Source organism: Zingiber officinale, chromosome 3A, assembly GCF_018446385.1.
Source record: "Zingiber officinale cultivar Zhangliang chromosome 3A, Zo_v1.1, whole genome shotgun sequence".
Lineage (NCBI taxonomy): Eukaryota > Viridiplantae > Streptophyta > Magnoliopsida > Zingiberales > Zingiberaceae > Zingiber > Zingiber officinale.
The window spans coordinates 4,538,036-4,610,124 of record NC_055990.1 but is presented as its reverse complement, the minus strand read 5'-3'; the positions used below and the strand labels follow the sequence as shown (position 1 = coordinate 4,610,124).

The 72,089-nt window shown below is 39.7% G+C and overlaps 1 protein-coding gene across 1 annotated transcript; it reads left to right on the top strand.

Annotated features, from left to right (window-relative positions):
- Positions 1-41,964: 41,964 nt before the first annotated feature.
- On the top strand, positions 41,965-69,986 carry LOC122053475 (the record flags this gene model as incomplete). The annotated part of the gene is made up of 2 exons (XM_042615530.1): positions 41,965-42,057; positions 69,528-69,986. Coding segments are annotated over exons 1-2 (552 nt in total), but the record flags the coding sequence as incomplete, so codon positions are not given.
- Between the last annotated feature and the right edge of the window lie 2,103 nt (positions 69,987-72,089).

Sequence of the window (72,089 nt, the reverse complement as noted above, 5' to 3'; positions counted from 1 at the left end):
CGCTGTCGTGTCCTCGGCAAACCCACCACAAAGTCCATGGTGCTATGTTCCCATTTCCACTCAGGAATAGGAATCCACTGAAGAAATCTGACAAGTCTCGAGTGCTCAGCCTTCACCTGCTGACAAACAAGACATCTAGCTATAAATTCCGCGATGTCTTCCTTCATACCGTCCCACCAATAGGAACGCCTCAAATCTCGATACATGCAGATCCCGTCTGGGTGGATCGCAAATCGAGAGCGATGAGCCTCCGGAAATAGCTCCTGTAAAATCGGATGAGACTGAAGTACACATAATCTGCCTCGGAAGTGTATAACACCCTCCTCGTCTCGTGTGAACTCGGTCTGCTACCCGGAAACTATCTGGCTGTAAATAAACTACAAATACTGGTCAGCAGCCTAGGGCTATCGTATCCTCATCCTGATTAACGACCGAGCAACCATGGTAACCAGAGTACCCTGCTCTGTCTGTCCTATCCTCTCAAGGCCCCAAATAGGAGAAACCTTGAATCAAGTCTGTGACCACAACTCGGTGGCAAGCTAAAGTCCCTCTGGACTTCCGGCTAAGTGCGTCGACAACCACATTAGCTTTTCCTGGGTGATAACTAATGGTACAATCAAAATCCTTCAGGAACTCCATCCCTCTCCTCTGTCGGAGATTAAGTTCCTTCTAAGTAAACCGATATTTGAGACTCTTATGGTCAGTGAGAATCTCAAATGTAACGTCATATAAACATTGTCGCCAAATCTTCATGGCAAAAATAATGGCGACTAGCTCCAGATCATATACAGGGTAGTTCTTCTCATGCTCCTTCAATCAACGAGAAACATAGGAGACTACTCTTTCGTGCTGCATCAAAATAGCGCTCAAACCCTGAATAGATGCGTCGGTGTAGAGGACATATCCGTCCTCTCCAGAAAGCAAAACCAAAATCGGAGCCGACACTAGTCTCCGCTTCAGCTCCTAGAAGCTGGTCTTGCACTTCTCAGTCCAAGTGAACTTCACGCCTTTCCTGGTCAGGCGTGTAAGTAGCATAGCAATCCGTGAGAAACCCTCAACGTATCTCCGGAAATATCGGCCAAACAAAGGAAGTTGCGAGCCTCTTCTATAGACTCTGTCTACTCCCAACGGTAACTACCTCGATCTCCTGTGGAACCACGGTATACTCCTTCTGGTGACCGTGTGTCTCAAACATCTCACAGAAGACACCCAAAACACGCACTATTGATCTTTGCATATAGATGTTCTCGTTGAAACATCTCTAGATCTATGCAAAGGTGATGCACGTGTCTCACCTCATATCCGTAATAAATCACAACATCGTCAACAAAGACAATGGGCACAGATCCAAACATCCTGGGAATACTAAAATCATCGAGTCCATGATAACATCTAGGGCTCCGTAAGCTCTAATGGTAAAACCAAGACACATCATGTCTGTATCACAGACATTCCTAACCATAAGATCCTCAACAATAAACAGATCTGATCACCCACTAATAACATAAATCACCAAGGAAAAGATCCTCTAGTGTGAGAGCAACGCTCCATCACACGAAATACCACAAATGTGGGAGCAACGCTCTACCACAAGAAATCCTCCATATGTGGGAGCAACGCTCCACCACAAATAATCCGAAAATGTATCTGTAATAGATATGGGAGCAATGCTCCGCTATAAGCAATCCGCAATAGGTGGGAGTAACGCTCCACCACAGACAATCCATAACATGTGTGTCCAAGGCACCTAATTATCTAGCTAGAGACTGCACGAGATCTCTCTACCACAGATCACTGTGGTTAGCCTAGGGTATCACAATCCAGTAATCAAATCAAATTCATAGTCCACTATATCATCATCCTAGTGGGTCGGTCACCCACTAATAGGAGAATTAGTTGACAGGATAATACAACTAATATCATAACGTAGACATTTAACATTCTATATTCCACATAAGTAGACTCATCATGATGCTACCAACCATACACCTAACACACGTGCACACACAACATAGGTATGATCAACATAATCCTCTAATTAGTGCACACCCAACATACTCACAATATAGGTGTAAATCACCGTGATATCTCCAACAATACATACCGAACCCGTGTGCATATATCATCGTAGGTAAAATCAACAATACCCCTCAAACAACACTCACATGGCATACATACAAGAATATAAGCAATGTATACTTCCAATAAGGCATACTAAACCCAGGTGCACTCACAAATCACACATAATCAACAAGATACCTCAGATACCACACCAAACTCATATGTATATATCACAACACTGATGTAGTCGACAAGATACTTCCAACATGACACTCACACCCATGTGCACATACCACGACACAGATTTAAATCGTTAAGAAACCTCCAATATGTCAATCAGGCACGTACAGCTAACTAAATAGCTATAATCCACAAGGAACCTACAATAATCATATCTAGATGGGAATACCCACACTATTTACAAATGAACTATCCATCATAGAACTCCTTCAACTCATAACAATCATATGTACACTTCATATATATGCATAATCAGCATATTTTAAATCCAATCTACCACACAAACCCTACGCCACCTTCTAAGTTATCCTACAAGATACAAACAGTCTAAATTTAAGGTACCCACGGAATAGGATAAATCAATCCTCTAAAGACTGACCAAAATCGACAATGATATACGATCAACTCAGTCTTTTCCACGTCAGTACACAACATGTACTCAAATGTGCTCTAGATACCAAACTAAGCACAAACAACCCAAAGATCAGCATCTCCATAAAAATAGGGTATGATGGTCCTCTACTGATCGGTCTAACAAAATTAAATCGGCCATCTACCAACTGATCAAGATTACATTAATCCCCTTCAAGCAACTATGGTAAATCAAACTTCTACTGACCAATCTCACAAGAGTAGATCAATTATCTACTAATGAAATTAACTAAGATAACATGGTATACTACTGGCTATGTCAACATAAATATATAAATATTATCCACTACCCAGCTATTAAAAGCAGAGGCTGGTATGTGCCTCAATCTGCTAACCAACTAGTAATAACATAAGCTAAAACTACTAGTGTATGATATGATAAATCACCAGAAACTGTAACCCTTAATCTCTATCAAGGTTGATCATCATCAGGGTTTTACCTAATACATAAAATATCTACTATCTCAACAAGACAGGTACTAGTAAAGAGTGATAATCCATGTCATACTGTAATAATGAACAGGGCATAAACTAATCCAAAAAGGTAGGATAACATATACCAACATACCTCCTATAGCTTGGAGATGTCCTGCTTCTGCCAAGTCCCAAAATCCAAAAAGTCACATCGAGAAGACTAAAACATGAAATCCGAAACACGAGAAATAAAACTCGTAAGCCGATCTCTGATACCAAATAAATTGGTATCAGATAAATCTCAAAAATCCAGAACACATAGCAAGTATCGTATACCTGCTCTGATACCACTAAATTGTCACGCCCCAGAGGAGCTCTGTCCGAAGAAATTTCGACAGCATCTCCCCTGTACGACGGACAATCTGAAACTTTTCTACAAACACTATATACCTCAGCCACATGCGGCTGGAATAATAACAATAAAAGAAAACAAACACCACGCAGTTAATATCAAATTCAGCCTCTGGCTGACACAACCACGCAGTAAAAAAATAAAGCAGCCCACTCGGCTGTACCAAAACCAAAACACAAAACTGCTAGCCGGCTAGGCTTACACAACCAATAATAAATACAAAACACCACATAACAACATCAACCCTCAAAAAAATAAAACCAGAGTACAGAGCTAAACAAACTGATACATAAAACAAACAAAACATACGTGGAATCGATAAGTCTTCTGATGTGACGTGGGGACCAGCAGACAGGATGCTCCAAGCGACACCATAAATAACCTGGTACCTGAAAAAGATAGTGTCAACGGGGGTGAGTTCAACAACTCAGCGAATACCAATGGACATGAGTAGTAAGATATATCTAATAAAGAACAAACATGGAATACGGCTTCCTAATCATATATAGGAATATGCAAAACCGAAAGGTAAATCGAGGAAGTCAGATCACCAGAACTCCTATCCGATAAGAGGGTCGTCCAAACCGAAAGTATCAATAATCCTGTATGCAGGTCAAAGGTATGCATCCAACCAAAATGCAGAACCAAACGCAGAAACACAATCACAATAATATAAATACATCAATGCATATGATGCTAATGATGCGCCCGGTCACCTTGACGCCTACGACCCCTCTCACACACAAAACGGCGAGACCGAATGGGTAGGCTATGACAACTGCACTTTGTCGCCACCGCCTCGATGAGTGACCGAGTGGACGGATGCTGTCTCCTGTCCCGTGACCCCAAATCATAAATGGGGGAGCTCAATGCTCTCAACTCCTTGAGACTACGACGCTGCGTCCACTACCCATGAGCGGACCAACGGAGCTAAACAGAGTCCACCGTCACGGCCACTACGCTACACTAAATGCCGGAGCCAAACAGAGCGGAACTCGATCGCACTACCACCGGGTCATGTGACCAACGGAGCCAAATGCAGAACCGCCACACACCGCGATATACCACTAAACCATGAGTGGGGGTGTGTGCAGTACATGTAACTGGCGATGTGCTCAACCATAGTGGAGCCGACAATCGCACAGCATGCAATCATGATGCATGTCACTATGCATAACAAAAACTGATTAACATAACTATATCCATATATACAAAATGGGTACTGTAAAAGCGATGGTCACATACCAAAATCTATAGTACACAGGTCAGATAGAATATCAAAAACCTATGTCCTGAACATAATAAGTATGGAATATCCTGATCAGCATAGAAAAATCCATATATACATAATATGGGTACCGCAGTATCAGTAGGTCAATCCACGGATCTAGGGCATACAGGTCCTCTATGGTATAGCAACCTAGATCCTAAACATATCTTCTTCCATAACATATGTACCAACAATATGCACATATCAAGAATCAAGGTCTAGGTACACGAATCATATATGATATACAAATAGAGGTACACAAGTCAGTCATGGCATAAAACCTAAGTATCAGACAGTCTCGATACACATGACTGAAACCAAAAGCCCAGAACCTAGTCCTAACCTCAGTAAAACATGGTATGTCACTTATTCTAGAAACTAAGATACTCATGGTAATTAAGTACTCATGGCAACAAGATACTCATGGTAACAAAACACGAGATATAAGTACGGATACTTCACAGGCGACAAATCTAACATGCTATGGATATCAAACAGTGACATACCAAAGGCAAACATGTTCATTGCTTGTAGTTATAAAATACTATGCATATCCAATGACAATATCATAAAAGATAAGTCAAGAGGTACCCGCCTCCAATATAAGGGTCCAAATCTGATCCAAATCCAACGTCGAGATGCTCGTCTCGAATTACAGTCCTGTAAATCACATAATGTACAGTTTAACTAATTGCACAAACCACAACTGGCTAAACTCAAACCCAAGTACGAATTCCCAACAAGACTGCAAAAATTCCCCCACAGTTTCGTTCAATTAAACGACCACTACAGCCAAACAAATCCAACGGCGAATTCCAAAACCATACGGAACCAAAGCTTCACCAATCAAAGTTTGAAACACCATAAATTTATAAAACTCGAGCAAAGGAAAACCCTAGGTCAGTGCTGAAAAATTATGAAGCTGAACCTGTGGTATCCAAACAAATCTAAAATTTTCTACTAAGTAACCCCTTACCTTCATGATCGCAGTTAGAGCACCGGGTCAAGAATTAGGGCACGGTGTGGAGATGGCCAGCGCTGGTCCTGTGCGGCGGGTCGTGAGCACAGGGTGGAGAGGGAGTCGGCTGGCTATGACCCAAACTAGGGCACCGACAGAGGAAAAGAGAGGAAAGGTGGCACCATTAGAAGCTAGGGCACGACTATTGTGCTCCCAAATCGCAGCAGAGGAGGGCGATCAGTGGTCGCGACAAGAAGGTTTAGGCTCGACTGGCGACGACGAGCTGGAGAAGAACAAGGTTCGACAGCGATCAGCGCTAGGGCATGGCGCAGTGCTCAGCGAAGAAGAAAGGTTGAAGAGAAGATGGTCGGCGTGTCGCAAGAGGGTGAGGGATACTTGCCGGCGGCCGACGCTCGGGAGAGGAAGAGAAGGAGAAGGGCGATCGGGTTGGCTTGGGAGAAGGTAACCGCAAGGGTGCGGCGCATGTTCGGCGAGAATCGGGAAAAGAACGGGAAAAAGAAATAAAAGGAAAAGAAAAGAAATTAAAAAGGAAAATAAAACATTTCCTCAATTAAATGGGTAGCCTAAACAGGCTTTCCCCGGGGCCCTGTTTTTATCCTCGCTAACTCGTCCATACGAGCTCCGAAAAATTCCCGAAAATTTTTCAAAAATTCCAGAAAATTCCCTTATCATTTTCCACCATTTTTCCAGTATTTTACAGGAACAGTAGGCTTCGGTTCGACGTAGGGTTTCCGGTTGAAAATTTGAAGTCAGAATTGGACGGTCCAGAGACTGTCAATAATTTATTTTATATGTGCTGACATTGTCTTGCAGGGCATGCTGTTGTTTTGGGACTAACATGTCTTGCAGGTACAAAAGGAACAAGCTAAGCCTCGAATGAACAGTGTCTGAGGCGCCTCCATGGAGCTTGGAGGCGCCTCGGGTGCAAAGCAGAAGTTGGCTGTGAAGAGGAGCTGGAGGCGCCTTGGACTAGGGAGTGGAGGCGCCTTGGAAGCTTGGAGGCGCCTTGGACTGGCCATGGGGGCACCTTAAGCAGGATAAGCGACGAAAAATTCAGCACTCATCCACGCAGCTGACTCGGCAGGATTGAGGCGCCTTGATTGGGGTTTGAGGCGCCTCAAGCAGGCTATTTAAGGGGTGTTTGAGCAGCACTTCATTTCATCAGTTCTAAAACAATTCATCCTTCGTGTTCTGCTCAAGAAATGACCCGATCAAGCTACGACAAGTCCCCGATGACCCGAAGCTTAGAGTTTCCCATTTTTGTCATCGACATAATTTTTATTGCACTTATTGTACTTGAAATTGTAATCATCTTCCGATATTATAGTTGTTGTCCACCGAAAGCGATCAACGATCGTGAGCTTTGGAGTAGGATTCGCTCAAGGCTCCAAACCAAGTAAATAACTTGTGTTCGCGTTTGTTCTTTTATTTTTCCGCTGCATTACTCCGTTAGTTTTAAATCGAACGAATTTTACGAATCCGAAACGCGTGAAAGCCACGAGCGCTATTCACCCCCCTCTAGCACGGTCTCGATCCAACAATTGGTATCAAAGCGGGGTCGCTTCGATTTGGTGCAACAACCAGTCAAGTAAATTTTTTCGTGGTCTTTTCAATTTTTTGGAGTCGATCGGAATTAGTATAATTGCTATATTCCGATCCGTTTTCTCGTTCGAATCGATTTTTGCTCGAAGTTGGTGCAATACCACTCGAGTTCATTCTCTTTTTATTATACATCCCGCACTGCTAATCCAGGATCGAGTCCTGGGATTTGTTTTTCTTTTTGTTAAGTGCTAGATTCTTTAATGGCTCTCCTAGAAGGTTTTAGCACAATCCGTCTGTCACTCTTTTCTGACGAGCACTTTGGCTATTGGAAGAATTGGATGGAATATCACCTCAAGACGCAAGTCGAGATGTGGATTATTATCCAGACCGGTCTCGAACTTCCACGTGACGGCATCAGAGAACTAGTTTCATGCATCAACTGGGACACCAGCATAAGGAAGAAGATTGAAGCTGATGCCAAAGCAACTTGCATGCTATAATGCGGGTTAACAAAAGAACTGAACAGAGTCGGACCATTTTCAAGCGCAAAAGAGTTATGGGAAAAGCTAATCGAGCTGCACGAGGGAACCTCCGATAATAAGGTAAGCAAGCGCGATTTAATTTTAAATAAATTGTATAATTTAAAAATGCAGGAAAGTGAGATGGCGAGGTAGCTTCATGCGCGCATCTAGGACCTCCTTAACGGACTCCACGCGATTTGCTAACAAATAGAAAATCGTGACGTCATAAGGTATGCGCTTAACACTTTTCCGAGGAACACTTTGGGGGCATCCTGTTGGTCCCCGTGGGTATTTTGATGTGATCAACCAAGTTGGTTAGGTCTTGCTTTGTGTTTGATCCCTGTGTCTGAGTGTGCAGGAGCTTAAGAGCGCAGGAAGTCGAGCGGAAGACGCAGCTAGTGAGAAGGACGACACGGGAAGGGAGCTGACGGGCTCGGTGCGTCCGAAGGACGAGAGAGTTGCGGAAGAATACTCCGGTGGACGAGAAGAACGTGCGCAGCGTTCGAGGGACGAGAAGCCAGACGGAAGCCTACTCGAGGAGGAAATTAGGTTCGGGTGAGCCCTATTTCAGTTGGCCGGAATCACCCAAAAGAACGGAACTTTGGAAGACGAAACAAAGAAGCAAGCAAGCTGGAAAAGGCTGCCAACCAGCTTGGAGGCGCCTCCATCAGGCTTGGAGGCGCCTCCAGCTTGAAGGCGCCTTCAATGTCTGTTGGAGGCGCTTCGGACCCAGCAGAAGTGAACGTTGAGCTATTTGGATAAAGTTTTATCCCCTCTCTCGTTGGAGATGCCTTGGACCTTGTTGGAGGCGCCTTGGACCCTCGGGATAGACTTTCCAGGAGCTATATAAAAGCCCCTGGAGCTAGGAAATAGACAACAACTCAAGTATTCAACTCTGTAGCAACTTCCTAGCAATAGTTCTGAGCCGTTAGTGTGTAAAAGGCTTCTCCGCCTTTAGCAAAGGAGATCTTCTACTGCACTTTTCTTACTGCCCTGGATTAACAACCCTCTTGGTTGTAACCAGGTTAAATTCCTGTCTTCTTGTTTCTTTATTGTTTCATTATTTTATTTACTATTGCACTATTTGAGTTGAAAGTACGAGGAGGGTATAGTTTTAATTTTTCAGAAGCAATTCACCCCCTTCTTGCCGGCCTCCGCTGCACCTACAATTGGTATCAAAGCCAGACCGCCTCAGAAGGACTAACCGCCGACTGAAGCACAACGATTAAGACGATGGCCGGAGCGAATATTCATCCCCCGAAGTTCGACGGAGACTTCGCGACGTGGAAACGTCGGATGGAGGTATTCTTTAAAACCAACTTCGATATTTTACTAACTATGAAATATAGTTTTGAAGTTCCGAAAGACAAAGAAGAGCATCAGTGGAGCAAGAAGGAGCAGACCGAGTTTGTTGCCAACGGAAAGGTAGAATTCCACCTGCTGAGCGTGTTGCCACCACAAGAGGTAAGTCGAATAGGAAGCTACTCCTCCGCGAAAGACCTCTGGGAAAAATTCCTGGAGCTTCACGAAGGTACCTCGGAAGTCAAGCTAGCGAGGCGCGACATCCTCCGGACCCAATTGACGAACCTCCGGATGAACCAAGGCGAGAAGGTAGCGCAACTCTAAGCAAGGATCAAAGAGATGATCACGCAACTAACCAATCTTGGAGAAGAAGTAACGAACCGGGACTCTATCTGGTATGCGCTGAATGCCTTCCTCAGAACTCCAGAGTGGGTGTCCTTAGTAGATGCGTACTACATCTCTAAGGACTTCAAGGTAAGTACTCTAGAAAATCTATTTTCAACTTTTGAACTTCACGAATCTCGAATTACAGAGCCCATTGGAGTAGAAAAGACAAGTCAGAACATTGCTTTGAAGGCAAGAGCAAATGGTTCTGACTCCGAAACCTCGATCGACGAATCCGAAGCTGCATTAATGGTAAGACGATTTAATAAGTTTTTTAAATCTAACAAATTTAGATCGCAGAAGCATAAGCGAAAAAGGAGAACGGTTCGTTGCTACAACTGCAACGAAGAAGGGCACATCAAGGATGATTGCTCGAAATTAAAGAGCAAGCAGAAGGAAAAGACAAAATACAAGAAACCAGAATCCTCCAAGCACAAGAATCTGAAGGTCACCTGGTCAGATTCGTCTTCTTCCGAATCAGACATCGAAGCCTTCTCCGGATTAGCGCTGGTAGGCAACCATCTTCCTGAAGATGACTCAAGTTCAGAGATGAGAATAGATGAAGGGGGAGGATCATCAGAAGAAGAAAGCGACGATGAAGGGGGAGAATCATCGAGTCAGGTAAGTAAGGTACGTAATCTAACCCCAACTCAGTCCTTTCAATTTATTAAATGTCTTTCTAAAGATTTATTCAAATTAGAAAAAGAAAATGCTGAATTGAAATTAAACATATCAAAAGCATGCCCACTAGAAATATATGATAATCTAAAATTAGAAAATGAAAAATTAAAAGTTGAAATTGAGAAATTGAAAGATAATGATGCATGCCTAAATAGATTTTCAAAATCAAAAGTTAGAATTTATGGAAAATTGAATTGGTATATTAGAAATCATCAGGGTCAACTTAGAAGAGTGCCCAAGAACTATATACCCCCTAAATTTTTGAATAACCCTGTAGGAAGGAACCTCTATTGGGTTCCAAAATCTGTGCTAAATTAATTTATTTAATTAAAAACTTACAGTGAGAAAATTAAATTTTGAGTTTCTTTATGGAAGCTTTGTCTAAGGAAGTGGTTGTTGCTCCAATAACCAAGAAGGCCTAGTGCCTCGTCACGAACTGGAAGTTGAAATATCGAAATAAAAATGTTTAATTAATTTTCTGATAAAATGATTAAAATTAGAATTAAATAATGCTTTGAAAAGTTTTTAAACATTTCCTTAAAAATTCATTTTTTATTATCTAGAAAAATGTCGCTTGAAAGTTTTACTTAGAATTTTTTTAAAAATCAATTTTTGACTTAGAAAAATTCAAACAAATCATTTTAGTTAGAATTCTTTTGTTACTTAGAATTTTTTTTTAAAAAAATTCCAAATATTTCATTTTACTTAAATTTTTTTTTTGAAATTTCTATTTTTGAAAATTTTATAAATTCAGTTTACTTAGACTTTTTTTTCATCTTAAAGTAGAAATTTTTCTAACTTAAATTTTTTTTTTTTTGCTAAAACTTTTTTCTGTTACCCCGTTTTTTCTGTGATCAAAGGGGGAGAGAAACGTACAAGTTTAGAGAAGTACATGTTTAGGGAGAGAGAATTTTTTAAATTAAAAATATTTTTTTCTGGTTAACTCTTAATTTAGTAGTTGCAATTTTATTTATTGCAAACTGATACTTAATATGTTAGTTTAGTAATTTTCTTTTAAATTACTTTTCTGTCTATTTTAACTCTAACTTGAACTTGGGTTGATGCACATCAAAAAGGGAGAGATTGTTGGTCCCCGTAGGTGTTTTGATGTGATCAACCAAGTTGGTTAGGTCCTGCTTTGTGTTTGATCCTTGTGTCTGAGTGTGCAGGAGCTTAGGAGCGCAGGAAGTCGAGCGGAAGGTGCAGCTAGCGAGAAGGACGACACGAAAAGGGAGTCGACGGGCTCGGTGCGTCCAAAGGACGAGAGAGCTGCGGAAGAATACTCCGGTGGACGAGAAGAACGTGCGCGACGTTCAAGGGACGAGAAGCTGGACGAAAGCCTGCTCGAGGAGAAGGCCGGAAATTGGGTTCGGGTGATCCCAATTTCGGTTGGCTGGAATCACCTAAAAGAGCGGAACTTCGGAAGACGAAACAAAGAAGCAAGCAAGCTGGAAAAGGCTGCCAGCCAGCTTAGAGGCGCCTCCATCAGGCTTGGAGGCGCCTCCAGCTTGAAGGCGCCTTCAATGCCTATTGGAGGCGCCTCGGACCCAGCAGAAGTGAACGTTGAGCTGTTTGGATAAAGTTTTATCCCCTCTCTCGTCGGAGGCGCCTTGGACCTTATTAGAGGCGCCTTGGACCCTCGGGATAGATTTTCCAAGAGCTATATAAAGGCCCCTGGAGCTAGGAAATAGACAACAACTCAAGCATTCAACTCTGTAACAACTTCCTAGCAATAGTTCTGAGCCGTTGGTGTGTAAAAGACTTCTCCGCCTTCAGCAATGGAGATCTTCTACTGCACTTTTCTTACTGCCCTGGATTAACAACCCTCTTGGTTGTAACCAGGTTAAATTCCTGTCTTCTTGTTTCTTTATTGCTTCATTATTTTATTTACTATTGCACTATTTGAGTTGAAAGTACGAGAAGAGTATAGTTTTAATTTTTCAGAAGCAATTCACCCTCCTCTTGCCGGCCTCCGTTGCACCTACACATCCATGGTTGATGCTTACAAAGTTTCCAAGAATTTTTCTTCAATTAAACTAGATGAACTGTTTTCCGAATTCGAATTGCATGAACAGACTAATGCACGTCCAGCTGAGAAGGACATTGCTTTGATTGCAGGTACAAGCAGAACTTGGGAAGCTAAGATAAAGCGCAAAACCAAACCTGAGTCCAAAGATGAATCGGACTCAGAGGACGACGACGAGATTATTTCCGAGCTATTAAGGCTGGTACAAAAGATATGCAGAAACAAAAAGGCGACTCGATCAAACATGAGGGACAAGACTGGAGTCACCTGCTACGGCTGTAACCAGAAGGGGCACTACAAGCCGGATTGTCCAAATAAAAAGCAACGGAGAAAGAAGGTATTAAAGGCAACTTGGTCCGAGTCATCAGATGAATCTGAGACCAACGAAGAAGAACAAACGAGCTTTCTCGCTCTACCGATACAAGCGAACATCGTCGAAACCGAGTCCGAGTCCGAGTCTGAAAGTGAGAGCGAGTCAGAAACCGAGTCCGAGCGAAGCCATGGATCCGCATCCGTTTCCAAAGGACCGAACCCCACTGTAAGTTCTCTACTCGCCGAAACTCAATTAGATGATTTAAAGAATTTAGTTCCTTATTTATTAAAAAAGTTGGCTAAATCCAACGTCCGGGTCGAGTCACTCCAAAAGGAGGTAACAACCCTTAAGGAAGCGACTGACTCGTGTTCTTTAACTGAGCCAGTTCAAATTAGAAATTCAACCCAAGTCCAACAACTTGAGAAAGAAAATTCTAATTTGAAAACTCAAATTAAAGAACTCAAGAAAACGTTAGAACGGTTCACCCTGGGTTCCAAGAATCTTGATTTGATTCTTGGAAAACAGCGAGCTGTTTTCAACAAATCCGGACTTGGATTTAAAACAAAAAAAAATACAAAGCATATCTATCCTTAGTTAATAGAAAAAAATAGAAACATAGTCCAAGCATGGGTCCCCAAGTCAAACTTGGCTAATCAAGTTGGACTTGGACTATATTGGATCCCCAAGGATCAGATCTACTACCTTGATAGATCATATTGATGCTATGATCCAGGGGGATCCAATAGAAAGACCATCTTTATAAATAGATAGAATTGTCTGATTTTTTTTATTATTATACATGTTTAGTTTTAGGATAGTTTAAGGACTTAGGCGTAATTTACCCTTGTTCAGTTAAACCTAAGGGTTTCTAAAAGGAAATTAAATATATATAATTTCCTTGAGCGGTTCTGTCTAGGAAGTGGTGGATGATCCTATACTCAAGAAGGTCAAGTGTCTCGCCACGACCTGAGAACTAATCTTTGAAATACATATTTAATTGATTAATTGGAAAACCTAAGTTTAACTTAAATGTAAATTAATCCTTAGAAATAACCTAAATTAAAGATAATCATCTCACAAAATTATTTAAGATTACCTGATTGATAACCTAGAATCAGGTGAGATAGATCAATAATATCAAGTAAATTCAATTTAAAACAAATTAATTCAAATTTAGTCAAATTGAAATCAACTAAATTCTTTAAAAATCATTTGAAAAATTATTAAAAAAATCTTTTAAAAATTATTTGAAAAATTCTTTAAAAATCATTTGAAAAATCCTATAAAAAACATTAAAATCTTTTTAAAATTATTTGAAAAATTATTGGTAAAATCCTATAAAAATCATTTGAAAAATTATTTAAAAAATCCTTTGAAAATTATTTGAAAAATTGTTTAAAAATCATTTGAAAAATTATTTAAAAATTCCTTTAAAAATTATTTGAAAAATTATTTTAAAAATCATTTAAAAATCATTTGAAAAATTATTTAAAAAATATTTTAAAACTTATTTGAAAAATTATTTAAAAAATCCTTTAAAAAATCATTTTAAAATTCTTTAAAAATGATTTGAAAATTTATTTATAAAATTCTTTAAAAATTATTTGAAAAATTATTTGAAAAATTATTTAAAAAATTCTTTAAAAATTATTTGAAAAATTATTTAAAAAATCCTTTAAATATTATTTGAAAAATTATTTAAAAATCCTTTAAAAATTATTTGAAAAATCATTTTAAAATATTTGAAAAATCATTTAAAAAATCATTTTCATCTAAAGTCAAAACCGGACAGTCTCTAGACTGTTAATACTTTATTTTATATGTGTTGATATTGTCTTGTAGGGCATGCTGTTGTTTTGGGATTAACATGTCTTGCAGGTACAAAAGGAACAAGCTAAGCCTCGAATGAATAGTGTCTGAGGCACTTCCATGGAACTTGGAGGCGCCTCGGGTGCAAAGCAGAAGTTGACTGTGAAGAGGAGCTGGAGGCGCCTTGGACTAGGGAGTGGAGGCGCCTTGGACTGGCCATGGAGGCGCCTCAAGCAGGATAAGCGACGAAAAATTCAACACTCATCCACGCAGCTGACTCGGCAGGGTTGAGGCGCCTTGATTGGGGTTTGAGGCGCCTCAAGCAGGCTATTTAAGGGGTGTTCGAGCAGTACTTCATTTCTTCATTTCTAAAACAATTCATCCTTCGTGTGCTGCTCAAGAAATGATCCGATCAAGCTACGACAAGTCCCCGACGACCTGGAGCTTAGAGTTTCCCATTTTTGTCATCAGTATAATTTTTATTGCACTTATTGTACTTGAAATTGTAATCATCTTCCGATATTATAGTTGTTGTCCACTGAAAACGATCAACGATCGCGGGCCTTGGAGTAGGAGTCGCTCAAGGCTCCGAACCAAGTAAATAACTTGTGTTTGCGTTTGTTCTTTTATTTTTTCGCTGCATTACTCAGTTAGTTTTAAATCGAACGAATTTTACGAATCCAAAACGCGTAAAAATCACGAGCGCTATTCACCCCCCCCTCTAGCGCAGTCTTGATCCAACATGTAGATCATTGACACCAGGGTAAGAAGAAGTATCTACCTCAGAGTCAATTGAAGAAGAAGATGGTGCCACCTCCACAAATCAAGAAAAATCAAATGGAGAATCATGTGCTACCCCTACAAGCAAAGAAGGTATAACTATTTCAATATTAAATAGTAAACGTTACATTATATGCTTTGAGTGTAGGGGAAAAGGACACTACAAGAGTAAGTGTCCTAAATTGGCCAAAAAGAAGGGTCAAGTAGCACCCATGGGCAAAGAGAAGCCCAAGAGGACCGACCCCATGACAAAGAAGAGCAAGAAACACATTGTGTGTTTCTTGTGCCATCAAAAAGGACATTATCGGAGTCAATGTCCAAAGGGGAAGAAGCCGACCAAAGTCAAAGGAGGAAGCACAAGTCAAGGGGGAGCTTCCAAGGTAAAATCCAAGATATCATTCATTGAACCTATTCGTTTGACCCATGATAAAAAACATGCTAGAAATAATTTATATCATTTTAATGCTATTTATCATGAAAATAGAAAGCATAATAGAATTAAGGAAAATCATGTGACCTATCATGCTAAGACTATCACACCTAAAGCTAGGAAGGTAGACAAATTAGGCAATAACTCTAAGAATTTTAGTTATAAGCCTAAAAATAGAAATGCTCATAGAAATCAAGAAAAATCAAGATCTAAGGATTTAAGGTTGGAAAACCAAGCCTTGAGGTCAAGGCTTGAAAAATTAGAAAAGACCTTAAAGAAAATAAAAAATATTATTAAGGGTCGAAATGAGCATAACCTAGGGAGAGTTGACAAGAACCATCCAATGGTCATAGAGGTTTGGGATACAAACCCAAAGCCAAGAAGGATGTTCTTTCTTATCATAGGATTCCATATAACTATGGAACCAACCCTAGATCTAGTGGTCAAGTCAAAAATACAAGGGAAGTTAACCTTAGGAGTATTTTTGAAAAGACTAATGTGACTAACACTTCTAAGAAGTCAAAGAAAGTCACCAAGAAGATTACAAGGAAAGTTATCCCTAGAGTTGACCTAGAGAAAGTGATCAAGGCTTCTAAGAAGCATAGAAAAATCATTAGGAAGATATCTAGGGAAGTTATCTCTAGTAAGTACCTAGAGCATCTAAGGAACACCAATAGGTTTTGGATTCTGAGGAGCATATTCTCTACGCCCTAGATGAGTTTAGAGAGTGTCAACTCTAAATGGGTAGGGTGGTTAACCCAACATTGATCAAGTTGACACTTGGAGGCATTTTCAAGGTTTCTGTTAACCTTTGAAAATGAAAAAGATAATTTGATTACTCTTTGGAAGAGTAAAACGTACCAAAATTTGAGAAATTGTACTCAATTTTAATTGGCACAACAAATCAAGAGTAAAAGAAAAGTCAAGTTGGGTTTTGACATTTTCTTGAGGAAATGAGGGAAAATCTAGGATCAAGTTTAGGTTTAGCTAATGATTAAGGATACATAGATAGAATATCTAGGTATATTTTATTTATGCTAAATTACCATGATTGTTTGTCCATCATATACCATAACGTCATATGTTGCATTCATATTTATTATGAAAAATAAACAAAAATATCATGTTATGTCATACATATATCATATAACATTAGTATATTTTCTTTTGAAAATCTTTTCTTCTTGATGTATGTCATAAGTCATCATGCATCATTTTAGTTTCCTTATAAATAAGGATAATGACATTTACTAACAAGTGACATCCTAGGTGGATATTTAAAATTTTTAAAATGCCTAGATAGATATGCATGATCCCTAGTTTAGGGCAAAATCAAAATTTACATCTCACAAAAACTATAAGGTGACTTGTATGTATTTTAGTGCACATTAGATACAAGTGAGATGTTATGATGATGAACAAGACTCAAGATGTTGATCTAATGCATCTATTTGAGTTTTGATTTCATCAAAACATATAGTTATGTGTACTCCAATCATTGGGAAAGCTAATGTATAAGTCATGTGCATTGAGCCCAAAGAACATGGTTGGAAATTGGTTTTGAAAATCATTTTAAATATACTTTGGAAAACCTTGGTGAAGTCTATCTTTTGATAGTAATCATTTTAAATATACGCCCGACCGATTAGTCTCGGTCGATAAGGTAGGATCGGCCGGGCTTAATAGACCAGTCAAGCACAGGGGCATTTAGTAGCATACGATTGACCGAAGGAAGGGTTAAAGGGCAATGACACTTTTATACGCCCGACTGGTTAATCTCGGTTGACAAGGTGCGACCGTCCGGGCTCAATAGGACGGCCGAGTATGAGAAGTAGATTGAACATAAAGGTCTTCAACCTTACACGGTTTCTGGCATATTTATAATAGTAAAGTCCTAGTCAGGTATAAATAACCAATCAAGTATAGAATACCGGTCGAGACTAATATAACAAAAGATATTCCTTGTATATACAGAATGAGCTTATGTGACTAACCAAGTGTATGTAACAGGTGAACCACAACAATATGTGATCATATGACAGCTTAATTAATTTGGCAGCAAATAGCTTCTAGAAGTCTCTACAGGTATGCTAAACGACAAAGAATGTACATCTGGAATAAGAAAAAGATTCCTTAAACTATTATTGCAGTTCTGGCTTACGTCATCTCTTAACAAACTTTAACAAATCGGGGTCCACCTCATGACTGTGGAGGTTAGATGAGGTGGAATAAAAAGGAGAATCCTCTCCACTGGCAAGGCATCCAAACATACGCATTGCATCAGAATCAAACCCTAAATTTGATCTTCTTCCACACTACTTCTATTCGTCGGAGACTAACTTGAGCGTCGGAGGGCCTAGCCAGGGATTTCCACCCCGGTCTTAGGTCGCTAACGCTTTGTTGGTTGGTCTTATTGTGTGCAGGAATAGGAAATCGTCCATTGGATTACTGAGTCTTCACTGATCCACGGAGACACCTTGTCGGAGTTCCTTTCTGTGAGGTATTATTCATAGATCCGCTTTGGTTTTCTCGGGTCTATCGTTCTGCATTTAGGCGTTTGTGAAGTCCGCTGTGATTTTCTCAGATCCTCTCCTGTTCGTCGGTATCAGAGTCATTATTCACCACCGCTCATCGTCGCCCAGTGCTTCATCTCGCAAGCTCTCAGACAGGATCATACTGTAAACCAATGGGTTCAGAATAAAGTACTCATGGATGTCAGTCCAAAAAAGATACCTAGTGGAATACTCTACCATTCTACTAGGATATAATATATATCATATATAGGTAAGAATAGTCTCATTGACATATATACACTTGCATAAGTATACACAAGTATACTCATAGATACAAGCCTAAGTTTATAACTAGATATAATGTAAATGCACGAGTATCGATCTATAACCATACTATGATCTAGTATTGTCATGCACATCTGAACAATACATGCACGAAAACAAAGGAGATTATATAGAGATCCAGTAAATTAAAATATAAGATCAAGCTCAAGAAATAACATATAGTAGATATCAAGGTAAAAATAATTACTATACGATAAATGTAAACAATAGAATTATGCACTAAGGTCAAAGATACTATAGAAACAAGTCAAGAAGTACTCGCCTTTTATCTAAAGATCATGTCAAATAATTTCCACGATAACATGTACAGTTTAGCTAAGCCCATCATACAACACTAGATAAACCAAATCCCAAAATTAGTTAGGGAAAACCCTAATTGAAATGATTAACCTCAATTCACCCAAATCCATAGAATTAGGTTTATTCCAACATCATCAATCCCTTAATTGATCTATATAAAAATCCATTTAATCGATCGAATCACAAATCCATCACAGAAAGTAATCAATCCACAATTAACCTACCATAGAACATATCTTACCCAATCAGATTTGCAACCGCTTGGTGAAGAACTCAGAACTCTCTGTGAGGAATGAGAACTCTCTATGAGGAAAGAGAACTCTCCTCTTGGAATCTGAAGAGGAGATGGCATCGTTGAGAATTGTTCTGGTCAATGAGGATGGCTACTGAGCTACCGGTAGTTAAAGCTTCCTCTCATTTATACCCATGTTTTCCTTCTTCATTTTCCCCCTTTTTCTTCCTCTATGATCTGGCGATTGCTCCCAGCGGACTAACAGCCAGTGGTTGTGGAACACACCAGATCCAATATTCACGGAGGCAGTTGAGGTGTTGGGTACTCCGACGGTGAGCTGGCCGTGGTCGGAGCAGAGATGAGGTGGTGCGCACAAGGAAGGAACAGCAGCAGCATCGCACAAGGAGTGAGGGCATGGGAGAGGGAGAGCCACGACTGGGTTGTTGAAGCTCGGTTGGAGATGGTCGTGCGCTACCGGCAATGGGGATTAGACCAGAGGCGAGGAGAAGTGGTGATGGATGGTTAGGGTACGGAAGAATGGAGGACTCGGATGCTCGGCTTCCGGCTAGCACCTGGTGCCCGCCACCGGGAGAGGAGAGATCTGGTGGCGCTCGAGCACCGACGCGATGGGTCAGGGATGGCAGTGTTGGGGAGATGGGAGAGAGCGGTGTTGAGGAGATGAAGCACGAGAGGGGATTAAGGAAAACTGAACTTAGTTTTTTTTCCCCTTTTTTTATACCTAGGTTTAATTACTTATACCCTAGGTTAATGAAATAAATCAACTCATACTACATTCTAAACATACTTTCTCTAAACCTAATAGCTCTATCTCCTTAAATATATCATACATACTCGATTTAAATCCCAAAATTTTTATTTTAAAAAAAAAATGTCATAAGGTTATTTTTTTAATAACACTTATTATTTAATTACCGTATCTTAAATAGAAATAGAAATAATCATGTATGTTGCTATTTACTCCTTGCCTCTAACTACTCCATGGATCTATAAAACTCAAAAAAAATAAAATATAAATAGATCCAAAGTGACAAACAAGAGGCTCCAAACCTACTACTTATTTTTATATTTGTATAGGTTTAGGTCAATTTAACACGATAAACCTACTAAATGACCTTCTAAGATTCTAGCAATAATATGACTATATGGGGTAGTGCAGTTGATTCATGTAAAGATATTACTGTTAATAGATCTGGAGTTAATTTTCAACAGATGTGGAATGTCCCGTTGATTACTTCAACCCTTCCTTGCCTATGCTGCTGTTATTGGACGAAACCCTTCGTTATTTACCTCCCTTTCAAATAGTGGGGGTTGTTGGAGTGTATACTGAAAGTCTAAGCTTTGTAAACATTCATTATGAATAAAGAATCACATTTGGTCAAATTGTCTACATTTAGTTGTAGTTGTTCAATTAATTTATACTGTAGGTAACATAGTATGTGGTGTCACATGCAGAAGATAATGTTATCAGTACCTTATAAATTATAAACAGTAGCTCACGACCAAAATAGAAAGGAACAAACCATTAGAAGGTTGTAGTGTAATTAGGTATCAGTTTATCTTGACTGTATAATTACACTAGTACACTTAGAGTGTAATGAGTAGGACCATTTGAGGTCGTTTCTTTTATACTGACTTTATAAAGAAACAAAGACCTATATTTGAGTGTTTAATCCTTAATAACAAGCACATATATTTGATATTTATTTCTTTAATTTATCAATGGGTGAGATTTAGTTCGATGAATCAATAAGCCCGATAAGTTGGGAAATGGTATCACTTATAGTGTGTGTTGTTGATTATAGAAGGAAACTGTGTCCTAGAGATACTAGGTTGATAATGTCCTCAAGACGAGCTCATAAGGATTGTCATGTTAAACCCTGCAGGTGGACTTAGTCCGACATGATGATAAGGTTGAGTGGTACTACTCTTGGATTAAGATATTAATTAAATGAGTTGTCAGTAACTCACTTAATTAGTGGACATTCGATATCTTAAACACATGGAGACTAACACACTCATAATAAGAAGGAGCCCAAAAATGTAATTTGGGATTGGTGCCGTAGTTCAATAATAGTTCTCTAGTGGAATGAATTATTATTGATAAAATTAAGTTGTGTGTTTGGGGCGAGCACGGGATGCTTAATTTTATCGGGAGACCAAAACCAATTCTTCCTCTCGGTCCCTATCGTAGCCTCTTATTTATAGAGTACTATACCCACCTATACCCACTTTCTATACCCACCTAATAGGGGCCGACCAAGCTAGCTTGGGAACCAAGCTAGGGCCGGCCTAAGCATAAATTGGGGTGGCCGGCCCTAGCTTGAACCCAAGCTAGAGGGGCCGATCATATTAAATTTAAAAGGATTTTAATTTTTATTATGTGGAAGATATAATTTCTTAAAGAGAATTAAAATTAAAATATCTCTCTTGTAAAAGATCTACAAAAGATTAAAGAAAGAGATTAGATCTCTTTCCTTATTTGTAGATTGGTGAGATATTTTATTTTCTCTTTAAAAATTATTCACATGATGTTAAATTAAAATTATAGAAATTTCTTTTTATCAACCATGAAGAGATTTTTGAAGAGAAATTTTATTTTTAAAATTTCCGGAAACAAATTAGGAAGTTTTAATTTGTTGATTAAAACTTGTCTAATTTATTTCTCTTGATGTGGGCGGCCAATATTATTTTAATTGGAAATTTTATTTTATTTTTTCTCAATTAAATCATGTCAAGGAAATTAAGGAAATTTTATTGTAATTAAATTTTCTTATTTACCTAGGCCAAGGAATATAAAAGAAGGGGTGGGGGTGCCTTCACAAGACACAACCTCTATTATTTCTCTCCCTCTTTTACTCCTTGGTGTGGCCGGCCATCATCATCCTCTCCCTCTCTTCCTCTTGTGGTGGCCGAACCTCTCTCTCCCCTTGGAGCTCTTGTGGTGGCCGGATACTACTTGGAGAAGAAGAAGAAGAAGGAGAGAAAGCTAGCATCTCTTGGAGCTTGATTGGTGTTTTGATCTTCTTCCTTGGTGAAGCTTCCTTATTGTTGGCCGAACCTAGCTAGGAGAAGAAGAAGGTGGTTGGTGGTTTCTCATCTCGGAAGATCGTTGCCCACACAACGTCCGAGGTTAGAAGAGTAATACGGTAGAAGATCAAGAGGTCTTTCTAGAAGGTATAACTAGTAATTTTTCCTTTCCGCATCATGCTAGTTATTTATGGAAATAATATCAAATACAAGAGACTTACGTTCTAGTATTTCGAATATATTTTTCGAAGTTGTGTTCTTTTGTTTTATTTTTTCCTTGTGATTTGATTGTTCTTTTCGGTTAACCTAAAGTTATTTTAGGAAATTAAATATTAGATTTCTATAAAAGGTTTTGTCTAGTCGGTGGTGGTTGCTCCCATATCCAAAAAGGTCATGTGCCTCGCCACGTCAGTACTGGGAACCAATTATGGAAATTAATATTTAATGGAATTAATAACTTAAGGTGATTTGGGTCGAACGTGTTAAGTTCCGCAGGAGATCCAAGTCAAAACCTAAAAGAACAAATAGATTAAGTTTTGGATCAAACGTGTTAAGTTCCGCAGACGATCCAAAATTTAATTTAAAAGAACACATGGTAGCTAGGAAAAGGTTCAGACCTATGTACAAAATTTTTGTACAGTGGAACTTCTAGGCTTTCCGAGTAGCAACCAATAGGGGTCACCTTAAAGGGGTTGTCAATGACATGACTATACAAGCTCCCGACATGGTGCAATGATAAAAATATTCAACAAACTCTTAAACATCCATGGTTCTACATCATTTTTCTTCAATAAGATAAAAAATCCTATGCTTCTGGATTTGTTTAATTGGTAAATCAAAGGAAGGTTGCCTAGACTTGAAAACTATGGGCTAGTATAAAAGGCTTATATCCAGTAGAGTTAGGGGTTCACGATATAATTACTGTTTCCTTACAAGGGATTGACTAGACTTTATTATGGATAAGATGTGCATGTGCCCTACGTAGGCAGACAGAGGAGGCGCAAAAACACCTCCCTCTTCTCCAGATGCTCAATGATGGGATTATTATAATGGAGGGTTGGAGCTTGGTTGGGGATGAACAAGAGATGGTCATCAAGCAACAGTTCAGAGGTACCCGGGCTATGACTAGAGTGAGGCACTTGGTGATATTGTGCATGGTACATCTTGTATGGTTAGCCTATAACAAGGTCAGTTTTGAGGGTTTGCCTTTTGATATGGAGGGATATTTCATGTGTATAGTGTTGACCCGGGTAGGCCGGCTGGAGAGGACCGGGTTGAGTTGCCTGAAACACTAAAACAAAACATCTTTCTCGACTTTCACTTATATTAATAAAGCAATTAAAATAGAATTAACAACTTAAAAGAAATGAGTAAAAGGTCACTATTTACTTGGTTACAACCTAAATGTTTGTTAATCCAAGGCAGATGAAAGCTCACTAAGAATCTTCTTCGGTGAAGACAGAGAAACCTTTTACACACAGTGAAAGCTCAGAAATGACTAGGAAATTGAATACAAAAGTTGTTACCTCTATCCTAGGTCTAGGGGTCTTTTTATAGACCCTAGAAAAATTTATTTGCAAGATGAGGGTGTCTTCCATCGGGCTAGAAGGCGTCTCCAGCGAGACCAAAGGATAAAACTTTATCCTTTCCGCAACGGCCAAATTGTCTGGTCAAAGGCTACTTCCATGGCCATGGAAGACACCTTCCATGGCTAGTTGAAGGCGCCTTCTGCCTGAAGGTCGTGGAGGCACCTTCAACTTCTGTTGAAGGCACCTCTAGCAGCTGTATAGCTCTACTTTAGCTCTTCTACTATTCCGATCGCCTGGGTGATTTCGGTCAACTGAAATAGGGTCACCCGAACCCAATTTTCGGCCTTCTCCTCGAGCAGGCTTCCGCTCTGGCTTCTCATCCCTTGAACACCGTGCACGTCATTCTCGCCCATCGGTGTACTCTTCCATAGCATCTCGTCCCTCGGATGCACCGAGCCCGTCGACTGTCTCATGTGGCGTCCTTCTCGCTAGCCGCGTCTTCCGCTCGACTTCCTGTGCTCCTAAGCTCCTGCACACTTAGACACAGGGATCAAAACATAACAGGACCTAACCTAACTTGGTTGATCACACCAAAAACAACCTTGGGGTTCCAACAATCTTCCCCTTTTCTGATGTGAGCAACCCATGTTAAGTTAGGGTAAACCAATCATAAAGTAAAGATAATAAAATTGTAATTATGCAAAAAAGATTTTTTTTCAAATTCAAATTTAAAATTTGAATTAAACAACTAATGTAATTATGCAATAAAGTGTAAAAAGATTTTCAAATTTAAATTGAACTACTACCTCCCTCTAGACTTAATCTTCCCTTCTCCCTCTTTGATCACATAAAAAAAGTGGGGTACCAAAAAAAAATCTAAGGATAAAAAAATAAGTTTTAAAAAACTTAATTTTCTAAGTGAGACTTGCAAGTAAAAAAGAAATTTCTAAGTGAAATTTGTAAGTCAAGTCAAACTTTTTCTTCCCTACTCCCCCTTTTGTTCACATTAAAATTGGGTTTCTTTTTACTATTAAAAACAATTCTAACTGAAAAATAATTTTAATGCATTTCTAAATACTTAACAGTTAGATAATTAAATACTTTATTTCATTAATTGGCTTCCAGACTATGGTGAAGCACTAGACCTTTTTCGTTATTGAAACAACAATCACTTTCTAGACAAAGCCTTTTAAGCAAATTAAATATTTAATTTTCTCACTAAAAGCCCTGAGTCCAATTAAAGCTTAATTTATAAAAGATTTTGGAACCCAATATAGGTTTCTTTCAACTGGGTCAATTAAAAATTTTTTAGGAATATTTTTCTGAGAAATTTTTCTAATTTGCCCCTTGTGGTAATTAAAATACCAGTTTAAATTATTATATTTCCTAATATTTTTATTATATGAGCATGCATAATTTTTCAGATATTCTATCTCTGTTTTCAATTTGTCATTTTCAATTTTCAAATTATCACATAATTCTAGTGGACATGCTTTGGATAACTGCATTTTTAAATCTATATTTTCTTTTTCTAACTTGAAACAATTTTTTGATAGGAATTTAACAAATTTGAATAACTTATCAAGTGGAAGAGATCGTACCTGACTTACCTTGTCGATCCCTTAATCCGTAGCTCCCCTTGTGTAAAATACCGAAAATAGGCGAATATTAATAAGGGAATTTTCAGGAATTTTTGAAAATTTTTCGGAAAATTTTTCGGAGCTCGTATGGACGAGTTAACGGGAATAAAAATGGGGCCCGGAAAAGCTTGTTTAGGCTACCCATTTAAGTGAGGAAAAGTTTTTTTTTTCTTTTTCTTTATATATTTTTTCTTTTATTCTTATTTCTCTTTTCTCCGTTTCTTCCTCCCCGCGCTTTCTTCTCTCCCGAGTTCCCCCGACGCCATGCCCTAACTGCTCTTCCCCAAACCGACGCCGCAGCCAAGGTCCCTCCTCATCCTCGAGTACAAGCCTGATCCTCTTCTCTTCTCCCTCGTGCGCACGCCCGCACCCTCTGCTGCCAGCGACGAGAGCCGATTCCTCTCATTTGGCCGATGCGACGCCGACCCCAACCCCTGATCTGCCGGCATCAGCCCTAGCGCCGACCTCTCCTCCTCCTTCCCGAGCCGCACCAGGCGTCATCACCATCTGAGGTCGGTTGGAGCAGTTCCGGCCACTATCTCTTCAGTTTTACCCTGGATTTGGTCCACGACATCTCTTCCCTAGCGTCGGCTGCCGTCACTTTGCCCTAGCCGACGCCACCACCGCCGTCTCCCTCTGCCCTAGCCTTAGCCGACGCCCCCTCCCGATGCCAACAGTCACCACCAAGCCCTAATTGTTGATTCTCTTCTGACACTTTGTTGCAGCTTTCTCTTGTGTCTAGCCATCGCAACCAGGTCGAGCTTTAGCTCCACGAATCAGTTGCTGTTGATGAGGTATACCTGTTATAGTTCAGTTTAAGCTTGATCCTATATTAGGGTGCAGAATTGGGTTTAATGCTTGGATGTGGTTATGATGTTTGTTGTATAGGGCATTTGAATTAGAAATAAACAACTCTATCTTGTTCCGACCATAATCCTTGGCAGCGAACATATTTTTCAGTGGTGAATCAACATGAGAGCATATGAGATTTGGGTGAGTTATGATGGATTCATGTTTAACCTAACCTAATGTGATTATGGAATGCTTAATCTATTGTAGTTGTGATGGTTTATGGATTAAGCTTAGTAAATTTTTATTGAGATGAATTAACTACAGTTGATTCATGTTGGATTAGATTTAATCCTTGGATTATTAGAGATGATCATATTGTTAATCGTAAGTTGATCAACGAAAGGGAATGATTGTGTAAATTGAGGATTATTGGGGTTATTGAATAATGTTAGATATGATTGGATAATTGATTAAGGGGATTAATATAAGTTAATTCATTAATTAATCCTAATTAATGATGGATCGATTAGAGTTTTCCCTAATTAAATTGGGGAGTTTATCTGGCTATTTGTTATCTATTGATCCTGTCTAAAAGCTGACCGTGAAGGAGATCCGGAAGAAGGAAACCCACTGTAATGACGAAGAATAATGCCGGTGAAACCTCGACCCGAGAAACCCAAAGCGGATCGGAAGAAAACCAGAGTCACTGAAGGAAATCTGATAAGTAGGAAGAAATCCCCGTCCAAATAGGAGAAAGTCGAACTTCCAAGCTCCCGAGGCTCCCTGCGCACAAGAGACCAACCAACACTATCGTCAGTGACCTAAGACCGGGGTGGGAATCCCTGGCTAGGCCCTCCGACGCTCAAGTTAGTGATCTCTCTTGATGCCGAGGAAGGAAGAAGAAGGAAGATGAACAGTAGCCCGAAAATTAGAGATGTGAACTTACCTAGCAAACGGAGAGGATTCCCCCTTTTATACCACTTCATGTGACCTCCGTAGCCATGAAGTGGACCCGGTTTGTTAGAGTTCGTTATGAGATGATGTCAGCTGCACACTTACGGAAGATAATTTTTAAGGAATCTTTTTTGTACCCCAGATGTACCTTCTTTGTCGTTTAGCGCCTGCAAGACAAGCTGAAAGCATATTTCCCGCCAAAATATATATTTTCTATTATGAATTATTCTATTCGATATATTCATGTATGATTCTTCTTCATGTGACTTCTATTTGTATCCTTGTTGTGTCAAAATAATATTTTATTCAACATGTTTCTAAGGTATTCATTGAAGGAACTGTGTGGGTTCTTTGCTCGAAAGAACCCTCTTGACCGATATTGGTCTATCTTTGCTCTAGAGTATGTATCGGTCGTTATTGGTCTATCTTTGTTCTGGAGGTATGTTTCAGTCGTTATTGGCTTTCCTTCATACGGCAAGCATGTATCGACCGATATTGGTCTACCTTTGTTCTGAAGGTATGTCCCGACCAATATTGGCTTACCTTCATACGGCAAGCATGTATCGACCGATATTGGCCTACCTTTGTTCGGCAGGCATGTATCGACCGATATTAGCCTACCTTCGTTCGGCAGGCATGTATCGGTCGTTATTGGTCTATCTTTGCTTTGGAGTATGCATCGATCGTTATTGGCTTACCTTCATACGGTAAGCATGTATCGACCGATATTGGTTTACCTTTGTTCTGAAGGTATGTCCCGACCAATATTGACTTACCTTCATACGGCAGAAATGTATCGACCGATATTGACCTACCTTCGTTCGGCAGGCATGTATCGGCCGATATTGGCTTATCTCCTTCCTGAAGGTATGTCCCGGCCGATATTACCCTACCTTCATTATGAAGGCCTGTCCCGACCGCTGTTAGCCTATCTTTACTGCTTTTCTTTCCTCCTTTGTAGACCCACAAAACCTAACCCATATCACTAGCCTTCCCTTCAAGTCTAGTCGAAGGAGGTGTAGACGACTGACTAGACAGAAGTATGATCTTGTCTTTTCCTACCCGTGACTCCGCTCCAGATTTTGAAATGACCTCACAGATTTTATGTACCATTATCTTAATAGATTAAGTGTGGCCATACTGTAAGCCTTTTTCTCCTTTAAATAGGGCTACAACCTTCTTTTCACCCACAATCCCTCTCGGTTCTTTTTCTTCCTTGCCACTTTTTGTTGCTAAGGCCATGGTCGTGGATCTTCCTTTTCGGAGGCAACTTTTGTTGGACCAGGTGAGATCTATATATGAGTTTTTTGGGTTTTTTGCTCCGGCTACTTCAGGGGTTCAAGGGATCGTCTTAAGAGAGGAAGCTTCACAGTTCAGATCTTCTATCCAAAGATGCAGGTGCTCTGAAGGACCCAAGAAACTTCAGAGAAATTTTTACTACTTATAGAGGGGCAGCCAAATGAGGTGTTGTGTGAAGGGCACAGCACATGATACCCTTGGGCTAAGATTGGTTGCTCCACTTGCTGAGCTCATACGGCTTGAGAGGGGAAGTGGTTTCTACATTTACTTTTCCATTATGGAATGAATCAATGTCCCCTCTTTCATTGCCCTTGAGCTCTCTTGCTTTTGTTGCTTTCTTCGTCCCGGGCAAAATATTGCCTCTTGTGTGCCTTGGCAAGCTCGGACGAAGTGGGCTGTTTCTATCTCTGCTCCATGGTAAGTTTGAATCCAGTGGGACTAAAATTTTCTGAGTGCCCTAAGAGTTTATGCTTGTAATATTTGTTATCTATTTGAGGTTTGCTGTTCCTGAGGAAATGTGACGCTATGTATTTGATCAGATTCTAAGTGTAAAGACAAATTTTTGTATCTAATCAAAGGCTTTTATTGAATCCCTCTATCATTTACAATGTGGTGTTGTGTTCATCATTTCTTAATGTATCCTATATATCATTTATCATAGCTAAGGTTATCTTAACTATTAGTATAGTTTGATATTATAACCACAATATTTATCTAACATAACCACAGTTGCCCTCGTTAATAAAAATATTTTCAATAAATACTAAGTCATGTTCTGCACGGATAGATTAACATTTGTCACTCTTCTAAACTTTTTACTCTTAAAATATTCTTGTCTTTACCCTGGGTATGGTCAAAAAGTTCAGTCCTTTTTATTTTATTATGCCTAGTCGATCACGTTTTCTTTCGAGGTTTCTGAACTGGTGATTGGCTCTCCTTCGGGTGAGAGAATGTTCGAGGCACTACTAACCCCATCGCGATCCGATTCGTCACGTCTGATATAAATGCCCCTCTTTTTTTATGATGACCTGACACATGCCTTTTCTGATCACCACGTCACATAGGCCTTTTGCCTTTCTATTGCGATCCTCAGCGTCTGCTGAGCTACCAACGTCCTAATCTGACGACCGTCTTGCGTTTTTCAAACCCTAAACCTTTCGTCTCCTCTTTAAACCTCGTCCTTCCTTTTTCCTTCTCTAGAGCTCTTTTCCTGTTGCTGTCTTCAACCAGTCCTCGTGCTCGCCGTTTCACGACGATCCCCTTTCTTGTCTTCAGTAAGTAATCCATTATTGCTCTAGCCCATACCTTTGTCCATGGCTGAAAAAGCAATTGCTCCTTGGTATGTCCATATGTCTTCTATCTTTGATAAGAATGCTAGATTATCCATCCGTCGTCAATATGAAATTCCTAAGGAATATAAAATCATACTCCCAACACCGAATGATCGACCTCATCATCCCCCTGATAACTGCGTGACTTTTTTCAGGGACCAGTTGATAGGGGGCTTAAGGTTCCCCATTCCTCCTTTCTTAATTGAAATAAGTCGATATTTTGATATTCCTTTGCAACAATTTGCTCCTAATACATTTCGTTATCTATGCGGTACTTATATGTTGTTTCGTCTACGAGATATTCCTCCTACTCCTCAAAATTTCTTCATGTTTTCCTACCCCAAGCTCTCGGAACCTGGCGTCTTCTTATTCCAATCGAGAACTAAAATGGTCCTTTTTAGAGATATGCCATCGTCTCTCAAAGCCTGGAAATCTCGTTTTTTCTTTTTAAAGTTTCCGGGACCTATTCCTTGGTCTCATGCTTGGAAATCTTTCTTGCCTCCCTTACCCGATGTTAGAGAGTTTCATCTCCTTCCTACTTGATGTACGTAGATTATATACTCTTTTATGCATGTTTTTACACACATTTACATACTTTGAGCATGCTTGATCTATGCATTTTTATACTTCCAGCTTTCCTTTTAGCATATTTACTCTTTTGGTTCGGAGATCTGCTTTTTGTGCATTTTCTATACACAGGAGTCGAAATTGGTGAAGATTATGCGTCCTCGGGCAAGCTTGGAAGTAATTGAAGGGAGAGAGCATCAGGCCGTGTACCACACATGGCCGTGTAGTCTTAACAGGAAGGGAAGAGGACATGGCCGTGTGAATCTCACACGGCCGTGTCTTGATTTGAAGAAATCAGAGCAGATGCCTTACATGGCCGTGTGGATCTACACGGCCGTGTGAGGTTTCCAGAGGCCAAGCAGGTGGTGGCCGTGTGCATCACACGACCGTGTGAAGTTTCCAGAGACCAAGCAGGTGGTGGCCGTGTGCACCACACGACCGTGTATCATTTCCAGAGAGCAGAAGTTGGCAGAGAAGGAACTGGACATGGCCGTGTGAATCTCACACGGCCGTGTCGTGGGGCCGTGTGGCGCCCGATTTCCTCCTCTATTTAAACCTTCCTTCATGAATTGAAAGGGGATCTCTTCCCCTTTGGGAGAAGGCAAGATTTGGTGGTTTCCTCCCATTCTTGGGAGGATTTCTGGGTGATTCTAAGGGAGATCTTGATGATTTCGACTCCGGAGCGAGGATTGGATCCGAAGACGAGGCTTCTTCGTAGATAAGTTTTCTCTTTCCCCCTCTTCTTGGTTTCTTGGATTGGGGATTTAAGAAATGCTTGTAATCTTTATTTCTTCGGGTTTTCTTCCTCGATTCATGGAGTAGATCTTGTATTCTAGGATTAAGGGAGTATTTGTATGATGGATTGATGTAATTTCTTATGGATTTGCCATTTTCTTGTTTCAATGACATTGTCTTGCTTGTATCAATTAGATCTTGAATGATTAATGGTGATTTATGCTTAATTCTCATTCTTGATTAATTGTTTGGATTTCTTGTGGACTTTGTAAAGATAAACTCTCACTCGATCATCCGAGGAATCCACGTGACAGGTGCAAGCCCGTGTAAGGATGTTTGAGAGATAATCTTGAAGAGGAAATAGGAATATTCAAGAGAGTAGGATGGATTTTGTGATTAGTTTCTTGTATCTTGATAGATTAATAAGTTGTGGACTTCTATGTTGATATCCGAGGAAGGCATAGTAATAGGTGCGCTTCTGTGTAAGGACAATGTAGGTTCACATCTAATTGATCATATTTAGATACATTTCTCAGTCCTTAGCCGGTTATCTATTGCAAGAGAGAACCGACAACTTTCTACAAGTGTTTGACAATTGAGGGAAAAGAATTGGTGAACCATTTACATTCAAGAAATCTTACAAAGAAACCGAAACTCCTAGAATCTCCCTTTATCATAACCCAAAACACTAAACTCTTGTTTGTTGATCTTTAATATTAGATTTGTTTACCCTTACTTTGCATTTGAAACGATTGGATAGTTGTTTAGCTAATTCGCATTGAGACACTTCTAGTGCTTATTTCAGTCCCTGTGGATACGATAATCTTTTATATTACTTGCGACATTTCCGTACACTTGCGGAGCGTAACAAGTTTTTGGCGCCGTTGCCGGGGACTGCGCTATAACATTAGGAATTATCAATTGAGTTAGACTAAACATAACATTTGTTTTCCTTTCATATTGCATAGTTGTAACTAATCATTAGATTTCTGTTTTTACTTTCTTGTATAACTTTTACTTCTTGTTAATTCTTTGTACAAATTCAATTCTGCATTTTTTATTCTTTTATTTTTCTTTTTCTGTTGAATTGTCATTTGCCATCTTGTTCTTGTGTATGCGAAGATCTAACTTTGCAGGGGAATTCTTTCCTTCTGACCCTGAGATTGACAGAACTTTCCATAAAAGGAGAATTCTGCAAAGGCAAATCGAAGAACAAGAATATCTAAACATGGTGTGCAAGTCACTAGGAGATTATGGAGCTCCGAAGTCTGCAAAACAAATGGGAGCAATTGTTTACCCTAACATACAAGCAAGAAATTTTATACTCAAACCATCTTTTGTTTCCATGATTCAGAAAACTCAGTTTGGAGGATTGGAGATTGAAAATCCTTATTCCCATTTGATGGAGTTTTATAGATATTGTTATACTTTGAAATATGAAGAAGTCTCATCTGATATTGTTCAGCTGCTTGCTTTTCCTTTTAGTCTGAAGGATGCTGCAAAAAGATGGTACAATTCTCTAAAGTCGCAAAGTATCAGAACATGGGATGAGTTAGAGCAAAAATTCCTGGACCAATACTTCCCTCCAAGGAAAACTACTTATTTGAGAAGTCAAATTTTAAATTTTAAGCAATTGGATGGAGAAAAATTATACCAAGCCTGGGAAAGATATTATTCTCTTCTGCAGTTATGTCCACATCATGGAATTGAGAAATGGTTAATTATGCATTTGTTCTATGTTGGGCTTTCTTTCTCAAATAAGAATCAACTGGATTTAGCATCTGGAGGATCATTTTTGAAAAAAAGTCTAGAAGAAACTTTTGAGATAGTTGGCAGAATTACGCAAAATTCCAATGATTGGGCAGAGCAGGATAGCTCATTCTTAACAATGGATATCATTAGAGAGAAGGATGATGTTGGAAAAGGGCTTATCTTGAATCAAAATGATTTCCAAACATTATTTCCTTGGTGTTGTGAATCATTATCAAAGATGTTTGGTGAAAAAGCATTTTCAACAGAAAAGAGGGTATGTCTTGGTGATCATAAGGAGGATGATCTGTCTTTAGACAATGAAGAGTGGTTAGAAGAAAACTTGGCTGAGGAGACTATGCTGATAGAACAAGAGCCAGTGTTACCAGAAATAGTACCACCTCAACTTGAACTTAAACCATTACCACCAAATCTTAAGTATGAATTTCTTGGGCCGAATTCTACTTATCCAGTTATAATTAATGCTCAGTTAAATGAGTTTGAAACAAAGAGACTGTTGGATGAGTTAAGGTTGCATAGAAAGGCCATTGGATATACAATTGATGATATAAAAGGGATTAGTCCATCTCTCTGTATGCATAGAATTTTACTTGAAGAGGGGTACAAGAACTCAATTGAGCATCAAAGGAGACTAAATCCAAATTTAAAAGAGGTAGTAAAGAAGGAAGTGATTAAACTTCTTGATGCAGGGAGTATTTACCCAATTTCGGATAGTGAATGGGTAAGTCCAGTCCACATGGTTCCAAAGAAAGGAGGAATGACTATTATCAAGAATGAAGAAGATAAGCTAATTTCAACACGAACAGTGACGGGGTGGCGAATGTGCATTGATTATCGGAAGTTGAATAAAGAAACAAGGAATGATCATTTCCCTTTACCATTTATTGATGAAATGCTTGAAAGATTGGCTAAACATTCCTACTTTTGTTACTTGGACGGATATTCTGGATTTTTTCAAATCCCAATTCATCCTCAAGACCAGGAGAAGACTACTTTTACTTGTCCTTATGGTACCTTTGCTTATCGTCGGATGCCATTTGGGCTGTGTAATGCTCCAGCCACTTTTCAGAGGTGCATGATGGCAATTTTTTCAGATTTAATAGAAAAAATTATGGAGGTTTTCATGGATGATTTCTCAGTTTATGGGAATGACTTTGATTCTTGTTTGTCAAATCTTTCTACTGTTCTAAAAAGGTGTGAAGATACAAACCTAGTGTTGAACTGGGAAAAATGTCATTTTATGGTTAAGGAAGGAATAGTTTTGGGGCATAAAATTTCAGAGCGTGGTATTGAGGTAGATCCAGCAAAAGTGGAAGTAATAGACAAATTACCTCCACCCATCAATATAAAAGGAGTTAGGAGTTTTTTAGGACATGCTGACTTCTATAGACGTTTTATTAAGGACTTTTCAAAGATCTCCAAGCCATTAACTAATCTGTTGATTAAAGATGTTGAGTTTTGTTTTGATAGTGAATGTATTGAAGCTTTCAATAAAATCAAGAGTGCTCTTACAACAGTTCCAGTCATTCAAGCACCTGATTGGGATCTTCCTTTTGAAATAATGTGTGATGCTAGTGATTTTGCTGTAGGAGCAGTTTTGGGACAGCGAAGAAATAAGATTTTGCATGCGATCCATTATGCAAGTAAAACACTTGATGCAGCCCAAGTAAACTATTCTACTACAGAAAAAGAATTATTGGCAGTGGTATTTGCTATTGATAAATTTAGATCTTATCTGGTGGGATCAAGAGTAATAGTGTATACTGATCATGCAGCTATCCGGTATCTACTTGGAAAGAAAGACGCTAAACCTAGGTTAATCAGGTGGATTTTACTTTTGCAAGAGTTCAACCTTGAGATTAGGGATAAGAAAGGAGCTGAAAATGTAGTAGCGGATCATTTGTCTAGAATATCTCAAAAGTCAGGAAATGAGGTGGATTTTGATTTGCCTATTGATGACATATTCCCGGATGAACACTTATTAGCCTTATCAAGTGTGAAAACTCCTTGGTACGCAGATTTTGTGAATTTCCTTGCTAGTGGAGTGTTACCTCCGGATTTTTCTCATCAACAAAGGAAAAAGTTTTTTTCGGAAGTTAAGAATTATGTTTGGGATGAACCTCTCCTGTATAAGAAATGCAATGATGTGATTTATCGAAGATGTATACCTGAAGAAGAAGTTAGAGATATCTTGTTTCATTGCCATTCTTCATCCTATGGAGGACATTTGGGTAGTTCAAAAATGATTACGAAAATTCTTCAAGCAGGATTTTATTGGCCAACCTTATTCAAGGATGCTAAGTTGTTTGTTCAGTCTTGTGATCAATGTCAGAGAACTGGGAATATAACTAGAAGAAATGAAACGATGTTAAATTACATTCTTGAGGTTGAGTTATTTGATGTTTGGGGAATTGATTTCATGGGACCTTTCCCTCTTTCATATGGGAATAGGTATATTCTTGTGGCAGTAGATTATGTGTCCAAATGGGTAGAAGTTGTGGCATCTCCTACGTGCGATGCGAGAACAATTATCAAATTATTTAGGAGTATTATCTTTCCAAGATTTGGGGTGCCAAAGGCAGTCATTAGTGATGGAGGATCACATTTTATAGAGAAACAGTTTGAAAACTTACTTAGAAGATATGGAGTGAAGCATAAAGTAGCAACAACTTATCATCCTCAAACTAATGGGCAAGCTGAGATATCTAACCGGGAAATTAAGTCCATATTGGAAAAGACTGTATCCACTTCAAGGAAGGATTGGGCGTCGAAATTAGATGATGCTTTATGGGCATATCGAACTGCTTATAAAACTCCTATTGGGATGACCCCATTTCGATTAGTTTATGGTAAGCCTTGCCATCTCCCAGTTGAACTTGAACATAAGGCTTATTGGGCAATTGTAAATTTGAATATGGATTTAAAGGAAGCAGGGGAGAAAAGGAAGCTTCAGTTGAATGAACTTGATGAATTAAGGATGGATGCATATGAGCATGCTAAATCTTACAAAGAAAGGACGAAGAAATGGCACGATCAACACATTCTTCGTAAAGACTTTAATGTAGGAGATTTGGTTTTGTTGTTCAATTCAAAATTAAAACTTTTTCCTGAGAAGCTTAAGTCAAGGTGGACGGGTCCATATGAGGTAAAAAGGGTTTATCCTTTTGGAGCTGTAGATATTTGGAACAAAGATTTTGCGATAATTAAGGTAAATGGTCAACGACTGAAAAGATATATTCATGGCACGAAAATAGAAGAGGTACAAAGGTTGTATTTTTCTGAACCCCGCCCTCCAGATTGAATTCTTTTAGCTAGTATAAATTCATTTTGTTGGTTTCTACTTATTTTTGATTTTGTTTTCAGGTTAGGTGCAAAATAAAGCCCGGCCGGGTGCTATACACGGCCAGGCAAAGGTTGCAGAGAAGGAAAGTGCTTGGGCCGTGCCACCTAAACACGGCCGTGTAAAGAATCCCGAGGAGAAAGATGGAGAGGCCGTGTCCCAGACACGGGCGTGCGAAGAAACCCGTGAAAGAAGAGGTTTAGGCCGTGTCTTAGACACGGCCCGTGTCTGGAATCCAGAGAAGAAAGGGAAGGGGGCCATGTCACAGACACGGCCGTGCGATGAGAAATGAACATGGCCGTGTGATATCACACGGCCTGATCCACATCTTCTTAAGGAATTAGGGCACGGGATGGGGGGCAGCACACGGCCGTGTACCGCCGCTTGTTCCTCTTCCCTATCTTCCCATTTCTAAAGGATTAAACTACTTCTTCTAATCTTTCCTTCTCATTCTTCTTTAGGAGATTTGATTTTCTTCCATGAAAAACGTGATTGAGGAGATTTCGGCCACAAAAAAAGGGAAGGAGAAGGTGGTTGCAGGAAAGGAGAGGAATGTTTGCTTTAAAGGTATTTCTAATGACTTTGGTATTGTTTTCTCTAGTGATGAGAAACGGTATAGATATTCTTCTTTATGTAAACGACCTCTTTTAGGCACTAGGTTTCTTGATGTTGAAACTTTAGAAACTTTGGGGGTTTAAGGATGATTTAGTTTGGCTATTTGAAAGGATAGGATGGAGTGGTTTAGTAAACATGAAATATCCTACTTATCCTAGAATTGTTCTTGAATTTTTAAGCTCAATAGAGGTTGATAATGTTCAAGGTGGGGGGAAGTGTAAATTTCGTTTGTTTAATGAAAGTTATGAATGGATGTTGGGAGATTTTAATACTTGTTATGAATTGCCAAAAAATGATGTGTGTGTGATTTTGTCCCAATTTGAGAATTCACGTTTTTGGCAACAAATTTCTAAACAACCGCTATTTGATCCTCATAATTCCAGAGTTTTCCAAATTATCAATCCTATTTTTAAATATGCTTACTTAGTCATGAAAAACACTATATTTGGAAGGGAGGACAAAGAGGGATCGGTAAGACTTGTAGATTTGTATTGTTTGTGGGCAATGGTCGAAAATGTTCCAATTAATTCTGGTTATTTCTTTCTTAGACATTTGGCAAAATTAGGGAAATCAAATTCTACCACACCTATTATTTTGGGGGGATTACTTACTCAATTGGCCCTAGTATTAGGATGTGATTTGAGTGAATTAGAGGTAGTGGAGAGTTCTTGTACATTGGATTTCAATTCATGTTTAGCAATGAAAATGATTAATCATGAAGAGCATGGATTTAGTTTAGCCATTAAAAATGGTTTCCCTTTAAAATTGCCCAATCATGATTTTACTACAATTCATAATAAAGAGAATTGGTGTTTAAAGTTAGCTAGACAACAATCTAGAGCTTTGTCAACTTTTACTCCAAGAAATGTTTCTAAGGGTAACCAAGAGGTTCATAGTTTTATGTTTCAAGAACTTAATTCTGCTTTAAAGAATATTCATAGTGATTTCGATTCAACTAATGAATTTCTTGAAGATAAGAAGTTTATGGAGGAGGAACTATTTAAAAAGCTACAAGATTGTTTCAAGAGTGAAAGAGAATTGTGTGATAAGATTTCTAAAATGATGAATGCTTATAGGGCTAAAATGGAATTTCATGAGGATCTTAGAGGTTCTATGAGATTTGTGCAGGATGATATTGATAAATTGTTTGAGTATCATAATTTTTTCAGAAACGAAGTTAAATGGTTTGTTAAAGATTTTGCATCTTCCTTCCCTGATTTTCCTGATTTTCCACCTCCTCCACCATATTGATTTCATCGGGACGATGAAAAGTTTAATCTGGGGGGGTGTCATGTACTATTTAGTTTGGTTTTCAGTTTTTAGTTTTTGCTAGTTTTTCATGTTGGTTCTTATTTTCATTGCTTGTTGCTTTATTTTGCTTGTTTTTGAAATAATCATGGCAAAAAAATTTTTTTGAGAACATCAAATCTTCACTTATATGCTTTCTTGGATTTAAGTGAAATGTTAGCACGATTATTGTCTTGATTCATGATGTTCGAATGATGCTAGTAGTAAACTTTGTGTAGTTCTTTTTTCTATCTTGGGAAGCATTAATAAGCTAAGAATCTTATGGTGATGAGTTTTAGTTTTGGTTCAACCTTAAGGATTTTATCTTCACTACACTTGTGCTTGATGCTTGAATAGTTGATGTCATTGAAATAGTCATGATTCATCTTGTTTGCTTAGTACTTGGTTTCCATGGTGATTTCTCAACTTTCATTTTGGTTACTGGATGAGGCTCAAATAATTAAAGCTCATTTGGAAAAATCAAAATATCCCAACATGTGTGCTAAAAGTACATTTGTGAATAAGTTTTGCATAATGCAAACACTTATAAAAAAAAAAAAAAAGGATATAAGAAACAGTTGTCATGAGTGGAATCTAGCAAGTCACCCCTTTGAGACCGAGTTAGGTTACTGGGGAAATGACTGCTTAGCTTCCCTTGAGATTGAGCACACCTTTGAGACCTTGGGTTAGTTGAGAAATATGAACCAAGTGAATGGTGAGTAAGTGCCTATCACTGGTTACTTGTCTTTCACTGGAAACATTAGGAATTCAAATTTGATGACGACTTGACTAGGACATGGATTGAAACTTGAAGGGTGTTGAGTTACTTTTACACTGTGCACAAGATTCTTATGCTTGAACCATACTTTACTTGTTTCCATGATCATGCTTGTTAATGAAACTTTTTGATAGAATTAGGAAAGTGCACTAGGTTTTATGAATGTGTTGTAGAACATATGAATTTAGACTGCAGCATTTTGCTTGAGGACAAGCAAAGGTTTAAGTCTGGGGGTGTGATGTGCGTAGATTATATACTCTTTTATGCATGTTTTTACGCACATTTACATACTTTGAGCATGCTTGATCTATGCATTTTTATACTTCCAGCTTTCCTTTTAGCATATTTACTCTTTTGGTTCGGAGATCTACTTTTTGTGCATTTTCTGTACACAGGAGTCGAAATTGGTGAAGATTATGCGTCCTCGGGCAAACTTGGAAGTAATTGAAGGGAGAGAGCATCAGGCCGTGTACCACACATGGCCGTGTAGTCTTAACAGGAAGGGAAGAGGACATGGCCATGTGAATCTCACACGGTCGTGTCTTGATTTGAAGAAATCAGAGCAGATGCCTTACATGGCCGTGTGGATCTACACGACCGTGTGAGGTTTCCAGAGGCCAAGCAGGTGGTGGCCGTGTGCACCACACGGCCGTGTGAAGTTTCCAGAGACCAAGCAGGTGGTGGTCGTGTGCACCACACGACCGTGTAGCATTTCCAGAGAGCAGAAGGGTCTTGGCCGTGTGAACCACACGGCCGTGCAGCTTTGGCAGAGAAGGAACTGGACATGGCCGTGTGAATCTCACACGGCCGTGTCGTGGGGTCGTGTGGCGCCCGATTTCCTCCTCTATTTAAACCTTCCTTCATGAATGGAAAGGGGATCTCTTCCCCTTTGGGAGAAGGCAAGATTTGGTGGTTTTCTCCCATTCTTGGGAGGATTTCTGGGCGATTCTAAGGGAGATCTTGACGATTTCGACTCCGGAGCGAGGATTGGATCCGAAGACGAGGCTTCTTCGTAGATAAGTTTTCTCTTTCCCCCTCTTCTTGGTTTCTTGGATTGGGGATTTAAGACATGCTTGTAATCTTTATTTCTTCAGGTTTTCTTCCTCGATTCATGGAGTAGATCTTGTATTCTAGGATTAAGGGAGTATTTGTATGATGGATTGATGTAATTTCTTATGGATTTGCCATTTTCTTGTTTCAATGACATTGTCTTGCTTGTATCAATTAGATCTTGAATGATTAATGGTGATTTGTGCTTAATTCTCATTCTTGATTAATTGTTTGGATTTCTTGTGGACTTTGTAAAGATAAACTCTCACTCGATCATCCGAGGGATCCACGTGACAGGTGCAAGCCCGTGTAAGGATGTTTGAGAGATAATCTTGAAGAGGAAATAGGAATATTCAAGAGTGTAGGATGGATTTTGTGATTAGATTCTTGTATCTTGATAGATTAATAAGTTGTGGGCTTCTATGTTGATATCCGAGGAAGGCATAGTAATAGGTGCGCTTTTGTGTAAGGACAACGTAGGTTCGCATCTAATTGATCATATTTAGATACATTTCTCAGTCCTTAGCCGATTATCTATTGCAAGAGAGAACCGGCAACTTTCTACAAGTGTTTGACAATTGAGGGAAAAGAATTGGTGAACAATTTACATTCAAGAAATCTTACAAAGAAACCGAAACTCCTAGAATCTCCCTTTATCATAACCCAAAACACTAAACTCTTGTTTGTTGATATTTAATATTAGATTTGTTTACCCTTACTTTGCATTTGAAACGATTGGATAGTTGTTTAGCTAATTCGCATTGAGACACTTCTAGTGCTTATTCCAGTCCCTGTGGATACGATAATCTTTTATATTACTTGCGACATTTCCGTACACTTGCGTAGCGTAACACTACTTTTCCTATTTATTGTGAGAAGTTATTAGGTCACCGACTCTCGATCCCGAAATGGTTGAAGGTCGAGCTTCTATACCTATTTGGTTTAAGCCCCGTCAAACCCGATACTCACATTTCCTTAGGTAACGTCTTGTTCCTTTCTTTTTGCTTATAACTGCCTAAATTATTTCTCTGTTTTATACAGTGGAGAGTTTTTATGATGCTTTGATTGACGAAGAAATACGCGTGGAAGAAGAATTGCTTCGCGCCAAGGAGGCCGAATTTCTGGCCGCTATCACCCCTCCACCGTCAATTGAAGAGCCGGCTCTCTTAGCCGGAATACCTAGCTCTTCTGGGCTTCATAAGACTCCAGGAGGTTCTTCTAGGGATCCGGCTGCGCAGATCCTCCTTGATCCTGCTCCCGCTATTACGTCTCCTGCAGCTGTTACTGTCTCCCCATCTGCCTCTATTCCTCTTATCGAGCTTACATCCCCTGGTAGCTCTGATAAACCCATAACTGAGATTTCTGCGGGCAAGCGTCCGGGACGCAAGCTGACCAGGGCTCCTCCTCTAAAAAGGAGGCTCATTCTTTCTGCTGATGAGCTTGCTTCAGAAGATTTTGTGTCAACTGACCTTCTTTCCGATGAGCCCACATTAGCAGAACTTTATCCTTCCTTGAATTTTCCTACCTCTCCTTTTCCTACAACTAGTACTTCTGGTGACGTTTCCTTTACTTTCCCTTTGTCTATTCCGACTTCAGGATCTCTACCCTCTTCGCCTTCTTCTTACTTGGTTTTTGCTCCACCATCTATCCCTACTTCTTCCTTCTCAACTGGCTCTTCTACCATTCCTGTTCTCCCCATATTACTGGAGGGTTCTTTCGCTAGTTCCTGGGATGAGGTGCGTCCCCTCTTTGAGGGGCTTTCCATTCCTGAAGCGATTGACCGCTTTTCTAATAAAGAGAATAAGGTATGTTTACATACTCCTGCTTTCTGTTTATGAAGTATCGTCTTACGGTTTTGAATATGCTCCCAGCGGTGGCTAGAGAACATGGGTTTCTCCCGACTATTGCACAATCTGTACACTGAGAACGAGAAATTGAAATCGGAGAACAAGGGGTTGCGACAGCAAGTTATCGAATTGTCTTCTGCCGAGTTTTCTGCTGCCGCCAAGAAGCAATTTGAAACTCAAATTGAGAGCCTTGAAGCCCAATTCAAATTGGTTACGGACCTCAATCAAGAGCTGACCTCAAAACTTGGCGAACTAAAAGAGAATTATGAAGCAGAATTGACTGAGAAACTCAAAGCCTTACAACTGAAAGAGGACGAGGTAGCCTCTTTGACCACCTCCCTTGATTCGGCTAAAGCCGAGGCTTCTGCCAGAAAAGATGAATTAAAAACCTCTCAGATGGCGCTGGTAGTCTACAAAGGGGGCGAGGATGCTCGTTATAAGGAGCGAGCCACAGCCATGATTGAATCTCCCGAGTTCAACAGACCGATTGTGAGGTCCATTCTATCCGCTTTTACTGCAGGAGCTCAAGGGGCGATTCAGCAATTAAAAGAAGAGCATTATTTATCTCACGATCCTCCTCCTCATTTCTTAAACAAACGTAAACTAATTGAAAACAAACCTCCTGATCTGTACCCCAAGCTGACTCTAACTTAGGTTCGAGTTATTATGATTCAGTACTGATAAGCTCGTGTAACTTTGATTACTCCTCTTGGGTTGCAAATTTTACTCTTTCTCAGGATAAATATCTGTTTTCTGTAAATGTATCTAATGTTATGACACGAGATTTCCCTATGAGTCTTTTCTTAATAATCGCCCGGTATATATTAAGATTGACAAATATCGCCCAATATTTTATAGCTTAGTTACATCTCGTCCGATTTAACACAGCTTCGTCATGCTATCCTTGATATTGGTCGATTTGTTCTGCTCGACCGGTTTATCCTTGTATCCTCATATGTCTTTTTCCACATAGTAATTGAGTCTCACTGAGTTTTATCATAACATATATTATTTGCCTTACTATAATAAGCCTTTGGACAATATATTTTGAACAACTTTTAGTTCGGCCGGTTTATCAAAATCATCCGATTTTCATCTACGGATTTTGTCTATTAACTACTATCTGACGTTTGACTTCTATTTTATTAACTACTATCCGACGCTTGACCTCCTTATAGTTTATTGTACTAATTTCTATCTGTCCTTGTCAGGATTTCCTAAGAACACTTCTGAGGAAACTTCACTTTTTCCTCCTGATTTTATTCTTTAATATTATTACCTATTTATAACGATTGATACTCCAAGCACCTTTTTTCCCCTTTTGCTGTTTCATCTTAAGGGTTTTAGCTCAAGGCCAAAAGAAAGATAAGGGCTTACGAGGTTTTCTCTTGTTTGTCTTCATCTTTCGTCTTCTTCCTTGATTCCTTTTTATGTGATTGCTTCTCCCTATGGCGGTTTCTTCTCCTGCGTGGTTTCTTTCATGCTCTTCTGACCTCACAGATACAGAAGAAGTGGATTTACAGGCAACTTATGGTTTTCCTTCCTATATCACTCGTCCTGCTTCTCATGAGGGTCCACATCCCCCCCCCCCCCCCCCCCCCCTAGGATGCATTTCCATATTCAGGGACCAAGTCTTACAAGGTTTTAGATTTCCTCTTCATCCTTTTTTCTGTAATGTCAGCCGTTATTTTGATATCCCGCTGAACCAACTTGTTCCTCACTCTTTTTCTATTCTAATGGGTTTCATTGGGGTATCGAAACTGTTGGATTTCCCCTTGTCTCCCCGTCTTTTTCATCACTTCTTCATTCCTCGCCGAGTAGATGTGGGCGTTTTCAAATTTCAGTCTCGTCCTAAGGCCATTCTATTTAACCGCATTCCTCCTCAAGGCGAATGGTATCGTAAATTTTTCTATATGCGTCTACCTTCTGCACCTCCGTTTCCTATCCAATGGATACATGATTTACCTCCACTTCCGGATAGCCATGATCTCCTTAACGATCCCTCTGTTGCTTCTGCGTTACCTAAACTGCGAGGAGCGAAATTCAGTTTGCCACATCTAATTGAAGAGGGCTTAATGTTTCCCTTCGGGATAGGCAACATTAACACTCCTTTGGATAGTTCCTTTGGTGAGTATAATTATTTTACTTCGCCTTTGCTGATTAGTATATCTCTATAATAATGATGTTTATCCTCTGTTTTTCAGCCGATGCTATTCTTCCGGCTTTTATGTATAGGAATTCTGCTATGACCAAGTCCTTTATCAATAATCTTGGAGAACAATGGTTGTGTGCCCGCCGATCCGATCCCAATCCCTCTACCTTAGGCTTGCTTTCCGAAGAAGAACGACAAGCAGAGGGTGTCGCACTCATGGAAGAGGAAGAAAAAGAGTCTTTTGTTACTTTAGTTAAAAAGCCAAATCTTACCAAGGATTCTCCCTTTGGTGATTTCTTTGGTACTTTTGTGCAAACTCCTCTTGTTCCGGCGTCTATTTCTTTTGAGAGAGGTAAGGCATCGATGACTCCCACCAATATCATCTCCAATCCTGCTCTTCGAACGATGAGGCCCGGTCTGCTTATCTCTTCTTCTTCTATTGTTTCAGCTTCTCCTGCTTCTGCCTCTGAGATGACCGCTATCTCTCCTGTACCTTCTACATCCTTGGCATTGGCCTTGCCTCCCTTGGCTTATAGGTCTCGAGCAAAACGAACACCTTGCCGGAGATCTTCTCTCATTGTCATCCCTTCAGCCGTTAGTGTTTCCACAATTGCAACAACCCCTCCTACACTACTACCTTCTATTCCATCTAGTTCCTACTCTGCTCCTCCTACTTCTACTATCCCTTTTCCTTCCATTGCCTCCTCTTCTTCTCCATCTCTGGCTTCCTCTAATCCCCCTCCTTTATTTAGAGTGGCTGCGGGCTTACCTTCTCAATTGGGGCAGCCTTCTAGTCCTCCTGGCTATGACACTTTGCAACTGCAAGGTTTATTGGCTGAATCTTGGTCGCAAGGTTATGAACAATTACGAGGCCTTAGTCTCCCACATCGAGCGGATCGCCATAGTCGTCAGGCGGTGGCTGTAAGTATTCCTAGTTATGTGTTTATTAGCTTTGTAACTTTATCTTTAACCTACATTATCCTTTTATTTAGTTTCTTGCCACAAGTCTGCATATCGATCAGCTACTCACAGCTAAAGATCATGAGAACACTAAGTTGAAAGCTCAACTAGAGACATTGAAGGCTGCCTCGCCCTCTTTAAGTAGTGATAGGGCTCAGTTGCAAGAGCAGGTGGCCTTGCAAAATCAACAATTGGGAACCCTGAAGCAAGAATTGGAGGAATGTCAACAACTTTTGAAAGACAAAGAGCTTGCTAGGAAGACGTTAGAATTACAGGTGGAGAGGTTACACTCTGGTCTTCGACTAGAGATTGCTTTGAAAGAGAAAGCTCTTTTAGATGCTTCTCAAAAAAGCCTTATTTTAGAGAAATTAGAGAAGCTCCATAATGACTGTCTTTATGACCAAGCTCAGGACTTAGCCTCTCATGATTTCACTCTCCTACAGGAACAAGAGCAACGGAAAGCTCAAGAGATTGAATTGTCATCGCTTCAAAAGGAATTGGAGCAGCTTAGATCAGAGAAGAATGCCCTGACAACTCAGAACGCCAAGCTACAAGCTGATTTTCAAAGTTATAAGGAGCAGGAAAAGAGTCGGTGGGAAGAATGGCGGCAAGCTTACTTAAAGTCACCAGCATTTGCCCGGGAATTTGTTCGCAGGATAGTGGGTGCGCTAAATCATTCCGTATGGGGGGTTCTTCAACAGCTAAAAGAGGGTGGATATCTACCCAGGGAACCTTCCCTCTCTTTCATAAATCGCCGCAGGCTTAATGAAGAACTACCCTCAGATTTGAAAGGCCCTTTCCCGAATGTTTAAAGAATGTATTCATAAAAACTTGTAAAGTAAGAATTGACAATGAGAAAAAAGGTGCAGTTGGTACTGAGTAACTAAGTATTTGCAAGGTATAAGGAAATTTTAACACTTACTTGCTTCTTCTTCATGCTAGTTTGAGAATACTCCTTTTGGAATGCTATTGCTTGCTGAATATAAACTTTATTAAAAAATTCCTTGTTCATCCTTCAAAGCGGAGCCTTATCTTGATGGATTCTTTTTTAAGTAACCTCCCGCGTGCTTTGTATCTCCCCGAGGATGAATAATCTCGGTTGAGACTGGATATGAAATTGTATAAAACTATTGGCCTCCGAGCTGAATATAATATCCCAGACGACTTTTGAGTAAAGACTTTCACTTTCACATATCTGGGCTCCTCTATGGAATCCCCTCTCGAAATTAGGCTTCGAAGCCGGGAGATTCTCTGATTATTTATATCTTGCACGGGTTTAGAATCTTTGATCTCTTTTGTGAAGACTCGTCTGATGTATTTCATATAATTTCCCGATGGTTCTGCTTCATATTGGTTTATAGTCTCCGGTTTCTCCTATGAAGGCCCGTCCGGGTTGCTTCATAGGATTTTGCCGATCGACTTTGGTTTATAGTCTCTGAGTCTACCTATGAAGTCCCGTACGGGTTACTTCATAGGATTTCCCCGATCGACTTTGATCTGTCTTGGTTTATAGTCTCCGGTTTTTCTTATGAAGGCCCGCCGGGTTACTTCATAGAATCTTCCCGATCGACTTTGGTTTATAGTCTCCGAGTCTTCCTATGAAGGCCCGACCGGGTTACCTCATAGGATTTTCTTGATCGACTTTGATCTGTCCTGATTTATAGTCTCCGGTTTTTCCTATGAAGGCCCGCCGGGTTACTTCATAGAATCTTCCTGATCGACTTTGGTTTATAGTCTCCGAGTCTTCCTATGAAGGCCCGACCGGGGTTACTTCATAGAATCTTCCCGATCGACTTTGGTTTATAGTCTCCGAGTCTTCCTATGAAGGCCCGACCGGGTTACTTCATAGGATTTTCTCGATCGACTTTGATCTGTCTTGGTTTATAGTCTCCGATTTTTCCTATGAAGGCCCATCGGGTTACTTCATAGAATCTTCCCGATCGACTTTGGTTTATAGTCTCCGAGTCTTCCTATGAAGGCCCGACCGGGTTACTTCATAGGATTTTCTCGATCGACTTTGGTTTATAGTCTCCGAGTCTTCCTATGAAGGCCCGACCGGATTACTTCATAGGATTTTCTCGATCGACTTTGATCTGTCTTGGTTTATAATCTCCGGTTTTTCCTATGAAGGCCCGCCGGGTTACTTCATAGAATCTTCCCGATCGACTTTGGTTTATACGAAAGTATAATACTTGGGCTAACCTCGTGTTGGCTTGTAATTCCCTGAGGGGAGCTGAATAGGCCTTTAGGATTTCCCCTTATTTTACTGCTTGAAAAATAGAAAGGAGGCTTCTCCTGATACTTATTCAATTTGTATGAACCATATTTATTTCCTGTGTCAGTATTTATCTTGCTTGACTTTCATCAAAGAAACAAAGTACATAAACTGCAAGTATCTCAATTCGCCTGGGAATTCCAATAACTGTGAACATATTTAAAGTAATATGATCAAATCAGGCTCGATAAGGTTGCAAATGATTAGCGCTCCAAGGGCGTTCCAACATTCTTCCTTCGGCATCTTGGAGATAGTATGAGCCTGACGCGAGCTTTTCTATCACTTTATAAGGCCCTCCCCATTGTGGTGTCAACTTGCTGACATCCCCCACAGGTTTAACTCGTTTCCATACCAAATCCCCTACTTGAAAGAATCTAGGGATGACCCTTTTGTTATAATTCTGTCTCATCCTTTGTCGATATGATATAAGACGAGTAGCAGCTTTATCCCTTATTTCCTCGATCAAGTCCAGCTTCATGAGTCGTCGGTCTCTATTATCCTCATCATACAATTGTCTTCTGTCAGACTCTACTCCTACCTCAATGGGGATTACTGCTTCTCCTCCATAGACTAACTGGAAAGGAGTGATTCCTGTAGCTTCACGAGGCGTAGTACGATATGCCCAGAGAACACTGGGTAACTCGTCTACCCAGCTACCTCCGACATGATCTAGCTTAGTTTTCAGTCCTCTAATAATCTCCCTATTAGTTACTTCTGCTTGACCATTGCTCTGCGGGTAAGCTACAGAGGTGAAAGCCTGGGTAATCCCATAACTCTGACACCAGTCTAGGATTCTATCGCCTTGAAACTGTCTTCCATTGTCAGAGACTAATTTATGAGGAATGCCGAACCTGCAGATTATATTTTTCCATAAGAATTTAATAACTGCGTCTTCTGTAATCCTAGCAAGTGGTTCTGCTTCCACCCATTTAGAAAAATAATCCACGGCCACCAACAGGAACCTCCTCTGTGCAGCAGCCATAGGAAATGGACCCACTATGTCCATACCCCATTGATCAAAGGGACACGAGACTATAGAGGTTCTTAATAACTGGGTAGGGTGATGTAATATATTCTGATGCTTTTGACAAGAAATACAAGTTCTTACCAGTTTAGCGGCATCTTCATGTAGAGTGGGCCAGAAATATCCCGTTAAGAGGATTTTACGAGCCAAAGATCTTCCTCCTGTATGACTACCACAAGAACCCTGATGCACCTCCTGTAAAATAAATTGTGTGTCTTCTGTGCCTACACACTTGAGCAAAGGTCTGGAAAAACCCCTTTTATATAATTGCTCCCCCACCATAGTATATTGAGCAGCTCGTTTCTTAAATACCCTGGCTTGTTCTGTATCTCTCGGAAGAAGGCCTTGCTGTAAATATAATATAATTTGAGCTCACCAATCACCCTGAATTTCTATATCAGTCTGTCTGTCAATACAGGAAATTAACAGGGTCTGTTCCACTGGTCGATCAAGACTCCATGGCACTACAGCAGAGGCTAGTTTAGCTAATTCATCTGCCACCTGATTCTCCGATCGAGGAATTTTTTGTATACTCACATCTTGAAATTGAGACTTCAACTTATCGAATGCCTCAGCATATAACTTAAGCCTGTCATTATTGATTTCAAAATTACCTGATAATTATTGAGCTGCTAGCTGAGAATCAGAATATATAAGGACTCGAGCTGCTCCCACATGCCGAGCAGCCTGTAAGCCAGCTATTAGAGCTTCATATTCAGCCTCATTGTTGGTAGCTCTGTAATTTAATCTAATGGAGAGTTGAAGTCTGTCTTCTCTTGGGGATATAAGAAGAATACCAATCCCACTGTCTTGTCTAGTTGCAGAGCCATCCACATAAACTTTTCAGGTATCTTCTTCTTCTGGGCCTTGAACCTCTATGATGAAATCTGCTAGAGCTTGTGCCTTGATGGCCGAGCGGGGTTGATATTGGATGTCATATTCCCCAAGCTCGGTTGTCCATTTGACTAACCGTCCTGATGCCTCTGGGTTGAGCAATACCCGTCTGAGAGTGCTATTGGTTAAGACAATAATCTCATGTGCTAAGAAATATGGGCGCAACCTCCGAGCAGTCAATATTAGAGCATAAGCCAGTTTTTCTAGTGTAGTGTATCTACACTCCGCTCCTTTTAATAAATGACTAGAAAAATATACAGGTTGTTGCTCTTTTCCTTCATGTCTGACTAATACAGAGCCTACAGAGTTTTCATTAGCCGACAAATACACCCACAGAGTCTCTCCTGCTATAGGTTTAGCCAACACAGGGAGGGTAGCTAAATAATCTTTCAACTCTTGAAAAGCCTTATCACATTCTTCATTCCATTGAAATTTATTAGCCTTTCTGAGTATTTTAAAGAAATGAAAACTGCGATCGGCTGATCTAGAAATAAATCTGGACAAGGCTGTGATTCGGCTTGTCAATCTTTGAGCTTCTCTCAGGTTTCGGGGTGGCTCCATGCTCTGCAGTGCCTTGACCTTGCTCGGGTTGGCCTCTATCCCCCGTTCGGACACCATATATCCCATGAATTTTCCTCCCTTCGCGCCGAACAAGCATTTGCTTGGGTTCAACTTGAGCCCATACTGTCTTAATGTCTTGCAAGTCTCCTCTATATCCCTGCACAGATCAGCAGCTTGAAGAGACTTAATTAAGATGTCATCAACATATACTTCCATATTCCTACCAATCTGCTTCTGAAAGACCTTATTCATAAGCCTTTGATAGGTTGCTCCTGCATTCTTTAGTCCAAAGGGAATAACATTATAACAATAAGTGCCTTCAGATGTTATAAAACTAACCTTTTCTTGATCCTCTTTGGCCAAGGGGACTTGATGATAATCTTGATATGCATCCAGCATGGAAATATATTCGCATCCGGCAGTAGAATCAACCAGTTGATCAATCCTGGGTAAGGGATAGTAATCCTTCAGGCAAGCTTTGTTGAGATCTCGAAAGTCAATGCACACTCGCCATTTATTCCCAGGTTTAGAGACTAACACCACATTAGCCAACCAGCTTGGGAATTGCACTTCCCTAATGTGTCACGCCCCGGAGGAGTCTCTGTCCGAGAAAATTTCGACACCATCTCCCCTGTACGGTGGACAATCTGAAACTTTTCTACATCCTCATATACCTTAGCCACAGGCGGCTGGAATAATAACAATAAATAAAAACAATCACCACGCAGTTTATATAGATATTCAGCCTCTGGCTGTCACAACCACGCAGTTAATAATAGTAATCACAAACAATAGTACTCTGACTCGAAATCCACCCTACTCAACTACACTCGTAAAGCTCAAATCCGGCGAACTCACCTCTTCTGCCATCCAGGCAGGCATGTAGTAGAATAAAATCCAAATCATACCAAAAGTCCATCAAAATGGAAGGATTCCATACAATATCCATATGTAAAATCCAAAACAAGACTAAAACAAAGTCTGATAGAGCAAAGCTAAAATAAAATATCCAAGTATCAAATCAACCAAGTCTAAAACATAGTCAAATGAAAAGCATAAACAACACCAAAGATAACTATAGCTGATGGTCTGCAGGGGACTAGCAACTGGAATTCTCTCTCCTGACAGCATCAACCTGAAATATAGCAACAATGGAGGCGGGGTGAGTCCAACACTCAGCAGGTACAATTGATATGCAAAGTAAAGAAATAACACCTAACACTAATCATGCATACAGTCTCCTGATATAAGAAAGACAAAAATATGCATCTGAAGTAAACAGGAGAGGAACTGTACTAACCAGGACCTGAGCATAAGGACAAACAGTCCGAGTGGTATAGGAATCCTGTATGCATGTCAAACATAGGTATCCAAACAATATGCAGCATATAAATGCAGCAAGCACAAACATAAACAATAAATGCATCATGCATATGATGCCAATGATGCGTCCTGGTCACCCCTGACGCCAGTCGATCATCTCACACACAATAGTGAGGCCGAGTGGGTAGGGCTGTGACAACCGTGCACTCTGTCGTCACTACTCCTGATGAGTGACCGAGTGGACGGGATGCTGTCGGAGTACACCTATCCTCCTACCCCAAATCATAAATGGGGGAGCGCAATGCTCTCATCTCCCGGTACTCAAAGACGGGGAGGAATCCCTGCCGGATAACACGTTGTGTCACACTACCCATGAGCGGACCAACGGTGCCTAACAGAGTCCCTGCTGCAACACACTCAGCCTGAATCGACCACTAACCCATGAGTGGTGGTGTGTGCAGATCCATGTAACTGGCGATGTGCTCAACAATAATGGAGCGGACTATCGCACAGCATGCAATCATGCAAATGGTGCATGACACTAACCACAAAATATCCTGACCTAATCCACATGTATATAAAAATGCATCATAGGTCAACAAATCAAAACAATCCAAAGGTACACAGAAGGTATAAAACCTAGGTCCTGAACATGGTAAAGCATGGTATATCACTACCCCTATAAGCATGTATAAACATGTAAAATATACATGAGATGCAAACCAATCAATCAATCAAGCATGTACCAAGATTTGGGTAGTGATTAACCGAAACAGATAAGAAACACAATTAATGCAACATGTTAATTTCATTACTAAGCATATCAAAGACAAAAAGTCAAAAGTACCCGCCTCCGATAAGAAAAGTCCAAATCTGACCCCGAGATACCCGTCTCGCGTCAAAGTCCTGTGTCACCAATATATATACATTTTTATTTAGCTACAACCCATATAAATAGCCAAATAAAAATCTCTAACACTAAATTAGAGCAAAACCTTAATCCATAAACCTTAACCAACTAGGGTTAGCTTCCTAAACCCTAATTCGTTCCACTATACAATTTGATCAAGGTCTATATATATATATATATATATATATATATATACATCCGGCCTAACATAATAAATTCGAATCAAATTCCATTTCTTAACCTTTCCTTCAATTCAATGCATGCTACAACAAAAGAAACCACTGCACTACATCTTACCTCAATTTCCACAGCCGTTCTTGCTGTTGGAAATCAAAGAATTTTGCTGGAAGCAGTGACTGCCGGATCCAAGAAAAACCCCCACAGCAATTTATCCTCTTCTGGAATTCTAGTACCCTGTTCGGACCAAAATTGAGGTCAATAGTGGAGATCACAAATCAGATTCGGGATTCAACCACAGTACATAATTAAATCACCATAATCCCAATACCAACCATACTTACCTCCAAGATCCGGCTAAAACACAACTCGGTATTGTCTTCGGCACTATCAAACAGAGACACACTGACGAAGATGGGAAGAGGGAAAAGGGCCACGACACTGTGGTGGTCGGCGCTGGGACTCCAGGGGAAAGGCAATAGGTCGGCTGCCGGCGTGATGCTCGGCTCAGGGAAGATCGCCGGCAAATGAAGGGGTCGGCTAGGGCAAAGAGCGAAACCGCCGGAGTTCTTGTGGCTGATGCTCGGCGTCGGCAGAGGAGAAGAGAGGAAAGGGAGGCTCGGTAGAATCCAGGGCACGGGGAAGGAGCGACGCTGGAGACCGGTGTGGTGCAGTGAAACCACACTGCTAGGGCACCTGGGAGGAAAGGCGACGGTGTTGCTCGGGTCGAGAGTCGGCGGCCAGTGCTCGGAATCTCCACGGCTAGGGCTCAGAGGAAGAAGGTCGCGGCGAGGGCTCGGGCGGTTTGGGAGGAGAGGCGTCGGGGTCGGGAGGTTAGGGCACGACACGGCACGGCTCACGGGAGGGAAAAAGAAAACGGGAGAAGAAAGAAAATAAGGAAAAAGAAAAAAGAAAAGAAAAATAATTTAGAAATCAAACATTTCCTCGCTAAAACGAGGTAACCTAAACAGGCTTTTCCGGAACCCCGTTTTATCCCCGTAAACTCGTCCATACGAGCTCCGAAAAATTCCCGAAAAATTTCCAAAAATTCTGAAAATTTCCCTTATTAACATTCGCCTATTTCCGGTATTTTACATATCCGGCCTCCATAAGCTTGGTTATTTCTTCCTTGATAATATGATTTTGCTCCATACTGAAACTCCTCTTCCTTTGCATGACCGGGCGGGCATCCGGAAAGACATGCAAGGAATGTTCCATGACAGCAGGAGAAATGCCCGAAACTTCTTTGGGAGTCCAGGCAAATACATCATTATTCTTCTTCAAACATTGCACCAACTCAGCTTTAAGATCAGGATCAAGATCGGCTGCAACGTAGGTGGTAGCTTCTGGCCGCCCAGGTTGGATTTGAACTTCTTCCTTTTCTTCATAAAACAGGACGGGCTGCTTTTCGCGAATGGCATTAACTTCCATTCTTTGAATCTTCCGAGCGGTGTTGGCCTCAGTTCGAATGATTTCTACATAACATTTTCGGGCTGTCTTTTGATCGCCTCGTACTTCTCCAACCTGATCCTCCACCGAAAACTTAACCTTTTGACAGAAAGTAGAAACGACCGCCCTGAACTCGTTCAAGGCAGGCCGACCCAATATCACATTATAAGAAGATGGAGCATCTACTACCATAAAATAGGATCTCCTAGTTCTCATCAGGGGTTCCTCTCCTAGAGAAATGGACAAATTTATTTGACCCAAAGGTTGCACCTCATTTCCTGTAAATCCATACAGAGGAGTTGCAATCGGTTGAAGTTCACTGGGGTCCGTTTGTAGCTGATCAAAAGCCTTTTTGAATATAATGTTGACTGAGCTGCCAGTGTCTATGAAGGTACGAGCGATGGCGTAGTTGGCTATCACAGCTTTGATGATCAATGCGTCGTCATGAGGTATTTCTACCCCCTCAAGATCTTTGGGCCCAAAGCTTATTTCAGGACCGGCTGCTCGTTCCATGCTGCATCCTACTGCATGAATCTCCAATCTTCGGGCATGTGCTTTTCTGGCTCTGTTAGAATCCCCATCAGTGGGTCTGCCCGTAATCATGTTAATATTACCCCGAGCAGCATTGTTTCTATTCTCTTCCTGACGAGTCAGTGTGGTTTCGGAAGGTACTTTATCTGATACTTGGCTGGTACCAGCTGGGACCGGTATTGCTTCTTGCCGGGTTCCATCCGGGTGATATTCCGGTTTGAGCGGACTTTGCTGCCTGGGGTACTGTTGTCGGTAATAGTTCTGCCTCTGATAGCGCTCTTTATTGACCCGTCTATTTCTCAAAACAAAACAGTCATCAGAGTGATGACTTCTAGTTTTATGATAAGTACACCTCCTTGGCTGCATCTCTACATGCTGTACAGCTTGTGGACGATAATCTGGTTGCCGATGAGGTGGATGAGTGGTTCTAGGTCCTCTTGGTGGGGGTACCGGGGTCGGAGCCTTCTCCTTCGCATGAGTAGGAGAAGAGGGAACACCTTCTTTCCTACGAGCAGCTTGGGCTTCTTCTACGTTAATGAACTCAGTGGCACGTTCAATCAGGGAATCAAAATTAACAGGAGGATTTCTTACCAAATCTTTAAAGAAATTATTATTATTTAAACCCTGAGAGAAAGCACTTACTAATATTTCAGTAGTAGCATTAGGTACATCTATAGCTACCTGATTGAACCTTTTAATATATGCCCGGATGGATTCTTTAGACGTCTGCTTAATTGAAAATAGGCTCCACGGGGTCTTATGATACCTTTTGTTGCTGGAGAAATGATGTAGAAAGACTTTCTTGAAATCTTTAAATTTTCGAATAGACTTTTCAGGTAATCTTTTGAACCAGCGCTGCGCTGCTCCCCCAAGAGTAGTGAGAAACATCCGACACTTCAGCCCATCGGAGAATTGTTGCAACAAGGCTACATTCTCAAATTTTAACAAGTGATCTTCCGGATCTGTGGTTCCGGTATATTCTCCAATTTGCAGATTCTGATATCGCTTAGGAAGTGGGTCATCTAATACACTTTGTGAGAATGGGGAGATGACCTTTTCTGGTGAACTATCACTAGTTATCATTTTAATCTTACGCTTCTCTCTGTCCGGCGCCTCACCAGAGGACTCTTGGAACACAGGCCTCTTACCCCTGGATCCAAGGGAGTGAGAAGGAAGGCTCGTGGATGCCTGGTTGGAGAAACAGTAGCTGGAGGAAAATACAAAGGTTCTTCTTCTTCCATCTCCTTTCCTTTCCGATGCTCAGTAGTTGATATCGCCGGATGATGAGCTTGCAGTTGTTGTTGTTGTTGTTGTAGGGCTTTCTGAACATGAGAATTAATGAGGAGATCCAAATCCTCGCGACTGATAGTAAGTAGGTTCTACTTCCCAGCTTCTTCCATCACGTAGTCTCAGATTCAGGTGAATTTCCCACAGACGACGCCAAATTTGATCCTGTCTGAGTAGCTGACCGTGAAGGAGATCCGGAAGAAGGAAACCCACTGTAATGACGAAGAATAATGCCGGTGAAACCTCGACCCGAGAAACCCAAAGCGGATTGGAAGAAAACCAGAGTCACCGAAGGAAATCTGATAAGTAGGAAGAAATCCCCGTCCAAATAGGAAAAAGTCGAACTTCCAAGCTCCTGAGGCTCCCTGCGCACAAGAGACCAACCAACACTATCGTCAGTGACCTAAGACCGGGGTGGGAATCCCTGGCTAGGCCCTCCGACGCTCAAGTTAGTGATCTCTCTTGATGCCGAGGAAGGAAGAAGAAGGAAGATGAACAGTAGCCCGAAAATTAGAGATGTGAACTTACCTAGCAAACGGAGAGGATTCCCCCTTTTATACCACTTCATGTGACCTCCGTAGCCATGAAGTGGACCCCGGTTTGTTAGAGTTCGTTATGAGATGATGTCAGCTGCACACTTGCGGAAGATAATTTTTAAGGAATCTTTTTTGTACCCCAGATGTACCTTCTTTATCGTTTAGCGCCTGCAAGATAAGCTGAAAGCATATTTCCCGCCAAAATATATATTCTCTATTATGAATTATTCTATTCGATATATTCATGTATGATTCTTCTTCATGTGACTTCTATTTGTATCCTTGTTGTGTCAAAATAATATTTCATTCAACATGTTTCTAAGGTATTCATTGAAGGAACTGTGTGGGTTCTTTGCTCGAAAGAATCCTCTTGACCGATATTGGTCTATCTTTGCTCTAGAGTATGTATCGGTCGTTATTGGTCTATCTTTGTTCTGGAGGTATATTTCAGTCGTTATTGGCTTTCCTTCATACGACAAGCATGTATCGACCGGTATTGGTCTACCTTTGTTCTGAAGGTATGTCCCGACCAATATTGGCTTACCTTCATACGGCAAGCATGTATCGACCGATATTGGCCTACCTTTGTTCGGCAGACATGTATCGACCGATATTGGCCTACCTTCGTTCGGCAGGCATGTATCGGTCGTTATTGGTCTATCTTTGCTTTGGAGTATGTATCGGTCGTTATTGGCTTACCTTCATACGGTAAGCATGTATCGACCGATATTGGTTTACCTTTGTTCTGAAGGTATGTCCCGACCAATATTGACTTACCTTCATACGGCAGAAATGTATCGACCGATATTGGCCTACCTTCGTTCGGCAGGAATGTATCGGCCGATATTGGCTTATCTCCTTCCTGAAGGTATGTCCCGGCCGATATTACCCTACCTTCATTATGAAGGCCTGTCCCGGCCGCTGTTAGCCTATCTTTACTGCTTTTCTTTCCTCCTTTGTAGACCCACAAAACCTAACCCATATAATCTATATAATTAGCTAAATATATTATGTGATCATAGGACTTTGACACGAGACGAGCATCTCGACGTCGGATTTGGATCGGATTGGACCTTATCGATTGGAGGCGGGTACCTTGACTTATCTTTTTGATATGTCTTATTGATATGTCTAGTAGGTTATAACCTTTAGTAATAATTATGTTCGTCCTTGTTTCGGTACGTCACTACCGGATACTCGTTACATGCTTGTTTGCTCACCTGATATGCATTTTATGCTAGTACCCACATGATTATATATAGATATGCACAGAGAGGTAGTGACATACCATGCTTGTTATGTTCAGGACCTAGGTTTTTGATATCCTATCTGACCTGTGTACTTTAGATCTTCGTATTTGACCATCGATATTATGATACTCATTTTATGTATATGGATATAGTTATGCTGATCAGTTTATTGTCATGCTTAGTGTCATGCATCATGATTGCATGCTGCGCGATTGTCGGCTCCACTATGGTTGAGCACATCGCCAGTTACATGTACTGCACGCATCACCACTCATGGGTTAGTGGTATATCAGACAGGTGTGTGGCGGTTCTGCTGTTTAGCTCCGTTGGTCTGAGGACTCAGCGTGGTAGCCGGCAGACAGTTCTGCTCTGTTTGACTCCGCTGGCATTTAGTGTAGCAGCGTGGTAGCCGGCAGACGGTGGACTCTGTTTGGCTCTGTTGGTCAGGTGACTCAGCGTGGTAGCCGGCAGAGATACCTCCCCGTCATCGTGTACCGGGAGATGAGTGTTGGTGCGGTTAGCATCAACGATTTAACCAAGATTTTGATGAATGACAAATCAGGTTAAGTTAGTCTGTTTTTGTCTAAACACTCTGATCGAGTGTGCAGGAGAAGTCCAGACAGGTCGACGGGCTGACCGGATGTCTGGCACGAAGCCCAGCTAGGTCGACGGGCTGACCGGATAGCTGGCGAGAAGTCCAAGCGGGTCGACGGGCTAACCGGACGCTTGGCGAGAAGTCCAGCTAGGTCGACGGGATGACCGGATAGCTGGCACGAAGTCCAGACAGGTCGACGGGCTGACCGGACGTCTGGCAGGTAAGTGAGGTAAGTCACTGGAGGGGAGTGACTGCGAGGACGCGTTCCCGGGAAGGGAACATTAGGCGTCGATCCGGCTTAGATCCATTTCGGATATCTAAGTCGAGATCGTGACTAGATTCCGGTCTCAGAAAGACGGAATCTAAGTCATTCTTTGCTTATCTATAAAACTGTGCTAACAATCTTTGCTGCAGGGTACATTTGCCTCGGACTTACCTTTTCTTGCAGGAGAAGGACTTTCTGGAGAAGAGGGGTCAGGGCGCCCGGAGGTCCGGGCGCTCGGAAGGGATCCGGGCGCCCGGGAGGCAAGTTTTATCCCGATTGCGCGTCGCCACGTGGAGCTCACTGGTTGGACCTGCCACATCCTACCAGGGTGCCTGGAAGGGATCCGGGGCACCCTGAGTTTCATATAAAAGAAGGGGCAAGGGTGGAGCTTCGATATGAACTTAGAATCCAAGATCTGCTGCTCTGTGCTCTTGCGACGCCACGAAAAGCTCTCCGACTCAGTGCTGGTTTTGTTTTAATTCTATTGTCGGTATTTTCTTTATCTGTCAATTCTTGTACTTAACTCTGTAATATTCGAATTGATAGTGATTGCCCAACGAAAGTACTCACGGAGTACGGGCCTTCGAGTAGGAGTCGTCACAGGCTCCGAACGAAGTAAAATCAATTGTGTTCATTTACTTTTCCGCTGCGTACTTTTACACTTGAGTTTTCGAATCGATATTCACCCCCCCCTCTATCGAACGATCACGGTCCTACAAGTGGTATCAGAGCAGGTATCGCTCTGATTTGGTGCAACCACCAATCAAGCAAAGGGGGGTCGTTTTAAAAAAAAAAAAATTAGATATTGTTTGTCTTTTAAATAAACACCAATCCTACGCCTTTCGTTTTTTCCCTCCAAAACGGTTTTTGAAAAATACATCGCCATCTTTTCACCATTGTTTAGTATTTAAAAATTATTACATTTTCAAAACTTTGTAATAATATTTTTTCAAATATTTTATTAATATTTTAATAATATTTTATTTTTTTTTCAAAAATAGTGAAATATTATTTTTTTCCAGCACTGCTAATCCAAGACCAAGTCTTGGGATTTTTTTTCTGTTTCTCTGTGTGCAAGAATAATGACTCTTCAAGAAGGACAGAACCCCTGCGAACCACCACCATACGATCATGAAGACTTCAACTACTGGAAGCGATTAATGGAATGCTTCTTAGAAAGCGTAGACATCGATTATATGTTAATTTTGAGGAAACCTTCTCAAAACTCGGAACTGAACAAAAAGGTAAGTAACATTATTTGTAATGTTTTACCTAACAATATTTTATGTAGATTAGAAAAGTACAAGAATGCATATGAGTTGTGGACCCAGTTGATCAAGCTTCACGAGACGTCGATGGAGCTAGAAGATCAAGTTAAAGTCAAATATGGGCTCGAGTCAAATCCAACGGAGAAGCCTACTGAATTAGGGGTTGCGCTCAAGGTGAGTAATATTTACCAAAATACCCCTACTAATAGTAGTTTAAATAATCAGCATGATGATAAGTATGAAATTAGTCCAAGTATGGTGCATGATAATCTAGATTTAAATGATTTAAATTCAAAATCACAAAATAATCTAGACTCTGACCAAGTCAATCAAGACTCTGATCAATTTTGCATCAACCTTGACTTGGTCAAACAGAACAATGACCAAATCAATTCAAATAATTTAATTAATTCAGAAAACTTAAAATTAGGTGAGCATTTCGACATAAATAAGTCAAACATTAAAATAAATTTGAATTTAAATGCTAAAAATGAGAAAATGGATAAAATCAATAAATACCTTGATAAAATATTTAATAATCAAGATAAAATCAGTCTAGAAAATGCTATCCAAAACCAAGATAAGTTAATTAATAAAAAATTAAACTTTAAAGATAAAACTAATCTAATAAATTCAATTAACCATATCAATTTAAAAGGCAAAGAAAATATAAGGATAAAATCAAACACTTTGATAAAATCAAAACGGAATTTAACAAACTTAAAATTAAATGTTAAAGATAACATATTAAACAAAAATAATCTAGAAATTTCAAAATTAACAATTAATAAAAAGTTAAAAGATAAACCGTTAAGAAAATATAATTCAAACAATTTAGTTAATTCAAATTTTAAAATAAATAAAAACTTTAAAAATAAGCTATTAAAGAAAGATAATTCAATTAACCCAATAAAATTGAAATTGAAAGAAAATTCAAATATTAAATACACTCTCTTAAAGAAAGATAATTTGACTAATTTAATTAATTCAAAATTAAAAACTTAAATTTAAATTATAAATTTTAACTAAAACTTAACTATAATAAACCCAGAACTAAAAACTAAATTAATGGCCAATAATTCAGGGGAAGGCTCCAGAATAGCTAGCACCTCCAAAATTAACCTACCCGAAAGGGTAACCCAAACCAACCTACTTGACAGGGTAATTAGGACTAGTTAAAGAGGGTTGAAGTTTAACTTGAAAAATGGTACTGGTGAAGTTTTGGATGATAGTACGTTAGGGAAGCTTAGTCTATGCATGTCTAGGAAGATATGGCTTCAAGCTGGTGCATCTGGCTAAGTGGAACTGACCGAAGCTACCCTTAATGAATCCTAACCGGTTAGACCAAGGTTTAGTCACTAAGTTCCATGGATAGGACTATTCGGAAAACCTCGAAGGGTTGGTTACTTCTAATGATGTCCAGGTGACTCACCAAACTTAGAAGTTTATCCGAAAAATGCCTATTTGTTGAGACCAAAGCTAAACCTGAATCTAACACAAGTTAAACCAAACTCTGTAATTAAATCTACTTCATCTCACAAAATTATAGGATTCCCTGATTGATAATCTAGATCGGGTGAGATGAATAAGGATTAAATTAATTAATTTTCAAATCAAATTAAAATTAATTAAAATTAAATTCCGAATTTCAAATTGAATTTCAAATTAAAATTAAATTTCAAATTTCAAATTAAAATTAATTAAAATTAAATTCCGAATTTCAAATTGAATTTCTAATTAAAATTAAATTTCAAATTTCAAATTAAAATTAAATTTCGAATTTCAAATTGAATTTCAAATTAAAATTAAATTTTGAATTAATTTAAAATTAAATTTTGAATTAAAACTAAATTATTTTTTGAAAATTAAATTAACTTTAAAAATTATTTTAAAAATGAAATTAACTACAAAAATTATTTTAAAAATGAAATTCCTTTAAAAATTATTTTAAAACATTTTCAAAATTATTTTCAAAACTCTTTTAAAAGTCATTTCAAAACTTTAAAAATTCTTTTAAAAATTCTTTTAAAACATTTTAAAAATTATTTTAAAACCTTTTAAAAATTATTTTAAAAACTCTCTTAAAAATAATTTTCAAAACTTTAAAAATTCTTTTAAAAATTATTTTAAAAACATTTTAAAAATTATTTTAAAAACTCTTTCAAAAATCTTTTAAAAACCATTTAAAACTTCTTTTAAACCATTGTAAATTTTTTTTTAAAAAAAAAATTATTCTTAAACTTTAAAAAGTATTATTTAGATTTTAAACTTTTTTTTCCTTAAACATTATTTTTCTTAAAATTATTTTAAAACTTAATTTAACCTAACTGAATATTAAAACTTAAATTAAAACTTAATATTGAAATTACAATTAAAATTAAAAAATTTAACTTAAACTTAAAACTTAAACCTAAATTAATCACTAATATTAATTTAAATCTGAAATCAAAACTGAATTGAACGTATGTTAATTGCCATTAAATAATTATAAAAATCATTTTAAAATCCTTTTAAACACTATTTTAGAAATCCGGTTAGAAATCCCTTAAAAATAATAATAATAATAATTCTTTTAAATCCATTTAAAACTTAAATTTAAGACTTAATATAACTTAGAATTAAAACTTTAAATTCATACCTAAGATAAAACTTAAAACTAAAATTTTGACTTTAAACTTAATCAAATAATTAATAAGTAAATAACTAATTCTTTAAATCTAACCTTATTTGAGAACTAAGCTTGATTTGATTAGAACCTAAGTTTAATCTTATTAAAAATATTAAAATTACTCTAAGTCATTTTTCTTAATCAACCTTTAAAATATTAATTATTTTTATTAAAACATAATTAAAGTTTGACTTAAATTGAACCTTACTTAACCTTGTTTAATAACGAGTTTAACTTCAAATTACCACCAACTTTAAACTAAGTTAATCCAACTTAAAATGAAGTAAATGAAAAGTTAAATTATAACTAACACCTTCATCAATTAATACAAAATTTAGATTATAGCAAAATTTAATCAATAAATTTTTAATATTGATCAATTATTGAATTAATAACAACTTATCTTACTTAACATTACACTAAAGGTTAATTTATTTCAACTAAATCCAACATTAATTACGGTTAGTTAAATTTAAATGAACAATTTTATAAAGATAATTATACAATCGCCTAAAACACTTAGGTACGAAAATATGTTACGGTAGTAAAATTTTATATTAAGGGGAAGTAATAAATAAGGAGGATTAATAAATTAAAGGAATATCAAATTAAGGGGGAGGTTTATTTTTTAATTATCTCCTTAAGTGTTATTTTTTAATCTTCTCTTTAAAATCTCTCTAGAAAATTCTACCTCAATTTAAAATATATATATATATATATATATATATATATATATATATATATATATATATATATATATATATATCTACTTTGAATATTTTTAGCAAATATTTTCAAATTTTATGTCAGGGGGAGGAATTAATTAAAAATTTCCCTTTATATAAAATATTTTAAATTTTGTTTGAAAAATATTTTCTTAAAAATTTCTTAAACCTACTTTTGAAAACTAACTCTTATAAAACTAAGTTGTTTTTAAGAATTGGGTTTTATTTTTTATTGAAAATTGATTTTGAAAATTAGATTTAACTTAGTTTTGAAAATTGTGGAAATTAGATTTTTCAAAACTTAAGTTTACAAACTAAGCTTCTCAAAATCATTTTCCTTAATTTTGAAAATCAAAGTTTAAAAATCAATCTTCAAAATCAACTTGCTTAAAATTGTGAAAAAAATTTTCAACTCAAAATTGTTTGTTTTAAATCACAAACCTTTTATCCTTTTTACTTAGTCTTTGAAAACTGAAGTTTTCAAGTATTTTAAACCATGGTTTTGAAACTAGTACTTTTCTTAATATTTGCAAACTAAAATTTGATTTGCAAAAAATTTAGTGTTGAAAATTGTGGAAGTTAGATTTATCAAAACTTAAGTTTACAAACTTAAATTAGTTTTGGAAAAATAAAATTTTCAAACTTAGTTTTGGAATTTTGGTTTTGAAAACTTATGTTTGAAAAGCGTTTCAAAGTTGAAACTTGTTTTGAAAATTTAAAACTTGATCTTGAAATTTAGAACTTATGCACTTATGTTTGAAATTTTGAATTTTTAACTTTGACCTTAAAAAAATTAGCTATCTTTCAAAATTACAGAGTTATAAATCAGCTATCTTTCAAGACTTAGTTTCTTTTCAAAGATTTAAAGAAAAATAATCTATGCTTTAAACTCCCCCAGATTAACTTGACATTTTTTTTACTTTGTCTGAAGTCTATAATTACTTAATCCATGATTATTTTTGATGAATGCCAAAGGGGGAGGGTTAGGTGGTTAAGTTTGCTAAACCAATTTGAAAATACAAACTAACTTTAAAACCACATAAATGCATGTTGGTTCTTGCATATGTTTTCACTAACTTAACCAGGTTGTCATTCCATCAAAAAGGGGGAAATTGTTGGTGCGGTTAGCATCAACAATTTAACCAAGGTTTTGATGAATGACAAATCAGGTTAAGTTAATCTGTTGTTGTCTAAACACTCTGATCGAGTGTGCAGGAGAAGTCCAGACAGGTCGACGGGCTGACCGGATGTCTGGCACGAAGCCCAGCTAGGTCGACGGGCTGACCGGATAGCTGGCGAGAAGTCCAAGCGGGTCGACGGGCTGACCGGACGCTTGGCGAGAAGTCCAGCTAGGTCAACGGGATGACCAGATAGCTGGCACGAAGTCCAGATAAGTCGACGGGCTGACCGGACGTCTGGCAGGTAAGTGAGGTAAGTCACTGGAGGGGAGTGACTGCGAGGACGCGTCCCCGAGAAGGGAACATTAGGCGTCGATCCGGCTTAGATCCATTTCGGATATCTAAGTCGAGATCGTGACTAGATTCCGGTCTCGGAAAGACGGAATCTAAGTCATACTTTGCTTATCTATAAAACTGTGCTAACAATCTTTGCTGCAGGGTACATTTGCCTCGAACTAACCTTTTCTTGCAGGAGAAGGACTTTCTGGAGAAGAGGGGTCCGGGCGCCTGGAGAAGAGGGGTCCGGGCGCCCGGAGGGGATCCGGGCGCCCGGGAGGCAAGTTTTATCCCGATTGCGCGTCGTCACGTGGAGCTCACTGGTTGGACCTGCCACATCCTACCAGTGCACCTGGAAGGGATCCGGGGCGCCCTGAGCTTCATATAAAAGAAGGGGCAAGGGTGGAGCTTCGATATGAACTTAGAATCCAAGATTTGCTGCTCTGTGCTCTTGCAACACCACGAAAAGCTCTCCGACTCAGTGCTGGTTTTGTTTTAATTCTATTGTCGGTATTTTCTTTATCTGTCAATTCTTGTACTTAACTCTGTAATATTCGAATTGATAGTGATTGCCCAACGAAAGTACTCACGGAGTACGGGCCTTCGAGTAGGAGTCGTCACAGGCTCCGAACGAAGTAAAATCAATTGTGTTCATTTACTTTTCCGCTGCGTACTTTTACACTCGAGTTTTCGAATCGATATTCACCCCCCCTCTATCGAACGATCACGGTCCTACAATGAGAGCATTGAGCTCCCCCATTTATGATTTGGGGTCAGAGGACAGGAGTACTCTGACAGCATCCCGTCCACTCGGTCACTCATCAGATATAGTGATGGTAGAGTGCACGGTTGTCACAGCCCTACCCACTCGGTCTCACCATTGTGCGTGAGATGACTGACTGGCGTCAGGGGTGACCAGGATGCATCATTGGCATCATACGCATTTATGCATTTACTGCTTGTGTTTACTGCACTTATATACTGCATTTGGATGGATGCATATGTTTGACATGCATACAGGATTTATGACACTTCCGGTCTTACGATCTGATTATTCTGATAGGTGGCCCTGGTGAGTACAGTACTCTTTAGCCTTTTCGATTATGCATTACCTTCTTTTGTTCATGAGACTGTACTCCATAGTTATTACTATTTGTTATAGTTTACTATACATGTCAACTAGGTATCTGCTGAGTTGTTGAACTCACCCCCGTGGACACTATCTTTTTCAGGTACCAGGTTGGTTTTGGTGTTGCTTGGAGTATCCTGCTTGCTGGTCCCTACGTCACATCAGAAGACCTGTCTCTGCCTTTGTTTATTGTTATTTTTGGTATATGTATTTGTGTACTTAGCTTTGTGTTCCGGTTTTGTGTTCGGAGTGTTGTTTTGGTTGTGTGGTGTAAGCCTAGCCGGCGAGGAGTGTTTTATTTGGTTTTGTATGGGCTTGTATTTTATGTTTATCAGCTGTATTGGTTTTGTTTCAGCCGTGTAGGCTAATGATATATATATAACTGCGTGGTTGTGTGTATATTCCAGCCGTCTGTGGCTGATGTATATTATGTCTGTAGAAATGCTTCAGATTGTCACCCGTACAGAGGAGGTGCTATCGAAATTTCTTCGGACAGGGACTCCTCTAGGGCGTGACAATTTAGTGGTATCAGAGCGAGTATACGATACTTGCTTTGTGTTCTGGATTTTTAAGATTTATCTGATACCAATTTATTAGGTATCAGAGCTCGGCTTACGAGTCTTTTTTTTTTTCTGTGTTTCGGATTTTGTGTTTTGGTCTTCTCGATGTGACTTTTTGGGTTTTGGAACCTGGCAGCAGCAGGACATCTCCAAGCTATAGGAGGTATGTTGGTATATGTTATCCTACCTTTTTGATTAGTTTATGCCCTGTTCACTATTACAGTCTATGACATGTATTAGTATTCTTTATTAATACCTATCTAGTTGATATAGCATATATTTTATGTGTTAGGTAAATCACTGATTATGGTAGACTTTGATAGAGATTAAGGGTTACAGTTTCTAGTGATTTTTCATATCATACACCAGTAGTTTTTAGTTTCTGTTATTACTAGCTGGTTAGCAGATGGAGGCATATACCTGCCTCTGCTATTATTAGCTGTGTAGTGGATAGTATCTATATCTTTATGTTGATCTAGCCAGTGGTATACCATGTTATCTTAGTTAATTTCATCAGTAAATATTGGGTTACTCTTGTTAGATTGGTCAGTAGAAGTCTGATTTACACTTGTTGATTTGGGTAGTCGTATATTGATATACCTTAGTTGCTTGTGGAGGATTAAGGTATTCTTGATTAGTTAGTAGATGACTGATTTAGTTTTGTTGGTTTGATCAGTAGAGGACAGTCATACTCTATTTTTAGATGTTCGAATCTTTTGATTATTTGTGCTTAGTTAGATATCTAGAGTACATTTAGGTACATGACTCGTACTGACGTGGAAAAGACTGAATTAGCAGTATACCATTATATGTTTGGTCAGTCTATAGAGGATCGATGTATCCTATTCCATGTGGACTTTTATTTTAGACTGTATGCACCTAGTTGGATAACATAGAAGGTAGCATATGGAATATCAGGTTGATTGGATTAAATATGCTGATTCTGCATATCTATGTGGTGTACTTATGATTATTATGTGTTGTAGGAGTGTTCTGATGGACGGTTTAAATTGCATGTAGTGGGTGTATATTTGTCCAGATGATGATTATTGTGGGTATACTTTTCCAGTTCTGATTTTTGTGGGTTTGTAGTAGATTTTACCCGTGTCTGATTGTTTTATTGGAGGTATCTTATCGATTTAAATCTGTGTCGTGGTATGTGCACATGGGTGTGAGTGTCTTATTGGAAGTATCTTGTTGATTAGGTTTGATTTGTGAGTGCACCTGAGTTTAGTATGCTTTACTGGAAGTATTCTGTTGATTATACTCTTGGCATATGTGTATATATGTCATGTGAGTGTTGTTTGAGGTGTATTGTCGATTATACCCATGTTGGTATATGCACACGGGTTCGGTATGCATTGTTGGAGGTATCACGATGATTTTTACCTGTGTTATGAGTATGTTTGGTGTGTACTAAATGGATGATCATGTTGATCATACCCTAATTGCGTGTGCATGTGTGTCAGGGCATTATTGGTAGCATCATGATGATTCTACCTATGTTGAATGTAGAATGTGAGTGTCTACATTATGTTATTGGTTGTATTACCCTGTCAACCCATATTCTTTTCAGTGGATGACTCTCTACGATGTTGATAGATTTGACGATGAGTTTGATTTGATTGTTGGATTATTATACCTTTGGCTGCCACAGTGATATGTGGTTGAGTGATCTCGTGCAGCCTCTAGTTTGATAGTTAGGTGCCTTGGACACTTATGGATCGTTTGTGGTGGAGCGGAGCTCCCACATATTATTGTTGGTTTGTGATAGAGCGTTGCTTTTACATATTTTGGATTGTTGTGGTGGAGCGTTGCTCCCATATATTACGGATTGTTTGTGGTAGAGCGTTGCTCCCACATATGTGGTATTTCGTGTGATGGAGCGTTGCTCTCACACTGGAGGATTTATTCTTTGGTGATTTATATCGTTGGTGATCAGATCTATTTATTGTCGAGGATCTTATGGATTGAGAATGTCTGTGATACGGACATTATGTGTATTGGTTTTACCATTAGGGCTTGCGGAGCCTTAGATGTTTTCATGGACTAGATGATTTGGGTATCCCTAGGATATTGGATCAGAATTCGTTATCGTTATTGACGACATAGTGTTTTATTCCTGATCTGAGGGGTATCACGCACATCATCTTTGCATAGTTCTAGAGATGTTTCGATGGAAACGTCTAGATGTGAAGATCAGTAGTGCGTATTTTGATTGTCTTCTGTGAGATGTTTGAGACACACGGTCACCAGTAGGAGTATACCGTGGTTCCACAGGAGATCGAGGTTGTTACCATTGGAAGTAGACGGAGTCTATAGAAGAGGCTCGCAACTTTCTTTGTTTGGCTCGATATTTCCGGAGATACGTTGAGGGTTTCTCTCGGATAGCTATGTCACTGACACGCCTGACCTGGAAAGGCGTAAAGTTCACTTGGGCTGAGGATGACAAGACCAGCTTCTAGGAGCTGAAGCGGAGACTAGTGTCGGCTCCGATTTTGGTTTTACTTTCTGGAGAGGACGGATATGTCCTCTACACCGACGCATCTCTACAGGGTTGGGCGCTGTTTTGATGCAGCACGGTAGGGTGGTCTCCTACTTTTCTACGGTTGAAGAAGTATGAGGAGAATTACCCTTTACATGATCTGGAGCAAGTCGCCATTATTTTTGCCATGAAGATTTGGCGACATTATTTATATGGTGTTACATTTGAGATTCTCACTGATCATAAGAGTCTCAAATATTGGTTCACTTAGAAGGAACTTAATCTCTGACAGAGGAGATGGATGGAGTTCCTGAACGATTATGATTGTACCATTAGCTATCACCCGGGGAGAGCTAATGTGGTTCCCGATACGCTTAGTAGGAAGTCCAGAGGGACTTTAGCTTGCCACCGAGTTGTGGTCACAGACTTGATTTAAGGTTTCTCCGATTTGGGCCTTGAGGGGTAAAGACAGACAGAGCAGGGTACTCTGGTTACCATGGTTGCTCAGTCGTTGATCAAGACGAGGATACGAGAGCCCTAGGCTGCTGATCAGTATTTGTAGTTTATTTGCAGCCAGATAGCTTCCAGGCAGCAGACCGAGTTCACACGAGACGAGGAGGGTGTTATACACTTCCGAGGCAGATTTTGCGTACTTCAGTCTCATCCGGTCTTATAGGAGTTGCTTCCGGAGGCTCATCGCTCATGATTTGCTGTCTACCCATGCGGTACCCGTATGTACCAAGATTTGAGGTGTTTCTATTGGTGGAACGACATGAAGGACGATATGAAGGAAGACATCGCGGATTTTATGGCTAGATGTCTTGTTTGTCAGCAGGTGAAGGCTGAGCACCAGAGACCTGTAGGGTTACTTCAGCGGATTCCTATTCCTGAGTGGAAGTGGGATCACATTTCTATTGACTTTCTGGTAGGGTTGCCGAGGACACGACGAGGCCATGACGCGATTTGGGTAATCGTTGATCGATTAATCAAATCCGCGCACTCGTTAGCGATTCGGAAGACTGATTTTCCTAGATCGATTGGTAGATCTGCTTTGCCAGGAGATCATCAGATCAAGTGGTGTTCCATTGACTATTATTTCAGGTAGAGACTCCCGGTTCACGTCTTGTTTTTTTGACAAAGCCTCTAGCAAACCTTGGGCACACAACTCTGTTTCAGTACAACTTTCCATCCACAGACAGATGGATAGTAGAGTGGACCATTTAGTAGAGGACTTGTTGAGGTCTTGTGTATTGGATTTTAGTGGCAGTTGGGAGGACCATCTGCCGTTAGTTGAGTTTGCTTACAACAACAGCTTTCATTCGGCTATTCAGATGGCACCGTTTGAGGCGTTGTATGGTAGACCTTGTCGGACACCCGTCCTCTGGGATGAAGTTGGAGAGGCCCAGTTGTTGGGACCTCATAGAGTTCAGCAGGATGCAGAGTTGGTCCGTACTATTAGACGGAGGATGTCAGAGGCGCAGGACCGCCAGAAGAGTTATGCTGATCGGAGACGCAGACCACTAGAGTTCTCTGTTGGCGACCATGTATTTCTGCGAGTTTCACCCACGAAAGGAGTGAAGAGATTTGGCCTCAGAGGTAAGCTAGCTCCGCGGTACATTGGCCCTTTCGAGATCTTGGAGAGGATCGGAGCGATAGCTTACCGGCTAGCACTACCACCGTCCCTGGCAGGCGTCCACGATGTATTCCACGTATCAATGTTGAGGAGATACGTACATGACCCGACACATGTGCTGGCAGATATCCCAGTTTCAGTTCAGCCTGACATTACTTATGAGGAGGTTCCGGTACGGATTCCCGACCGGAAAGAGCGTCAGTTGCGGAACAAGACTATTCGGCTGGTTAAAGTCGGATGGCAGCATCATTCGGACAAGGAGGCTACTTGGGAGCTTGAGGATACTATCCGAGCTCGATACCCCCATCTTTTCACTTGAGGTATGTGATTTAATTTACCGTTCAGCATTTATACTTTATATCTGTTGTTAGTATTTGCTGATGGTAGATAACGAAATTTGGGGACCAAATTTTTATTAGTGGGGGAGAATGTAAAATACCGAAAATAGGCGAATATTAATAAGGGAATTTTCAGGAATTTTTGGAAATTTTTCGGGAATTTTTCGGAGCTCGTATGGACGAGTTAACGGGAATAAAAATGGGGCCCGGAAAAGCCTGTTTAGACTACCCATTTAAGTGAGGAAAAGTTTTTTTTTTCTTTTCCTTTTTATTTTCTTTTTTCTTTTATTCTTATTTCTCTTTTCTCCGTTTCTTCCTCCCCGCGCTTTCTTCTCTCCCAAGTTCCCCCGACGCCATGCCCTAACTGCTCTTCCCCAAATCGACGCCGCCGCCAAGGTCCCTCCTCATCCTCGAGTACAAGCCCGATCCTCTTCTCTTCTCCCTCGTGCGCACGCCCGCACCCTCTGCTGCCAGCGACGAGAGTCGATTCCTCTCATCTGGCCGATGCGACACCGACCCCAACCCCTGATCTGCCGGCATCAGCCTAGCGCCGACCTCTCCTCCTCCTTCCCGAGCCGCACCAGGCGTCATCACCATCTGAGGTCGGTCGGAGCAGTGCCGGCCACTATCTCTTCAGTTTTGCCCTGGATTTGGTCCACGACATCTCTGCCCTAGCGTCGGCTGCCGCCACTTTGCCCTAGCCGACGCCACCACCGCCATCTCCCTCTGCCCTAACCTCAGCCGACGCCCCTCCCGATGCCAACAGTCACCACCAAGACCTAATTGTTGATTCTCTTCTGACACTTTGTTGCAGCTTTCTCTTGTGTCTAGCCATCGCAACCAGGTCGAGCTTTGGCTCCACGAATCAGTTGCTGTTGATGAGGTATACCTGTTATAGTTCAGTTTAAGCTTGATCCTATATTAGGGTGCTGAATTGGGTTTAATGCTTGGATGTGGTTATGATGATTGTTGTATAGGGCATTTGAATTAGAAATAAACAACTCTATCTTGTTCCGACCACAATCCTTGGCAGCGAACATATTTTTCAGTGGTGAATCAACATGAGAGCATATGAGATTTGGGTGAGTTATGATGGATTCATGTTTAACCTAACCTAATGTGATTATGGAATGCTTAATCTATTGTAGTTGTGATGGTTTATGGATTAAGCTTAGTAAATTTTTATTGAGATGAATTAACTACAGTTGATTCATGTTGGATTAGATTTAATCCTTGGATTATTAGAGATGATCATATTGCTAATCGTAAGTTGATCAACGAAAGGGAATGATTGTGTAGATTGAGGATTATTGGGGTTATTGAATAATGTTAGATATGATTGGATAATTGATTAAGGGGATTAATATAAGTTAATTCATTAATTAATCCTAATTAATAATGGATCGATTAGAGTTTTCCCTAATTAAATTGGGGAGTTTATTTGGCTATTTGTTATCTATATAATTAGCTAAATATATTATGTGATCACAGGACTTTGACACGAGACGAGCATCTCGACGTCGGATTTGGATCGGATTGGACCTTATCGATTGGAGGCGGGTACCTTGACTTATCTTTTTGATATGTCTTGTTGATATGTCTAGTAGGTTATAACCTTTAGTAATAATTATGTTCATCCTTGTTTCGGTACGTCACTACCGGATACTCGTTACATGCTTGTTTGCTCACCTGATATGCATTTTATGCTAGTACCCACATGATTATATATAGATATGCACAAAGAGGTAGTGACATACCATGCTTGTTATGTTCAGGACCTAGGTTTTTGATATCCTATCTGACCTGTGTACTTTAGATCTTCGTATTTGACCATCGATATTATGATACTCATTTTATGTATATGGATATAGTTATGCTGATCAGTTTATTGTCATGCTTAGTGTCATGCATCATGATTGCATACTGCGCGATTGTCGGCTGCACTATGGTTGAGCACATCGCCAGTTACATGTACTGCACGCACCACCACTCATGGGTTAGTGGTATATCAAACAGGTATGTGGCGGTTCTGCTGTTTGGCTCCGTTGGTCTGAGGACTCAGCGTGGTAGCC